Consider the following 71,681-nt stretch of genomic DNA (forward strand, 5'->3'; position numbering starts at 1 on the left):
ACTACATCTTCCTATTTAGTCTGTACTAAGCCGTTGACACGGCCTCATCAGGCGTCGCTTTACGTGAATCTATGACGTTTCATTTACGTCACTTCGAGACAAGCTCTCAGTAACCAGTGACAAATTTATGTAACATATCTTACGAACTTATGATTATAATTAAACCAAAGTTCCTTTGTAAATCTTGTCTTATTACTTTCAAAGCATTTGCAACCTATGTATTTTGCTATTTTTTCAAGAGTAGTTCTGTCTTTTCCTGTTTTTTTAAATATTCATCTATATCTATATAAATCAAAGTCCTGACTGACTGATAATCATCGCCCAGCCCAAACCGCTGGCCCCAGAACGTTGAAAATTTGGAGGAACGTTACTCCTAAGTAGTAGGCGCGTACTAAGAAAGATTTTTCCAATCCGCCGCCATCTTAATAAATGGCGCCCAGAAATGTAACAAATCTTCTCTTTGTAAGAAAGTTCGCGCGTTTCAACCGATTTCACAAATATTTAGTACACTGGATTCCTTTAACCTATAGACGGGCTGAATGGTCTTTCAGGATCGATTTGTTGCCATCATTTTAAATGGCGGCCAGATATTTAAAAACCCTTCTTTATAGAATGTCTGCGTGTAAAGTAATAAAAAATGTCCCGACGAGCTGATGGGCGACGCCGAGTGCCTTCGCTCCTAGGATGCTACAAAAATATTAGTCGAATCAGTAAAATGTACCCATACTTGATGGAAGTTCTTACTACACTCAAGCGATGCCGCGGGTAACAGCTAGTCTCCTATAATTTCCTGTAAATCAATTGTAAATTTCCTATTTTCCTATAACTATTACAAGGCTTTGTTGTGGTCACCCTGCCTGTGCACAAACATATTTCGTAGAGCTGTACACATCCAGATACCATAGACTTGTGAAAACACATGTCATATAATTGTGTACAAACAGATCCCGTAGAATTGAGCTCAAACTGATGTCATAGACTTGCGCACAAAATGATGTCATAGACTTGCGCACACACTGATGTCATAGACTTTCGCACAAACAAATGTCATAAACTTGTGCACAAAGAGATGTTATATACCTGTACACAAAAAGATTCCATGGACCTCTGCACAAAAACATTCCATACCCCTATGCTCAAAAATATGCTCAAGAATATCTCGTACACCAGTGCACAAAAATAGTGCATATCCATTTGCACAGAAATATCCCGTATCCATTTGCTGAAAAATGTTCTTTAGACTTGTGCACAAACAGATGCAGTGGCCTTTGCAAAAACAGATTCAGTAGGCCTGTGCACAAAAATATTCCGTAGACCTGTGCACAAACAGATACCGTAGACATGTGCGCAAACAGATACCGTAGACATGTGCATAAACAGATACCGTAGGCATGTGCAGAAACAGATACCGTAGACATGTGCATAAACAGATTCCGAAGACTTGTACACAAACGGAAGTCACAGAGTTGTGCACAAACAGATGTCATGGACTTGCGCAAAAAGAGCTGTCATGGATATGTGCACATCAGATTCCATGGACTAGTGCACAAACAGAAGTCTTAGACTTGTTTACAAACAGAAGTCATAGACCTGTTTACATAGAGATTCCATAGACCTATTTACATAAAGATTCCATACCAATTTGTACGAAACGATTCCATACCAATTTGTACGAAACGATTCCATACCCATTTGCACAAAACGATTTCAAAGACCTGTGCACAAAAATATTCCACAGACCTGTGCCCAAAGAGATTCCATAAAACTGTGCACAAAAAGATTCCCTAGACCTGTGTTCAAAAAAATATGCCGTAGGCCTGTGCACAAACAGATGCCGTAGACCTGTAAAGAAGCAGATTCCGTAAACCTGTGCACAAACAGATGCCGTAAGCCTGTGTACAAACAGATTCCGGAGATCTGTGCACAGATTCCGTAGTCATGTGCACAAACAAATTCCGTAGACTTGTACACAAGTGGAAGTCACAGGCTTGTGCACAACAGATGTCATAGACATGTTCAAACCAGATTCCATAGTTTTGTGCACAAACACAAGTCATAGACCTGTGCACAAAAAACATTCTATAGAATTGTCCTCATCAAGTTTCCATAGACCTGTGCACAAAAGATTTCATGGAGATGTGAACAAAAGATTTCATGGAACTGTGCACAAAACATTATATAGGCTTGTGCACATAAAGATTCCTTAGACCTGCGCACTAAAGATTCCATAGACCTGTGTACATAAAGATTTCATACCCATAGCACAAAACTATTCCATAACCATTTGCACAGAAATATTCCCTAGACCTGCGCACAAAAATATTTCATAAAACTGTGCTCAAAAAGCTTCCATTGACCTATGCCCAAAATATTATATTGGCTTTTGTATTAACATGTGACATAGACCTGTGTACAAAAATATTCCATGGACCTGTGCAGAAAAACATGCCTTGGACCTGTTCAGAAACATTCCATACCCCTATATGCTCAAAAATATTCCACACCCATTTGCACAAACATTTTCCGTAGACCCGTGCACAAACAGATGCCTTAAACTAGCGCATAAATAGATTATATAGATTTGCGCACAAATATATTACGTAGACTCGTGCACAAATTGATTCCACAGAATGGTACACAAACAGAAGTCACACGGTTTTGCACAATCCGATGTTATAGACTTGTTCACAAACGGATGTCATATGCTTGTGTAAAATACTGATTTCATAGACTTGCTCAAAAAGAGATGTCATCGACATTTGCACAAGAGATTCCGTAGACTTGTGCACATAAAGATTCTTCAGACATGTGCACAAACATATTTTGTAGACCTGTACACACACAGATACCATAGACTTGTGCAAAAATAGATGTCAAATGTTTGTGCAAAAATAGATGTCAAACATTTGTGCAACAATAGATGTCAAATATTTGTGCAAAAACACATCCCGTAGACTTTTGCACAATCATATGTCCTAGACCGGTGTACAAAACATTCCATATATTTGTGCACAAACATGAGTCATATACCTGTACACAAAAAATATTCCACGGACTTCTGCACAAAAACATTCCATATACCTGAACACATGAACACAAAAATATTCCATATACCTCTGCACAAAAACATTCCATATCCCTATGCTCAAAAATTTTCCTTACCCATTTGCACAAAAATATCACGTACACCTGTGCACAAAAATATCTCGTACACCTGTGCACAAAAATATTCAGTATCCATTTTCACAAAAATATTCCGTACACCTATGCACAAAAATATTCCGTACACCTGTGAACAAAAACAGTTCGTACACCTGTGCACAAAAATATTCCATACAATTGTGCATAAAAAATTTTCGTACACTTGTGCACAAATAGAAATCACAGGCTTGTGCACAAAGAAATGTCGTAGACACGCGCAAAAAGAGATGTTATAGACATGTGCACATCAGATTCCATAGAGTTATGCACAAACATTTTCAATACCCCTATGCTCAAAGAGATTTCAAACCCTTATGTTAAAAAAGATTCCATACCCATTTGCACAAAAATAATCCGTAGACCCGTCATTCAGACAGAAGTCACTCGCTTGTGAATAAACAGATGTTATAGACTTGTGCATAAAGAGATGTTATAGACTTGTTCACAAACAGGTGTTATAGACTTGTTCACAAGCAGGTGATATAGAATTGTTCACAAACAGGTGTTATAGAATTGCTCAAAAACAGGTGTTATAGACTTGTTCACAAACAGATGATTTAGACTTTTGCACAAACAGATGATTTAGACTTGTGCACAGATGGAATAGACTTGTGCACAGATGTTTTAGACTTGTGCACAAACAGATGTTTTAGACTTGTGCACAAACAGATGTTTTTGTCTTGTGTACAAACAGATGTATTTGACTTGTGCATAAACAAATGTTATTGACTTGCGCAGAAAGAGATGTCATAGATATGAGCAAAACAGATTCCATAGACCTGTGCACAAACAGAAGTCGTAGACCTGTGCAAATAAAGATTTTTCACTTGGGCACATAAAGATTCTTCAGAATTATGTGCACATAAAGATTCTTCAGACTTGTGTGCACGTAAAGATTCTTCAAACTTGTGCACAAAAAATTCAATAGACCTGTGCACAGAAGATTCCATACTCCTATAATCAAAAGGATTCCATGCAGATTTGCACAAAAACATTCCGTAGACCTGTGTAAAACATTATTCCATGGGCCTGTGCACGAAAAGATTCCATAGACCTGGAAACAAAAATATTCCACCGACCTGTGCACAAAAAGATTGCATAGGCCTCTGCACAAAGAGATTTTATACCCCTTTGCACAAAAACATTCTGTAGGTCTGCGCTTAAACAGATTCCGTAGACTTGTACACAAACAGATGTTATAGCTTAGACTCGTGTAAAAATTTAATTACCTATAATTGGTAATTATCTTTAATTGCTTATTTTGTTTAATTAAGTTTAATCTGTACTTTGCAACTAAATTAGTTGGACGCGCAAAATTTATAATGACAATTAAGCTAGCTAATTGCCCTACCAATTTGATTATCCGCAGTTAAACGACGTAAGTCCTAGAATGACTTTCTTTATTACTTAACCCAAGCCAAAAAGTCTTAAGTTCCACAGTTTAAAGGTAAACCACGTAATTCGGAGCATGTACTTAAAACTATTAAAAACAATACTTAAACTTTGTTTTTCTTAATGAAACAAAAATTGGCGCCCACTTTAAAAATGGGGCTTTCATTTAAGACCGTTTTCAAATCTATCAAACGTATAGTTATTTTTGTAAGGGTAGTTACAAAATGGGTAAGTTTGGAAAATTTCCCATGTTATTTCTATGGAGATTCTCTAGTTTTTCGCCAAAATCTGTGATTAATTTTATGGAAATGAAAACCACCCTTAGCAACATTATGCTTTATAAAATAAACTATTGGATGGATCATCTTCAAATTTTTACCACATATTAAGGGCCCGGATTTTAGTTCAGTAGAAAAATTTCAAAACAATAAACTTAATACGAAAAAAATTAAAACCAATCCAAAAACCTTCCTTATACATTAGAGCCGTCATCAGGCCTTATCTAAGGGAGCTACCGCTCCCTTAGAATGTGAGCCGCACCACACATTTAAACTACACTGTTAGAAAAAAAGGTGTTTCATGGGTGTTCGGAAATACCTTGAGGTGTTTATACACTCTTTTTCGAGTGTTTTTTAACTGAGATGGTGTTTTCTCCGTAAAAAGGTGCTAGTTGACTCTTTTTAGGTATTTTTTAAGGAAATTGTGATTCACTGGTACGTAGACACACCTTTAGGTGTTAATTGACCCTTATTAAATTGTTTTTTAAACGGTAATAGTGTTTTTAATATAAATCTGTTCGAATGGTGCGAATAAACACCTTTGGGCTTTACTTTACACATTTTAGCTGATATGGTGTTTTTTATTAAGTGAAAGGTTATTGATATGAGCTTAGAGGGAAATAGTCTACTAATTCTACCTGCATAGTGAAGCATCCTAAAAATAACCCAAAGATTTTAAAAATCTAAATTATTTAACATTTCTTAGCACTAGCTTATTCTAATATTTGAAGGAATTTATACTTAGTTTGATTTTTCAATCATTGGAAAATAATTCTCGAAGAATTCAATATGCTGGAATGTCTTGGAATTAGAGTAATTCATAAAATTATCACTTGAATTTCCCCTTGACACAGGTTTTTATCTCTCCGAGTGACGATGACGTCACGGAGAGGTGTTACACTGGACGTATCTGTGTATCTGAGATGAAACAAAGCTTTATAGCTACACAACTACTAAAAGAATCGTAATACCAAAAAATATTTACAATATTTCCATTTAATATTCTGCAAAAAGAAAATGTTCTCGTTTTGTAAGAGATCTTATCATCCTACTCGCTTTATATTAACTTTGATATGCGTGTTGTGTCTCGATTCAGATGCAATCTTTATTACTCGTTCTATATAAACTCTCTTTTTTGTCATTCCAAAGAAAGAAGTTTATCTGAAATAATTAAATAAATATAATTGATATTAATTTTTTTAAACGTCATTATTTTACGTTAATTATAATTAGGTTGGTTTAAGAAATTTAATTCCTAAAATAATTTTAAACATAGCTATCTTCAAAGTTATACTTCTAGGAAACACCTATATCAGAACTTTTGTAAATTTTGGGTGTATAAGGTGATTGATTCACACTAAGAGATAAGAAATGCGGAATTGCGTGAACCTTGGTGGAAGCTCTGCCATTAGGAGGCTAGACGTTTCTCATGTCTCACGTGTGGCGTATGTGGTGTACGAAAGACTAGTGCATGGTGATGTTGTTCGAAACCATTAAACACCGGTTAGCATTGGGTGAAACAATTGGTTGTTAGACAGCAGATGAAGGTGTAACGGATAGTTAGTGATTGATGTTAAATAAGATGGATATAGCAACGAAGTAACATTTTCCGAATTTTTGTATACTGCGAACGCGTTCCGGAAATTGCGAAGACGTTTGCTTCGATTTGCCAACTGCGAACGCGTGACAGTCAGACACACAGACACGTTCAGTCAGTCGGAGAGAGGTAAAAATTCTACTTCATTACGCTATCGCCACACTTGCTTTTCTAATGGTATATACCGCATACAAGCTAATCTGTACTTATTGTCTTCTGACAACACCATCATATAGTCTTCTGTGTATACCACATACACGCCAATCTGAAATATTGGCTTCTACTCCATAATCATCGTTGGGATTAAGATGTACGTGCGATCGGCTTAAGTTAAGAGAAACGACCAGCCTCCCAATGGCAGGGCTTCGACCAAAGGTTCACGCAATAGCGCTCATTCCTACCATTTGTGAATCAATCGCCTTTTATACCCTAAATTTCCAAAAATTGTGTAAACGGTTTACGCTAGAAGTCAAACGTCAACAATGGCTATGTTTAAAATCATTTTAAGAATAACGTTCTTAAAACCACTTAACTAGAATTAAGGTAAAATACTGACGATTAAAAAAATTAATATCATTTATATTTATTTAAATATTTAAGATAATTTTCTTTCTTCGGAACGACACAAGTGAAAGTTTATATAGAACGAGTAATGAAGATTGCATCTGAGTCGAAACACTACACGCATATCAAAGTTAATATAAAGCGAGTAGGATAAAATTATCTCTTACAAAACCATAACATTTTCTTATAGGGAGCTAACAACTGGCTATGGGGGAAGAGATAGTCTGAAGTCACGCAGCCCCTCTCTGGTTGGCATTATTTGCGCGTAAAACACTGTTTCCAACCGTTAGGGAGGATGAAACTCCAGTAAGAGATAGAAGGGTGTGACGTTTCAGGGTCAGAACTGTTAGTTCCCTATTGTAGAATATTAAAGGAAAATATGTTAAGTATGTTTCGGCATTACGATTCTTTAAGTAGGTTTGTAGCTATAAAGCTCTGTTTCATTTCAATATTTCAAGAATATCTTTTATATTAATACATCAAGTTTGGTGTTTACTTTTTAATTCAGCTTTACTACATTTATATACAGTGTAAACATGAAATTTAACTTTCCTAGTTTCACTAAATGTTACTTCTAAATATTTTGGTTAGCGTTGTTCGGATTGGTTCCTTGATTTCGTGTGTCTTTTGGGGAGGTCTTGACGGTTCACAGTGAGCCGAAAATTAAATACACATTTGAATGATGTAAATCAGGTCCTTAAATAGAACTATTGATTATATACAGTAAAGGTTAAACGTAACCAATTCACACATACATATCAATTCTTTCACGGTTGAATAAGGCTTACAGCAGAAAAACGTTTACCCTTAATCCACTGGATTTTAGCAGCAGATTTTGAGCAGCTATTTTGAAAGACTAATCTATGGTAACTCATGCGTTTAGAAAAAAATAATTTCAAAAAACACCCTTTACAGAGTCTATATACACCTTTCTGGTATAATTATAATCCTCTATTAAGGGTGATGGTTTAAACCTAACAAGAATTAACAAGTCGGGAAAACCAAAATATTACCTCTCCGTGTCGAGAAGATTATATAACCTTAAGTATCCAATGAAAACGTCGACCTTTTGCCCTCATCCTTTCCCGCGCTTTGCGCTTCCGCATTTCATCCTTACTCTCAACATTATCTTCCTCCATTTTACATATAAAAATCAAATACTCACAAAAAGAAGTGGCAAAAACCTGCTGGCTCTTTACAACCACTTAATTTGACTTAATATCCAATTTCCAACAACAATAATATACCGGTAGTTTAATTGACAACCTACTAGCATCGAAATTCTCATAAGGAATGGCTCCCGCGGATAAAAAACGGCAATTTTCAACTAGGTGGGCGTTATCTCATAAGATTTGAAAAATATCATTTGTCTTTTTTACCAATGCCTAACCGTTTGGATTTTTTAAAGCAGTCTTAGCACCAAAAAATATTTTTGAATGAGGATAAAAAAGGTCTGTCCTCTCGTAATTTTTTAAGCTTTTATCATGATTACTCTATACAACAGTAACAAGGAGTATAAACGCATTAGTGGAAGCAGTATTTTTTTCCCAAAACAATGTCGCTTATGTTTATGCAATGAATGAAATATATCACAATGCACGGGCCTTGATAGATATAGGAGGCAATGAAGGAAATATATCGCATGCACGGGCCTTGGTAGATATAGGAGGCAATGATAATCTCTCTCTTTGCACGAGAGGTTTATCTTTAATATTTAAATAAATATAATTATTTTTAATTATTTTAATCTTCAATAATTAACATTAATAATAGTTAAATCGTTTAAAATAAAGTTATACTTATTATCTTCTCAAACTTTGCTAATATTGACGTTTAAAGTGAAGGGTACCCCTCTTCCCGCTTTCTTCAAATTTTGGGGTATATATACGATTCGTTTCCATTATAATAGTAAGGAAAAACCGCAAATGCGAAAACCTTTGGTAGCGATCCTACCTGAGGGAGGCTAGACGTTTCTCGTAACCCTAGCTGATCGCCGCGTATATCCTAAAACCAAACGATGATAATGGAGTAGAAGCCAATGATACAGATTGGTGTCTATGTGGAATAGACGGAAGACCAGTGGATGGTGGTGTTAGAAGGCATTGTAAGTGCAGACGGGTGTCAATGTGGGTTTGACAAAGAACAGAAGATGGTGGTGATTAGAAGCCAGTATGTACAGACTGGTGTCCACGTGGAATGGACGAAGACCAGAAGATGGTGGTGATTAGCAGCCAGTAAGAACAGACTAGTGTCCGTGTGGTATGGACAAAGACCAGAAGATTGGTGGTGTGAGAACTCAAGTAGAGGAGCCATTTCCGTGACTGTGAAAGCAGTTCGGAAATGGCGAACACGTTTGCTCCGATACGCAAACTGCGAACGCGGTCACGTGGGTGTAACAACGGACAGACAGACACACACACAGACAGACAGACACACAGACACACAGACAGACACGGCCGTTACAGAACCTCTCCTGGACTACGTCACACGGAGAGGTAAAAAGCACCAACGTCAATGGAATTTAAAAACACCAAATTAGTCTCAAAAAGACCTTTTTTTAAAGGGTTTATTAACACTTTTTCTGGTATTAATATACACCTCTATTCAAAGTGATTAAAACACCTCAAAGGATATAAAAAGCACCTTCAGAGAAGGTATTATTTCGAACCGTTTTGAAAGGTGCGTATTGACATCCTCTCGAATGGTGCTTTTAAACACCAATAGGGGTGCTGCTGGGGATGCATTACGAAACACCTCTAAAGGTGTCAAACATTTCCATTTTTTTTAACAGTGTAAATTGAACTTGGTGACTCCTAACAGTTATTGCATTTGGGTTTATCTGACGCCATTCATGGTCGTTGTGATAGTTCAAAATACCATCACGGGAGAAAGATGCCTCATCGGTAACTAAAAGAGCGCGTGGGAATAGATGATCTTCAGCTCTAGCCACAAACCACCGGCAAAAGTCTAGGCATCTAGGATAATCTGCAAGGTTAAGAGCTTGCACCTTCTGAATGTGATACGGGTGAAACTGATGCCCTTTTAGAATTCTCCATACTAAGACGTGATTGATGCCTAACTGTCGTCCAAACTTGTCTGGTACTAGTTGATGGGTCATCCTCGAACATGGTAAGAACGTCTTGTTCGATGTCCTCGATGCCTTCTTGAAGATCTCGTTCCCGATCATTTCGTGGTTGTAGTTGACCCGTGTCCCTCAAGCGCCGGTCAACAGCCTCGAATGTTCGTCTATCCGGTACATTGAGGAAATTGTTCCGTGCCTCCTTAGAATTACCCCGCGCAAATCCATTCATGGTTGGTTTTGAACGCCTAAAACACCCCTTTTTCTAAATTGAATGTCTCTGGTTAAATGTGAACGGGTCAATAGAGGCTTGTTCAAAATTGAACGGTCACTATCATTTTTGAATGCCAAAAGCACGCTTATTTTTTACAGTGTTGCATCAACTCATTGAGACTGTCGAAGAGGATATCCTTCGCCTAAACACTTCATTAAAAACAAGGGCCTTGTTATCAACTTTGATAAAACTAAGTTTTATGATTTTCACTCCAACTAAGGCCATGAGATCTGCTGCTGAGCACATTAATGTCATGTACAATACATGAGTTAATAATATGTTAGCTCCCTATAAGTTACTCAGGCAATTCATGTTTATACTCCGGCGTTTTCTCCCGCGCCGCCGGCTTCCCAATTATATGCGACGCTCTACGGCCGAAACATGAACTCTTCTTTCCGGTTTTTCCCCGGAAGCGCGTGTAGTGGAAGCTAGCCAGTGATATCGGAGCTATTTAAGCAGCCGAATATTTCGCTCAGTAGCCTCCGTTAAGAAAACAGTTAAGATATCAGTGGCAGTCTGGGAAATAAGGATATTTTTAAACTAGTCCTTGGGACCAGTGACCCCCCTAGTCCCCGAAATAATTAACTGGTCTCCGGACTGGTCCCAGCCTTTGTTCTCCTATAGATTTGCAATTAATAAACTGGTCCTGAGGACCAGTAACCCCCACTTCTTGAATTAAAAAACTAGTCCAAGCAATTAAAAAAACTGGTTTTGGATCAGAGGAAGTGTGCTATTTCCCAGACTGATCAGTAGATTGGATTTAGCTCAGTTGTATAATTTTCTGGCTTCAAGTCACAATAACAACTCTTATCTTTAGCATTCTTGATCAATATCGGAAAATTGCATTGAGTTCTTAAATTTTTTTTTGTCTCAGTTCTGACACAAACGCCATGATTTAATGTTAAATTGTTAAAACATAAACATTCACGACTAAAACACTCCCTTGGTGAAAAAGCAGCCGACGACTCGAGGTCGAGGAGCCGTACGAGCAGGATTTTTTTTTCGACAAAAGAGAGCGCAATATTCGGATTTTTCCCGCGCGGGCGAAATGAGAAGAAATCGCTGGATACATTACGCCTATGGAGCCTGAGTAACTTATAGAGAGCTAACATAATATTCACTCATGACAATACGTTATTCCAGTTGTGAAACTTGGCGTTATAATTACGTCCATTATATATTAATCCGGTTATACGTTATTCCAGTTGTGAAACTTGGCGTTATACTTACGACTTATTACGTCCATTATGATTTAATCTGGATATACCTTATTCCGGTAGAGAATTTCGCGGTTATACGCTAGTCCAGTTATACTTTATTGCAGTATTGACTTCTGGGTCATAAGGAATGACATTTTATCATTTTTTCTCTTCCCCGGCCCCATTACATATTTGAAAAGTTATACCTTATTCCAATTTTCAAATACGACGTTATACACTATTCCAGTTATATTTTATTCCATTTCGTTATTATGCCTTTTCCCAATATACTTTTTTTCACCACCCCATCATGTATCATCATTGAAGTATTGTATACGGTGCTACTATGAGCAATGCTTTTTACCGTGACATGCGTCGACGAGGAAAATTTTCCGAAAGCTTAATTTTTTGTATACATGGGGGTGAAAATGGTTTTCCCTTCTAATGTCGAGACTTGACGAGATTAAAGGTAGATCATTTGTTAAAGCTGAGCCTCCGAGATATCTAGGCCCGTGCTTGTTGATTTCTATGTGTCTCCTATCCAGTTTCATAGAGGAAATATTTTCACCCAATATGTGTACTAGATGGCGCTTTTATAACAGTTGCGAAGGGTTTCTTCCATAAATTGTCGTTGATATTTTAGGGACCAATTATAAAAAAATTATAAAAGAGAAAGGTTTCACCCTTAAATTAACGTAATTGTTTTAGGGGCTATCTATTTTTTATTGAATCTTTTAGTTAGATTGTGTGGACCACAAAGTTAATTATGAGATTTTAACATTGTTGTTTTTTTAGTAAAACAAAATTTCTTGAAGTTGCTAATTCAGTTTTATTATACCATAAGAGGAATTTTTTTACTCCTTCGTAACCTTTAATTTCTTAATCTTAGCTTTTATATCTATCATTTACTTCCCTGGCATGCTTGTTTAATAAAAATCTTCGGAAATTTGCTAAAACATCTTACTATCCGCGACCTCGGCTTCACCGCTCTACGTCTATGCCTTGCCCTAATATTGTAGAAGTCGACGGGGTCACGAGGCTGAATTAATTTTTATTTTATGATACTAAAAGCGCCCCAAGTGAGAAAACACGGTGAACTAAATTAGCTAAAAAAATATTCTTGCTTCGTGATAGGAACGGGCCTAGATCATCTCGTCAAATCGTGTTGTGGGTGTGTGTAGCAAACTTGTCTAGAAAAAACACCTAGAGTGTCACATTAACTCGAGAAGTAGTAGTGAGATTGCTAGAGTGGTGTCATGGAGGAAGTGGAGATACTAGAGTAGAGTCAAAGAGGGAAAGGAGAATGTATCTCACAGCAGTCGTAAATCAATTTCTCTCCGTTGGTCCGATTGTGCTTGTGCGCAACTATTGTAGGGGCAAGCCTGTGCTGGTTTAAAAGCGGGGCTGACTTATGTGGAGTGAAATGTAATATTTTACCAACGGACAAAACTCTCATTCGACCGGAATCAAAATTGGGAGGTCCCACTCGAGTAGTAAAATACGGATTCAATAGAAACAAGGCGACCCAAGGGCTCGTAATAGTAGCCACATCGTACGAGTGAATAGCCCCTCTATACCTACCCTAATGAGTGGATAACCCCTCTATACCTTACCCTAATGAGTGAATAACGCTATCTTTTACAATGCTTAAATGATTTACCGTGCATAAAGTCAGAGTGAATAGCCCCTCGATGCTCTACCCTAAACAGTGATAAAAACTTCTGCCCGGTCGGTAAAAATTTAATATGCTTTTGCCTCTCCAACCGCGAAGTTATATCTCCTGGCCTCGGATAAGATCATGACTCCTAGTTGAAGAGATAGAGGGAGAGAGAGAAGGGGACCGTGCCTGTGACAGACCTCTCTCTCTGAGTATAGCGCTTTATTCGAGACCGTCTCTTAACAAGCGATTTTAGACGAGGCTGTATGAAAGGTCCGCGGTTCGATTCTCCGTGGAGGAAGAAAAGTTAAAAAAATAATTTCTTACCTGTATTAAGTTTAAAACTACACCTGTGAACTGCAATGTTAACTAAAATGAAAAATATTTTCTCTCGACGTTCAAAAATGACGATCGAAAAGTTTGATACTGCCAAAGGCAGGACTGTGACACCCCTACTACTACTGCAAGAACAACAGGGCAGGTCAAGGTCAGGAGAGCCGGAGAGACCAAATTCTCCGTCAGCCCCCCTTTCAAAAACGTTACCAGTGCCACTGGCTCTCTAGGAGCGTGGCGCACATGCGCAATCGGCGCAAGCGAGAGAGAAAAAAATCAGAGAAGTTTGTTTACGTTAGCGTGCGTGCTAATTCCCCCTCTCTCTTTCTCTCTAACCGTATTTTCGGGTATACCCTTTTTAAATTTCCCTCTCAAAGGATCACGTGTGCGCGAGGTAGGTGCGCGTGAGAACCATGGTGCCCGGCCGTTATAAAGTACCTTCCCCCTTCTAACTTTGACTCTCCTTTGGATTTGTGCTCCCTGGTCAAACTAAGAGCCTCATCGTAGATGTACACCATACAATGTGGCTAAAAAAATAATATCCGCGCTTCAGTCAACTGGAAGAACTCTTGTCGTTTTGTTTTTAAGGCTTGGGAAAACCAAGTCTTTAGATTTAATGGAATTAATGTATAATCAAAATAATGTATTTCGCAAATGATTTTGATGTTATCAATCTTCAAAGATTAAAACGTATTATTCCTTAAGGCCTGTCCAAACTGACACATTTTGCGCATTCGCATCTTCGCTTCGCTTGTTTGCAACATCGCTTTACTGTCCACATTGGGTTTTCGCTACTTTGCGTCCTCATATCGCGAAGATGCAAATTTCTTGCGACTAGGCCTAAAATTTCGCGCCTTCGCGAGAAAAGCACCAATCACAGACGAGAGGAAGGGTGGGGTGTGGAGGGTGTCGATAAGTTTCGTTTTTATCACTTTTTCTCAATGGCGGAAGCAGCGTGCAGCTCAGTCGAGTCACTATTAAAAAATATGGTCAACGTAGATAGCGCAATGATTTCTCAAATTTCATTGGCTCTCAGAATAGGAAATGCAAAATATTTGCGTGTATCTGAACAGTAGGGCAAATATTTTTCATGTACTGTCCCGAAGATGCGAATAAACGAAGGCGCGAACACGCGAGTGCGAACTCAATTGGCAGCCTCCCGCCTGGGTGTTTCTCGCCCCTGTGTGGTTTCTTTAAAAGTAATTAATGGAATGGTCTTACGAATATTCGCGTACAGAAAATGGACTTCCCGAATACGTAATGTGTGGCGCAGACTTTATTGATTAATTTCATCCTCGTTTTGATTAAAAATTGTCAAAAAAATAAAATGGAGTGAAAATAGTTTGTTAAATGAGGCATGGTTTCCAATTACGTTGATTAAAGAGACCAGGAATGGTTCAGATTGTATAAAATAGGCTTTCTGGACGCGATTGGTTATAATAATTTTACAAGTTTTTGACAGTCATTCTGCATTTCATTTCAATTATCTCAGCGATTGAGTATTATCAGAGAAAGTTCATTAGATTTAAATAACATGATTGAATCCCATATCGTAACAAGTCACGTAAAAAACCTTTCCGTATTAGCCGGTATCGGTGTGGGGAGGGCTTGTTAGTTTCGTATTAGCTCATGTAGCACAGCATTCAGGTTTTCTAACTCGTTAAGGTAATTTCGAGATGGTTCAACGGTTGGGGTACCAAGTTCTCAGCACGCACAAACCACAAACATGAATTATTTTAATCCCTTATGGTAAAATTTAACGCCATAAATAGATGTAATAAAATCTTTGAAAGTGAGAACCCTTCAATATTGTTTTTGTAGTAAAACACACTCGTTAGCCAAGGTTTGCAAGTACGGAGCAATGGTGCTTGCTTTAGGTCAGTCACTGTCCATTCCAAAGAGTTGGAAACATCAACTGCTTCGAAAACGGAGAATTTTAAAAACTCATTACTGATATGAACTAATTTTGATTTTATTGATTTTTAAAGTGAACCATTATTGTTTGATGACTCGTAGTTTCTTTGTGAGAATGGGCTTATTTGATGAGCCCTAAATTTCCCATAATCACAGTTGGGACGTGACGGGGGCCTCCGATTAGTAACGTAAATATAGGGTCCCCCAACTCAAAGCCTAGCTCACGCGTCCAAGCAATAAGTAAACCTAATTTTGACTACGTTCAATTGAGCTCCACCGTCTTGGATTTAGTTTGAGAAGAGCTATATATTCTATTAGGCCTTGACATGGTTTTCTTCTTTGCAATCTGATATTTAGACTATCGTATCTTTTGTCAAATTCAAATGAATTCTTCTATTCATTGAAGGATTGGACAATCTTTACAAGGATACATTTTTAAAATAAATGTTACTCTTTAAGATATACAAATATAGTCTGTAATCAGAAATTCAAATATTATCACGAAAACTTCCGTACGAACAAGGACAAAATGAACAGTTTATAAAAGATGGATTTTATCTACTTCAGCCTGGCATTGCGGTTAATAGCTCCGATGTAGACGAATTTTCATCCCAAAATACACTTGTGTTTTGCGACAATAGCTTTTAATGTACTGTTTTAAAACTGTTAGTGGAAAACGTTGAAGGATTAAACAGACGTCTGATAACATCACAGCGACTAGTCTGTTAAACAAATTGCTCAAAGTTAGTGTTATTCATCTTCAAATGGGTTCCTTTATGTTGAATGACTTTTGTAACTCAACATTTTGGGTATGTTACGTGTATATTATTTTACCAAGGATTTAATATTAATTGATAGCGTTTGCGTTTAATTATGAAGTATGTAATTATATTCAATAGGATGCCAATTTGACATGGTTCACTGATGATCCTGACTTCACTCCTTGTTTTCAAAAGACCATCCTGGTCTGGGTGCCATGCGCGTTACTCTGGTTCTTCCTCCCTTTGGAAGTTGCACTGATCGCCAAGTCAGAGCGGCAAAGGGTCCATTTGTCTAACCTTTCGATTACGAAAAGTGTAAGTCCTTATTGAGAGGGGATCATAGTTATACGGCACAAAATGAGCTGTACAGGATGAACACCTGCTCGGCACTGATTACTTCTCCTCTTGAGAATGGCTAAAAAGTTCCTGAAAAGGTACTATATTTTGCTTTGTGTTTTCAGCTCTCGGTTTTGTTACTGGCCGCAATCAGCGCCTTAAAATTTGGCAAACAAATATACTACGGTGATTTTCAAGTCGTGGACAATTTGGCGGTCGTTATTCAATTTGGAACTTACGTAAGACAATTTAAAAAAATCCATAACGTTTTGATAATAACAATTGAACTCGCGTGTTGCAGATATTGGCGTTATTCCTCATAATTTACGGCAGACGGGGTGGTACGGTGTTGTCCGGAATCCTGACAATGTTTTGGTTTCTCTTAACACTAACGCAAACTATCACTCTGAGATCCGCCATCATGAAATACTATTTAAAAGTAAGCCAAGTTTTTCTTTCCATTTTTAGTTTTTAGCGCCATCTATTGATGGCTAAAAACTAATGCATTTATACCGAAGATTTACTACCCCCACTTTTACCCCTTTCACCCCCACTTTTCCCCCCTTTCCCCCCTCTTTTCCCCCCATTTCCCCCTTTTTTTAGTGCCTTTCCCCCCTATATTACCCCCTTTTTTCCCCCATTATATCCTATGTTACGGCTGGTTGGGCGTCTTAACCCCGCCTTTTCGCGTTAATTTATTCAAATTTATTCATAATTCATAAATAATGCTCTAAAACGCTAACAGATGGACCTATGGTAGCTAAGCTTCATATTATTTTATTTCGTAAATTTCCAAATCCCCAACGGGACTCGAACGCTCCAACGTCAACGCTACGGTTCGGAAACCCGGTACGCTAGAACTGCGCCACAGAATGCTTATATAAACCTTTGCTTTCATGAGATATAAGCTGGGATAGAAATCCATCTCGAGTCTAGGCGCGTTTGCGGCGTTTCGCGCTAAGAGAGAGAAATTAAATAATCGCCCACTACCACGTTAATATGACGTTAAGTCGGCCTCAAAGTCACGTCTGAAGCTTAGAGTTCTTTTCCTAAAACCTTATCAGTCTTGAATGTAGAGAGAAACGAATTAGCAGGCAAAGTTCACCATGAGTTAACCAATGATATCGTCTCTTGAAAACTCGTCTGCTACTCTACTTAGTTAAGCGAGCAGTCCACGTTTACAAGTGAGATTAATGATAACTTTATAAATAATGATGTTTAAAATTAACCGATTGAGGAAGTTACAATAGTTCAATATATATTATTCTGTAATTTAATTAAGATTAAAATAAATATATATTCACGAGTGAGATTAATGATCATAATGGTAGATAATGATGTTTCAAGTAAGTTAATTGAGGAATTCACTGTAGATTAATTAATATTATACTTTAATTTAATAAATATTATACTTTAATTTAATTAATATTATACTTTAATTTAATTAAAATTGAGGAAGTTACAATAGTTCAATATATATTATTCTGTAATTTAATTAAGATTAAAATAAATATAAATTCACGAGTGAGATTAATGATAATTATAAATAATGATGTTTCAAGTAAGTTAATTGAGGAATTTACTTTAATTTAATTAATATTATACTTTAATTTAATTAATATTATACTTTAATTTAATTAATATTATACTTTAATTTAATTAATATTATACTTTAATTTAATTAATATTATCATGATACTATAGTTTATGATAACTTTACAAATAATGATGTAGTTTAGTTAAGTTTAAAACTAACCGATTGAGGAAGTTACTATAGGGTTGGTACTGGTAATTATGGACACTTTTTGCAAATCTTTGAATAACTTCCGTGGAGCTAACGTTAGACACCAGAAACTTTCAGGATATGAAATATGATTCTTTATACACAATTCGCTGTTTTCAGCTTTTTAACTCTCTTAAATTTTGCACAATATCCTATTTCCCAATCCCCTCGGAGGACCCCAATTGTGAACAATCGCTGGTAAATGTAAACACCCTGACCCTAAATACTGAAGGAGGTAGTGAATGAACACTGGACCCAAATGTGAACAACAATGATAATCAAATGGGAGGAATAAAAAAGGCCCTAGGAAAGGACAGGGTTGCCACAGTACCTGGAAATCCTGGAAAATCTGGAAAAGTCAGGGAATTTAAAAATGGGCCGAAAAGGTCAGGGAAAAGTCAGGGAATTTGATTTTAGTGGGTAAAACTTCTGGGAATAAGTCTTTATTGAAAGAGTAATGAAAGTTTCTCCTCATGCTCTCTCAACACAGAAAACTCTAGATTAATCCTTAAAAATGTCTAGAATTGTTTTTGTAAAGTAAATGCTCTCTTAGACTGTTATTTATAGTTAAAATGTTTCTTATTTGTATTGGTGCAACAAATACATGGGAAAATTTAATGTTGAGAGTTTATTTAATTATAACCACTTGAAACGTGCAGTAAACATTCACTTTTTCGGCCTAAAAGGTCAGGGAAAATCTGAGAAAAAGGTCAGGGAATTTGGTTCTGAAAATTCCGTGGCAACCCTGAAGGAGCTACCATTACGTAGGGCCTAAATCCATGCACCTAGATTAAAGTTTACGCAGATGTGATAAGTGATAATAGGATAATATAGTTAAATCAATACCCGAGTCAAAATGTTCAATAATTTGTTGAGAAGTCCTATTTATTTCGATACCTCGCATAACAGCTGTCTCATTTTCTCGCTTTCCCGCCCAATAAGTAGTCGTAGCTACCGCCCTCTTACCGCTAAATTGATAAACTTACTAATGGCGCGAAATTTGAGTCTTTTTTGGGTCAATGATGTATTTTAAAGTTAATATTATAACTTTTACTTTTATTTTTTAGTAAAATAGCTTAAAAAGGATTCTAATTAACCTTGAAACAATTGAATTTTTACCTGGTTTTTTCCAACTCTAAAATCGAATTCCGAATCGAAACCACAGATATTAATATCAATTTTATAGTGAAAAACGTGATCTATCTAACGATTAAAGGTTTGTTATCGTGGGATTATTTTAACTCTTCCTAGAGCTTATTCCCCGATGGTATTGTATTAAGCAACACCTAAAATTGGCATCAACTTAAGTTGATTAGTCCGAGTTGGTGTGTATATAGGTTCGTATCTTTCATCCACGTATTCCTACAATGTTCATACCATTTTTATCGTAATCCTCAATATTCAATCTACAAATAGAGCCCTTTTAAAAGGAATTTAAGCCGCCCAAAAATTAGCTACAAAATGTTAAAGAAAAAATAGAATCGTTCACATTTACCAGTACCGACCCTAGTTTAAAAAATATTATTCTGTAATTTAATTAAGATAAAGTTCTGTAGGTTAAGTTTAAAATGAACCTAATGAGTAAGTTACTGTAGTTTATTACTAGATTGATTTTATTCATAATAGGAATGCTATTTTACAAACAATGAAAAAAAAACCCGAAATGCTAAATTAGCTGGGGTCATCTTATAATGCATATAGTAATACTAATTCTTGTCACTAGAAGGCGGTAAAAACTATATGACTGGGTCATCTTGTATAATAATATTACGGTAAAATAAACACGTGAAATATTTCAGAACGACAAAGATGACTATTTCGGGTTGGCAATTGAGTCCGTAATTTACACTTTAGTAGTAGTTACCCTCGTATTACACACACTGAGTGACGCCTCTCCACACTACGAAAGATATACGTGCGCAATGGAAGTCAAAATGGTAATACGCTATGAAATTTGTTGTTTATGTAACATTAATTCGACACTAAAGGTCTAGCCTTATCGCTTGTTTTTCTCGATTTAGCCCTGCTCTTAGTGTCATATTTATGGACAGAAATGCATACAGCTAATGGGAATCATTGTGTGTGTTTTTACTATGCTAGTTTTGTGAGCAGGGCGTGATTATGTCTTTCTAACAAAGAGGAGAGAGAGAGAGAGGGAGAGAGATAATAGGGGTAGTAAGAACAATTTTCGGTACGTTTAGTTTTAGGACGCACATCCTTTGCGCATGGAGGGATTGATCTACTCGCCTTATCTCTGTCATCCCCTACGTCAACTATGCGCGAGACAGCTGCGCTCAGGCGCCGCGGTGTACCGTAGATTTACACCGTTTTCACCTCGCATGGATCACGGCTGCCTATTCTGATTCTCTCTCCGTCTTTCTCTCCTCTTTGTTTCTTACTGTCCTATTTTCTTGGTTAGTAGTAGCACGAGGTCAGGTGCGCCGTCAAGGTTCACCGTGCCAGGTAAATTACGTCACGCGTTATGATAGTCTAGCTTTTCCCGCAAAGTCTACCGAGATACGATGAGCAATGATTGCCCTGAAGTTTTATGTATTCCTGTTATGGAACATATGCACATATATTTTCTATTAAAATTATTAAACAAAAAGATTATTATTATAAAACATGAAGAAATCAAGTGAAGATGACTCATCTTTTTGTTCACGTGTGGTTCATTCATGGCTTACCAGGTAAATCTTGTACCTTTCAGCTTTTCCTATAAAGAAGTTATTACAGAGCAGCTAATTGTATTTTATTTCCAAATTCAAGTTTTTCTTTTAATTTTTAACGAATTGTAGTGCCCTGTGGAAAGGTTGGAAGAAAAACCTGGAACCATCGGATGTGTACGACTTGAATGACGCGGAGCGAGCGCTGACTGTCTCGCGCATTTTCGAAAAACACTGGAAACCCCAAGATGAGACCAAAAGTGGAAGCAGAACCCTAAATCAAAGCAAATCCATCGCTTGGCCCTTGTTGAGGACAGTCGGGCCTTGCTTGATAGCTGGAGTGGTCTTACAATTGCTATCCGACGTAGTGTCTATCGGTCCTGCCCTTTTCACAGGGTAAACAAATTCACTTTTTCAGTCGTATAAGAAATGCTTTTGAATACAGGCACTTCGTGGACAGTGGTTATGGTAGATTTTAAAAATAGGATTTATGAATTATTGAGCATAAAGAGTTACATATTCTTATTTGTAAATTTAAAATATTTCTAAAACAGAAAACTAAATAGGCCTTGACGTTATTAGAGTGTCTTGTTTATTGAATATGACTTAAAGAATGGCAAACTTATCCTAACCTACCCTTATATAAATTTAACCCAAACCATACCCAAACCTAACCTATATCAGTTCGATCACGCCATAAATGAAATGGGAGTTAACGATTTATACTATTCATTATTTATATATATTCTTGGTTATTATAAACAATTTGCGCAAAAATGTTGAACTTTTTTGGACACCCAATTATCGTGGACGGTGAATAATTAGCGAAGTTAGTCTACGAACTGAAATAGACCTTTACGAAAAAAAACCAAAGGAATCCTGGGTAAAAGGTCAGACATCATTTCATTCGAGTCAGTTCAGTTCTAGCAGCAGCCAATCAAACCTAATTTATTCGCTCAGTACTTATAAAGGCCGCTTTCTGTCCAAGATTTAACGTCATAGTCGTATTTTTGTACTTTCGAGTTTCCAGTTTTTTTAGTTATTATTTATAATTAATTTCGTAAAATATAGTGTATATATTATCTATTTATAACAGCTAACTATATCCCAAAATCCAGCGCCAGTTGGCGCCCGCTGTCGTATCAGTGACGTTTATCCGCTTGATATGCGCGTGCGTGGGACCTTTTAAACAAGATGGCTCGGGGCTCAGAAACCTTTTAGGAAAGGCCTATTCTTGTGGGAGCTTTTGGACAGCGGTTCTTCTTCAGCCAAAGTTCTAATCTATACCTACTTAATTTCCAACAACGGTTTTCTATTTTTACCTCTCCGAGTGACGTATGTCACGGAGAGGTTCTAATTTCGACGTGTCTGTCTGTATGTGTCTGTCTGTCTGTTGTTACACCCACGTGACCGCGTTCGCAGTTTGCAAATCAGAGCAAACGTGTTCTCAATTTCCGGAAATTTCGAAAACTGCATTACACTTGCAGGCTATTACTCCATTGCCTGTCTAACACCACCAGCCTCTGGTCTTTGACCATCCCACATAGACAGCAGTCTGTACACCCTAGCTTCTAATCACAATCATCTGCTGCTCGCTGCCCATCCCACATGGATACCAGTCTGTACACACTAGCTTCTAATCACAATCATCTGCTGCTCGCTGGCCATCCCACATGGACACCAGTCTGTACACAATAGCTTCTAATCACCACCCTCTTGTGGTCTTTGTCCATCCCACATGAACACCAGTCTGTACACACTAGCTTCTAATCACCACCCTTTTGTGGTCTTTGTCCATCCCACATGGACTCCAGTCTGTACACCTGGCTTCTAACACCACCATCTTCTGGTCTTTGTTTTTGTCCATCCCACATGGACACCAGTCTGTACACCTGGCTTCTAACACCACCATCTTCTGGTCTTTGTTTTTGTCCATCCCACATGGACACCAGTCTGTACACCTGGCTTCTGACACCACCATCTTCTAGCCTTTGTTTTTGTCCATCCCACAAGGACACCATTCTGTACACCTGGCTTCCAACACCACCATCTTCTGGTCTTTGTTTTTGTCCATCCCACATGGACACCAGTCTGTACACCTAGCTTCTACTCCATCATCATCCTTAAGGTTAAGACATACGCGGCGATCAGCCAGGGTCCGGCCTCCCAATGGCGGGGCTTCCACCAAAGGTTCACGCAATTGCGCTGTTCCTATCCATAGCTGCGATTCGAAACCCTTATATACTACCTATTTGAGTAAGGTGAAACAACAGTCGTATCCTTCAATTCAAACGTCAATATTAGTCAAGTCTCTCAAGAAAGTTTAATTGTTCTTTTTACCTCTCCGAGTGACGTATGTCACGGAGAGGTTCTGTAACGATCGTGTGTGTCTGTTTGTGGGTGTGTTTGTGTGTTTGTGTGTCTGTTGTTACACCCACGTGACCGCGTTCGCAGTTTCCAAATCGGAGCAAACGTGTTCGCCATTTCCGAACTGCATTCACAGGTACGGAAATGGCTCCTCTACTTGAGTTCTCACACCACCATCTTCTGGTCTTTGTCCATTCCACACGGACACCAAACTGTACATACTGGCTTCTAATCATCATCATCTTCTGATCCTCGTCAATTCCACTTGGACACCAGTCTGTACATACTAGCTTCTAATCACCACCATCTTTTAGTCTTCGTCCATCCCACATGGACACCGGTTTGTACATACTGGCTTCTAATCACCACCATCTTCTGGTCTTCGTCCATTCCACTTGGACACCAGTCTGTACATACTGGCTTCTAATCACCACCATCTTCTGGTCTTCGTCCATCCCACTTGGACACCAGTCTGTACATACTGGCTTCTAATCACCACCATCTTCTGGTCTTTGTTTTTGTCCATCCCACATGGACACCAGTCTGCACACCTGGCTTCTACTCCATCGTCATCGTCGGGTTTAAGACATTCGCGGCGATCAGCTAGGGTTACGAGAAACGTCTAGCCTCCCTAGGGTGGGTTGTCCACGATAGGTTTTCGCAATTGCGGTTGTTCTTGCTTTTAGCTGTAGTTCGACACCCTTATATACTACCTATTTGAGTAAGGCAAAGCAACCGGCGTATGCTTCATTTCAAACGCCAATATTAGTCAAGTCTCTCAAGAATGTTTAATTGTTCTTTTTTAAAACGATGTAACGTTCAATAAGGCGAATAACTAACGAAGAAAATATTAAATATTAATTATATTTATTTTAATAATTAAGATAGTCTTGTTTCTCAATTCAAAATTAATACGGAAAGAGTTAAAAAGCAGTCTATGTTTTTGTACTGTGTGTGTCCGTCCGTTGTTACAGTAGTGCGCTGCGTTAGAAGTTCGTTTTGTTTTGATGTGTAAAGAAATCCTACAGAACCATAATATTCCCTTTATCCTTAATATAAAGTGAATATGTGGAAATATTTTTCGTAATTATGATGCATTTAGTACTTTTGTAGCTTTAAAGCTCTGTTTCATTTTGATATTCCAAGGATGTTTTTTAATATTATTATTTGAAATGGCTGTTTATATATTACTTAAGCTATACTACATCTGTATATAGAATAATCCTTGGATTAGTTATTTCATGAAGAATCTTAAAGCCTGGATTCTATCGGGTAAATCAAGTTTGACCCGCAATAGGCTTAGTGAAGAGTAAATAATTGAGACCTGAGGTGGAGTAAACTTTGGGTTTTGATTATCGTGTCTCTCATGAAGGGACATTAACGGTTCAGAGTGAGCCGAAAGTTAAATACACATTTAAATAATCAGATTTAGATTTTATAATAGAAGAAAGCATCATGGTAGCAATTAGATCAGTGAAAGGGCTAATCGTTATCGGGTTAGTGGTATGCATCAGAGAATAAAATTTAACATAGAACTTATATACTCTCTGTAAATGATGATTTGAAATCTAGGATTAGCGGATGATTATATATTTTGACAATGTAGAGAAAACTATTCAATGGCTTAAGCCTCGTTAGACAAAACAAAGCGAAAAAATGTTGCTCTAGTATTTCGATATTGAGTGGTATACTAGTCTTTTCCCCGACTCGGAGAGGTAATATTTTGATTTTCCCAACTTGTTAAAAGGATGTAACGCTGAATAAGGTGAATAACTAACGAAGAAAATTTATTATAATAATTATGCTTAATTTAGTATTTAAGATTATCTTGTCTCTCAACTCAAAATTAATACGGAATGGGTAAAACAGCAGTCTATGTGTTTGTCTGTGTGTGTCTGTCCGTTGTTACACTAGTGCACCGCGTTAGCAGTTCGCCTTGTGTTGATGTGGAAAGAAATCCTACAGAACCATAATATTCCCTTTATCCTTAATATAAAGTGAATATGATGAAATATCATATATATCAATATTATCTGGGTAAATAAGTTTGTAAGTAGTCCTCCTCTTGACTCGGAGTAGTAAAATTTTGGTTTTCCCAACTTGTTTACACAGTGATCCATGGTGACTTTTGACCCTTGTGTACATTATGTGTTGGTTTCGTCGTATTTTTTGACAGCATATTTCTGTTCTGTTTTTCGTTTTTTAGCCGCATCGTAGTACACGATGATACTCTTAGTTTGATCCTAGCCCTAATAGTAGAAGTAGTTGTGGTTTTGTCTGACAACTAAAAAACGACAACAAATGTGTTGGCAAATATACGACAGCACAAAACATTTGTTTAATTATTTAAGTTGATAAAATAATGTGAAAATCATCAATAAAACTTACGAAACGTTAAAGGTTATTAGATGATATGACTTCCTGAAAATATTAGCATCATAAGTGTGACAGTCTTTTTGACTTTTAAAAATTCATATTACTTTATGTTGAAAGTGTTTTTCCTTATAAAAGAGTAACTCACCAGCTTAACTTGTTAGCACGTACAAGACTGGTTCTTGTTTTTCAAACAGCGCGTGAATTGAGGAAATTATCCTTGAACGTGCTATATAGCTTTAAACTGACTTCAAACAGGGAAAATCGTATTTGTCATACTTTATAAATTAATTAAACTAACACACTTTAGACTTAATTGGTATTAATGCAACTTGATTAGTTATTTGTTAATTTAAAAGTATTACGAAACGTATCTTCGGTGTAGTTTTTAAATTGTTGAAGGGAAAAGCCATACTTTTTCAATGAGAAATTTAACAAAAAGGTGTGATCTTTTCGAGTTACATTTGGGTGTCAATTCGCATCTACAGGACAATTATTTATGGGAAATCATGACATAATATGAAATTTAAACAAAAAGAACGAAAATGTGTATGGTTTTTACTTAAAGGGTGAAATTAAGTACCTTTGTTGCGGTCAGTTGGTTGTTTGCTCATATTGAAGCCTACATGAGAAATATCATTTTTGTTTCGTTGGGTCAACTGTGTGAATATTCTTTAAAATTGATTTTAAGAGAGGTTGAGATTACAAGTGGTTGGCAGCACTGCAATGAATTTAGTAAACTTTGGTACCGAGTTAACCAGTTTACTCGCTTATGTTTTCAGTTGCATTATTGATTACTCGACGAGCGAAGATCCTTTGTGGAAGGGGATTTTATACGCTTGCCTTTACGGTTTGGCTGGTCTTGCGCAGTCTTTGTTGCAAGAAGGCAGCGCCATTTTCCACACCAAACTTGGACTGAGACTCAAATCCGCCACCATGCACGTTCTGTACAAAAAAGTAAGTTAGTCTTATCGTGATAGAGATACACTAGTTCATTAATGAGATTCGTCGAAGCAGACATTTCGTTTGACGATCAGCGATAGACGTGACCTCACAATGGGCGAAATACTGAACACGATGTACGTTGATACGAACAGACTTCAAATTCTGTCGCCGCAACTGGGACTCCTGTGGTCAGTTCCGGTACAATTAATACTGTGCTTCGCCTTCATGTATCAAGAACTGGGCTATTCAGCCTTTGCTGGCATCCTACCAATTGTCGTTCTTCTTCCACTAAACTATATCAGCACCAAGAAATGCAAAGAACTGCAGGTAAATGTTATCTAACTAAAATATCTCTAGACTCGCCATTTTAAGGCGAATATAAACTGTGAAGTTTCTATTATTCGTTTCTATAATCATCTCGTTTATTAGATTGGGCTGATGAAGTTGAAGGACAACAGAATGAAAATGATGAGCGAAATCTTGAACGGAATCCGCGTCTTGAAGTTGTACGCCTGGGAGAGATCATTCCAGAAAATCGTTCTTGAAATCAGAAAGAAAGAAATTACACTCATGAAGAAACAAGGCCTCTTCCAAGCAATAAACATATTTATAACTGTTCTCATACCGGTTTTGGTACGAACGTAAACAATTTTGAAGAAGGGGATTATTAATATGGATGTTGGGGTCACATAGAAACGAAGAGAATTTAGCTTTGTTGTAATTTCTTCCCAAATTCCTGGAATCAAAAAACCAGATGTCCCTGAAACCTCTAAGCTTTCGCCAGGCTCAAGCAAGGATGATGGAGGGAGACAATGAAATCTGAGAGATTATGCTCGTTAACTGTGGAATAGTGTAGGCCTAATGAAATGCTAGAAATAGACGAGGAATACTGGGAAAAATGGCGGGTGGTCTACGTGATTCGTCCTAGTATTCTTCCCCCTTTTTCTAGCGTCCCATCGGACCTGAACTGTTCTATAGTTAGCGCGCCTATTCCTCTTAGATTTTGCATCCCCCCATCATCTTCTGCTCACTGCTTGGCTTAAGCCACTGTAAATTTGTCGGCGGGCCGTTGAAATTTATTTATTGAAAAAGTCCCCCTCCCCCTCCAATCATTGATGCCAGAAATCTCTTGTGATTGGTTTTGAGCCACTCCGCATCGGCTTTTCCCCAGTCCTCACCACGAGACCACGAGACCCCCGCTGCGTTTGCTAGAAGTAAAGACTTTCGTTTTGCTTGCCTCAGGGGGTATTGTGACGTCAATAACGACTTTTTCAACCAAAAAAAAATTCCAACGGTTCGCCGACTATCTTTAGGTACGGCGATAACGCCCCATTTCAATGATGAAATAATAACACGGGTTGAAGTTTGTTTTCCTGATCAATGGTCGAAATCTAACCATTAACTATTTAAGTTCTGGGCTTATAATCCCTTTAACATCGTTATTGATTTCAAGCTATTACAGAGATTGTTTCTTAATATTCAGATTACTTCACCGTGTTTCGCCATGTACGTATTAATTGACGAAGATAACGTTCTCATCTCGAGGAAAGCCTTCGTGTCCTTTCAGTTGGTTCGATTATTAGCGACGTCAATGCATTCCTTTCCGGATTTAATAAATACCCTAGTTTTGGTAAGAACGGATCAAAATATAAATTTAGTTCTTGCTTCTCCTACCAAGAAGGAATTCACTATAAGAAGACGCGATTTTACGCTTCTACTCTTACGCCGGTGTTAGTGGACTAGTAAGCCCCACCCCTTTCATTTCCGTCATTGCTCTGCGCATTCCTATTGGATCCCGTGGGGATAGGTCATACAGACGCAAATGACGTATTCCGACTAGATAAAAAACCTCGAGCAAAGTAAACAAAAAATGGAGGCTGCCAGCGGTGTTGAAACGGTACGCGAATGGTTTTTAATCGCCATTAACAAGTTAGTTAAAGGTTTTGAACCAAACTTAATGGATTTTGAATACGTGTCTCTACGTGAAAAACATTCGTTCTATAATTGTTTCTAAATCGAATCAAGAGTACTATACTTATGATTTCGTGATTTCCAAAAACCAAACCAAGGCTTAACGAGACGGTAAAAGAGATAGATGGTGGAAAACATAGAATAAGATAAAACATTAAGTCCCGCCTTGGTTTCCAGCCTCCTCCCACCCATGAGGGCGGATTGTCGACTATCACGCGCGCACCGGACGCCTTTTTAGGCCTTCTTATGGTAAATTCCTTCTTGCTCCTACTACATATATTAACTGTTTTCCGATAATCAAACGTTTCGGTTTCCCACAATTGTTTGTGGTTGCCACCAAATTACCATAGCAGACGATGTAAGTACGCCAAATATATAAGAAACCGTAGGTACAGTAAATGGGCCCAGGCGTGGCAGTCGTGAGGGTATTTAATCTCCATTATTTGAAGTAGGACGGCTTAAAAGAGGTTTGGGTAGGAAATAGGGACACGTTTCAGACCTGGCACCCTTTTGCCTCCTTGATCGATCGAGACTTTCGGTTTTAATATAAATACTTTTCATTTGTTTGCCTTCGTCTTAATGAAAAAGAAAGTTTTGAAATTATAGTTGACGTCATTAAAGAAGAAAAGCGAATTTTATATTTAAATTATTAAGTTTGTGTACCAAATATTTTCTCATTAAAGAGGCCTTGGTTTTTGGTAGGATTGTCGCGTTGACCTTCCCTTGTGTAAAAACCTCTAACAACGACTCATATCCACTACGCAATTCTTTACAGACACATGTCTCGGTAAAAAGAATTGCAAACTTGTTGAGTCGTGAGGAAACGAAGCGTTACGTGGAGCAGATGGCTAGCAACGGAAAATATGGTATGTCAACTAAACAGGGACTTGAAAAAAAGGATATGGGTCGCTTCTTATTGGCGGCAGCTATTCCTACACACGCGGATGAATTAAAACTCGAAATTAATTATGATTAAGAAGTGGAAGCGCGAATTTTAGCACGGAGAAAGAGACATTTGAAGGAACTATTTCAGAACTTAATGCACCAGTCTGAGGCATTGATATAAACAGAAAATAACCTCCTATAATAATCAGGTTTATTCCCATAGTTAACCTTAACCCGCGGGTCAAATGGAGTTCTGGGTTAGTAGAATAATCAATTTTAGAAGGAAACCTCCCAATTTCTCAACTATCTCCTGTAAAATAAGTCAATCAACATATCGTTCACAAATAATTTTGAACTAGCATAATTGTTCATTTTTGACCATTGTTAACATCAATTTATTTCTATGAAAATTTCAGCGATTGAGATTGAGAAGGGAACGTTTCATTGGAATATGGAAGATCAGGCAGCGGCGTCTCTTCAGGACATAAACTTGAAAGTGTCCCGCGGTTCGTTGGTGGCTGTGGTGGGTCCGGTGGGTTGTGGCAAGTCTTCCCTCTTGTCCACTTTGGTGTCCGAGATGCAGAAGGTGGAGGGGGAGGTGAGAGTGGCCGGGAGAGTGGGAAAAGTCACTCAACAACCCTGGATCCAGAACGCCTCACTCCGACAGAATATACTCTTCGTCGACGACATGGATCAGGAAAGATACGACAGCGTCCTACGCGCATGCGCCCTACAACCAGACCTCGACCAGCTACCCGCCGACGACGAAACGGAGGTCGGAGAAAGAGTATGTATTATCAGAAGTAATTTAAGAAACTTCCCTACTTACGGGAAGTATATATCCTAGTACCATGCATGGCTCTGCGCACTTATCTAGTGCTAAGTAAAATCGCCAAAAAAATAGAGCCTCGTAAAGCGATGCGTAGGCTGCTTAAGCTAGTCAATCTCAGACTCATTGTAATTTTAAACTTTTCCAACGAAGTAATCTTCTCTCCAAAATATGTCTTTTTTTTTAAACTCCTCCTTGATTTAAGTCACAGCCATTTGATGGCGGTGGAGTTTTAAAAACCGGAGAAAGGTTGTTATTCTTCCTGGCTTCTTAAAGACGTTTAGAAATAAAGATAAAAAGCGCGTGATTAAAAGGAAGTAACACTATAGCAGTGACTCCATCCAGTACGGCTTAAAATGATTATATTATCATGAATGTTGTCCTGACAGAGGACAGTGGATGTTATACAGGGTGTTTCTGGAAAGTCTGGCACAAATTAACAGGCATGTTCCTTGGGGCAAATGGAGACCGAAAGGTCCAATGACGTTTTGGGGTAAAGCGCTCCGTTGCGACGTTATGGGCTCTCAAAAGTAAGCCGAAAAACAAGGAGATTTTGCAGAATTATAGCACTAGAATTGTGGTTTTGACCCAATTGTTTTCGATTAATGAGCATAAGGCAATGATCGAAATAAGTTCAAACCTAGTGGAAGACAATGAACGTGTTAAACGGCCAAAAGCGTTAATCCCTTTGTTTTTATTAATGATTGTAATTAAAGGTAAGGAAAGTAGCTCAGATATCGGTTACTTGTTTGTTCAGATGTACTGGTAACTGACCAGTCTTTTATTCTTTATTTGAATTGGACACATTACTTTTACAATAATTCGAATGAACCCCATTACTTTTACAATATTAATTCGAATGAACCCCTTAAGTTTTACAATAATTCGAATGAACCCCATTACTTTTACAATATTAATTCGAATGAACCCCTTAAGTTTTACAATAATTCGAATGAACCCCTTAAGTTTTACAATAATTCGAATGAACCCCTTAAATTTTTTAATAAATCGAATCGAACCCATTAATTTTACAATAATTGGAATCGAACCCATTAATTTTACAATAATTGGAATCGAACCCATTAATTTTACAATAATTGGAATCGAACCCATTAATTTTACAATAATTGGAATCGAACCCATTAATTTTACAATAATTGGAATCGAACCCATTAATTTTACAATAATTCGAATTGAACCCATTAATTTTACAATAATTCGAATTGAACCCATTACATTTACAATAATTCGATTGAACCGCATTACTTTTACAATAATTCGATTGAACCGCATTACTTTTACAATAATTCGAATCGAACCCCATTACTTTTACAATAATTCGAATCGAACCCCATTACTTTTACAATAATTCGAATCGAACCCCATTACTTTTACAATAATTCGAATCGAACCCCATTACTTTTACAATAATTCGAATCGAACCCCATTACTTTTACAATAATTCGTATGAAACCCAATTACATTGTTCTACAAAAATTTTTCAAAATGGGCACCATCAACGTTTAAGCAAACTAGCGCGCGTACGCCATGAAGCACGTTAAGGTACACACATTTAAGCCGTCTGTAAAAAACCTACAACTTCTGAGGTTGAAAACTACCCTAATGTTTAGACCAACACAGCAAGGGGGAAATTCGAATTATTGTAAATGTAATGGGTTCAATTCGAATTATTGTAAATGTAATGGGTTCAATTCGAATTATTGTAAATGTAATGGGTTCAATTCGAATTATTGTAAATGTAATGGGTTCAATTCGAATTATTGTAAATGTAATGGGTTCAATTCGAATTATTGTAAATGTAATGGGTTCAATTCGAATTATTGTAAATGTAATGGGTTCAATTCGAATTATTGTAAATGTAATGGGTTCAATTCGAATTATTGTAAATGTAATGGGTTCGATTCGAATTATTGTAAAATTAATGGGTTCGATTCAAATTATTGTAAAATTAATGGGTTTGATTCGAATTATTGTAAAATTAATAGGTTTGATTCGAATTATTGTAAAATTTAAGGGGTTCATTCGAATTAATGTAAAATTTTGTAAAATTTAAGGGGTTCATTCGAATTATTGTAAAACTTAAGGGGTTCATTCGAATTATTGTAAAACTTAAGGGGTTCATTCGAATTATTGTAAAACTTAAGGGGTTCATTCGAATTATTGTAAAACTTAAGGGGTTCATTCGAATTATTGTAAAACTTAAGGGGTTCATTCGAAATAGTGTAAAACTTAAGGGGTTCATTCGAATTATTGTAAAACTTAAGGGGTTCATTTGAATTATTGTAAAGGTTAAGGGGTTCATTCGAATTATTGTAAAACTTAAGGGGTTCATTTGAATTATTGTAAAGGTTAAGGGGTTCATTCGAATTATTGTAAAAGTAATGTGTCTAATTGAAATAAAGAATAAAAGACTGGTCAGTTACCAGTACGTCTGAACAAACAAGTAACCGATATCTGAGCACCTTTCCATACCTTTAATTACAATCATTAATTAAAACAAAGGGATTAACGCTTTTGGCCGTTTAACACGTTCATTGTCTTCCACTAGGTTTGAACTTATTTCGATTATTGCCTTATGCTCAATAATCGAAAACAATTGGGTCAAAACCACAAAACTAGTGCTATAATTCTGCAAAATCTCCTTGTTTTTCGGCCTACTTTTGAGAGCCCATAACGTCTCAACGGAGCGCTTTACCCCAAAACGTCATAGGACCTTTCGGACTCCTTTTGACCCAAGGAACATGCCTGTTAATTTGTGCCAGACTTTCCAGAAACACCCTGTATATAATATGTTATAATATATATAATCATGAACGCTGAATCTCGAACGTTCATGATATAAGGTCTGTTTTACAGAAAGCTGTGGAAATTGACTGAAAAATATAGTGCGATATGCTCGAAAAATCCGGCGATGTGACGTTTCATTCTAAAGCTAGATTCCCACTTGACCGAAAAAATCCCGGCGGAAATCACACAGCGGACGGTAAAAAATTTACGTTACGCCGGCGTCCGGCGGTAGACCATTCACACTACAACTGAATTTTGAGTTTGGCGGTAGATATTTTTGGGTCGCTTGACAGATTTGAGTGGGTTCTACAACATCTATTTCACACTCTGAATTGGTATCTTTGTCCCCTTGTCGCTTAGATCGTACAAGAAGGGATATTATCTAACCTCCTCAGTAAAGTCTTCCTTATAACATCTTATCTCTTTTTACTACCGTTAGTTTAAATGTTTTTCTTGGTGGCATGTTTCCGATACACCTTGGTCAACCTCAAAAAAACGTCGGCTATCAGTCGATCTCGCGTGTGGGTGCGCTCTTGTAATTTATGACGTTGTCAGTGGGATAATTTCATTGGCTGAGACATCGGCGTAAATAGAACACAGCTTACGCCCGATCGAACGGAAATTCCGTCGGGCTCGGCGTAAAGAGTTTTCGGTCGAACCCCTTTCTGCCGGGTTTCCGTCGAGTGGGAATTTAGCTTTAGTTCCATAGGTGGCTGCTTTCGTTTGTTTACTAATTTTACATGATAGGGTATCAACTTGAGTGGTGGTCAGAAGCAAAGGGTCAACTTGGCCAGAGCAATTTATCGAAATGATGACGTTTATATCTTAGATGACCCGTTGGGGGCGGTTGACTCGCACGTTGCCAAACATCTCTTCAACGAAGTTATTGGACCAAAGGGATTACTTCGAATGAAAGTAAATAACGCTACACTTATATTTTCTATGAAAGCGCTAATCAATCATTAATGAGTTTTCGACATGTCGTTTCGTTTAAATCTCTAGAGTAATTTGGCAGTTCTTTGCTTACTCGACAAATAGCAACTCAACTACTATTAAATTTTGTTACAGACAAGAGTTTTGGTGACGCACAACTTGAGCTTCATCCGAGAAGTGGACGAGATCATCTTCATGAACAACGGACGAATCATCGAGAGGGGAACCTATGACGAAATTATGAGACGTCAGGGAATGGCCAGAGATTATCTCGGGCAACACATGAGTGACACGAACGACGAAAATAAATTGGAATCCTCGTGAGTAACGTTAGAGCTATCTACCGCCAGTACGACGTAGAAAAGCGAAAACACTTTAAGTCATTCAAATTACCGGTGTACAGTACGAAATAATTTCTTTGTGTACGGTTTCTAGAAATAGCCCTTATCTTAATGACTGGACGCAGTTTGCTAATTTATGAATTTTTGTCATTCAATGTTTTAGTACGTTAAATATCAAAGTTGAGAGACCTCATCTTGCATCTCAAGGAAAAGCCTCTACTGAAGATGAGGCGAAACTCATGACTAAAGAGACGCTTAAAAAAGGAAACGTATGTGCTCGTTAATAAACGAGGAGAGTTTGGACTTTCCTTCTTGAAACCTAAAACTCTCCATACTCATTTTTCCTCGTCATAATGTTATTGCACATTTGTAGATAGCCGCATTACAATACAAAAAATATTCTAAAGCCTACGGTAGAACGTGGTTTGTGATCTTCACATTAACAGCCACCAGTGCCATAGTCTTTAATTTCACAACAGTATATTGGCTGTCTCTGTGGTGCATGGACTCAAAGGATGATTTTAAAGCGAACCCAGACTTAAAGGCAACCCGTATAGCGGTCTTAATCGTTCTTGGTCTAGGCCAAGCCATTATGACATTTATCTTTACAATCATGAATATTTTTCGCTGTCTACGAGCAGCAAACTGTCTACATGGGAAAATGCTGGAAAGCGTATCTCGTTCTCCCATGTTATTCTTCGACACAACTCCCGTGGGAAGGATTCTCAATCGTTTCTCCCAAGATATCGACGCCCTTGACCAGCAATTACCTCCAATGTTATTGCTAACCAACACCGGGTTGATATATGTAGTTGTTTACACATTAGGAATTGCAATGCTTTTACCATTTTTCATAATTTCCTGCACCCTTGTTATCGTTGGATACCTTTTACTTCAGGTAGGAAGTCTCCATTCGTAAGCAATTATTCAGTATCATTCTCAATTGTTAATTGTCGTTGCTAAAGTTCAAATTCGCATCGAGTGAGGGATAGCCCTTTTTGATCTTTAAAAATTTGGGAGTCGACTACAGGTCAGAGCTAGGAGCGCTTCAAATGACACTATAAAAAATGTTATTAGGCGTAGATAGGTCCTTCAAGGGAAAGAGGTCTTAACGCCACTACTGACTTAACTAATATTTCTCCACCCAGAACTTTCATTTCGAAATAACTAAAAATCTGTGAAATATTGAATCTCTAAAAGTGTTGAGACACTATTATATTTTATCGCATAAAGTGCCGAAAGCAAGTAAATCATATCCGCGGATTGCTCGCGCCCACTTCTAGGATGAATTTCTTTGTAATATTGCATTTAAACTGAAGATTTTACCCTATCATTCGCAGCGTTTCTTAATGTCGAGCAATCGTCAATTCAAGCGGATAACAAGCTTGAGAAATTCCTTCTTGTTTTCGCACGTGGGAGGATCAGTGGCTGGCAGCAATGTCATCAGAGCGTGTGACGCCGCACAGAACTTCGAAAGACATTTCCTGAAACTAATCGACGAAAGCACTGCCGCTAACTACATGATGAACATGGCGCAAAGGTACAACCTTCACTAAATTTTGTAGCATCAAAAACGGATTTATGTAAGAAAAACGTTGAACGTAGCAAATTCACAACCCATCCTCGCATACTTTATTGAGAAACTTCGTCTGCTTATATTTTGACTCCACCCACAAATTCTGTATATAGCGACTTCTAGAGATCGAAAATATCATTTTTATCTCTATTTTCGAGGTTAAATATTTTTTTCGAAATTGCGCCAGTGGTAAAAAAGCAAAGTGGACAACAATGCGATATAACTCCCGATTTAGTGGAATTAAGTTTTAAAGTTGAAAATATAAATAATGATATTTCTTTTCTTAAGTATCTAATTTTTCTTTCTTTGTACTAAAATTATTATTGTAGTACAATTATAAGTTATTATTACTATTTACTTGCCTTATGAAGTATCTTTTTTTTGAAATTATAAGCCACTCCCATCAAAACATGCAAAGCAGTCGAGGATGGGTAGTGAATTTGCTACGTTAGTACAAAGAAAGAAACATCAATTATTTATATTCTTAACTTTAAAACTTAATTCCACTAAATCGGGAGTTATATCGCAATGCTGTCCACTTTGCTTTTTTACCACTGGCGCAATTTCGGAACAAAAATATTTAACCACGAAAATAGAGAATGATATTTTCGATCTCTAGAAGTCGCTATATACAGAATTTGTGTGTGGAGTCAAAATAAAAGCAGACGAAGTTTCTCAATAAAGTATGCGAGGATGGTACTAGAGGCTAAAGCAACGATCCGACGTCTTAGTACATAAATCCGTTTTTGGTAGCATCTACACCCCATTTTTACCTTTGGGTTGAACAGCACTATGGATTCAAAGCAAAACAGGCATTCAATAAAATGCAATTTCTTCTCAGATGGTTGACAGTACGCCACAATATCTTGGGCAATTTCTTGATGTTTTGCACCGCAATTTTCATAATTTTGAGCAAAGGGACTCTATCAGCTGATTTTGTAGGAGTGATCTTCGCTAATGCCGATCGGGTAAGACGAGGCGACAGTGTAGGGATATCCACTAGGGGCCCCAGAACTCACCCCCATGGTCAGCCTTAAGCTCTCAGCAGTCATTTCGCAGTGTAACCCCGAACGCGTAGTGCCTAGGCGCCCCCGAGGGTGTTGATCCGGCACTGCGAAGCTATAACGATGATAAAATGGAGTAGTTGTATATATTGCTTTCTGTGAACTGCGAACGTGGTCCGGATATTGTGAATATGTTTGTTCCAATTTGCCAACTTCGAACGCAGTGGCAGACACACATCCCGACGCGTCCAGTGTAATACCCCTCCGTGACGTCATTGTCACAAGGAGGCAAAAAATAATATTAATTTTATCTTTTTGAAATACCAACTGATAAAAGTTGACTTTTAAAAATTTTCGTCCCTTATGGTTATACTAGAAAGCATGGACTACAATTCTCATTGCGCATTACAACTAAAGGTAGATCCTCGGGTAATTTTAGGCCTTGGCCAAGGACCAGGGTACCCGTTTGGGTCTTAGAAAAGCGAGTTTGTAGTATCCGAACAGGCCTAATAATTTCACTTGAATTTTGAAAATAAATTGTGCAGGCTTTTCGTGGAACAATTATTTGTTTCTACAAATAAAGCACTAATTTAATATTTTAAACTAACAGCTTCTACAGACGATTAAATGGTTTATCGCCTCCATAACGGGTTTGGAATCAAATTCCGTCTCAATAGAAAGAGTTGACGAATACTGTCGTTTAGAGTCCGAGGCCGAATGGGAGAAACCAGAATTTCAACCTCCACCTGACTGGCCTCAACGAGGGCAAATTTTATTCCTTGACTACAGCACCAGTTACCGAGAAGGATTGGGTTTGGCCTTGAAGGACATCGATGTTAGAATCGACGCCGGAGAGAAAGTGGGCGTGGTGGGACGGACAGGAGCAGGAAAGTCATCGCTAACGCTGGCGCTCTTTCGTCTCATTGAGGGGGTGCGCGGTCAGATCGTCATAGACGGAGTGGAAGTGGAGGGATTGGGCTTGTCCGATTTGAGATCGCGGCTAACCATCATTCCCCAAGAGCCTGTTCTTTTCTCGGGCACAATCAGGTTGAACCTGGATCCCTTCGGTCAACAAGACGACCAGCGACTGTGGGCCGCCGTGGAACACTCGCACCTGAAGCCCTTCGTGGCGTCACTTGAGCAGGGACTGGATCATCCCGTGGCCGAAGGAGGTAACAACCTGAGCGTCGGTCAGCGCCAGTTGCTTTGCTTGGCTCGTGCCTTGTTGAGGAACACTAAGATCCTAATCTTGGACGAAGCGACTGCATCGGTTGACATGGACACCGACGATCTCATTCAAGAGACCATCAAGAAGGAATTTTCCAACTCTACCATCATCACAATCGCGCACAGAATAAACACCATCTTAGACTACGACAAGTTAGTATACCAAATTACCAAACAGGCTTACAAAAGTGATTGACTAATTTGATATCTCTTATAACCCTTCAAAGGGTGATGGTCCTTGATAAGGGTCGAATTACGGAATTTGACTCTCCTGGTGCTCTCTTGAGGAATAAACAATCAATGTTCTACGATTTGGCCAAAGATGCCAACATAATCTAGATCACCTTTGAATTAAGCATCAATGACTTACATTAAATTTTATGTATAGTTCATTACTATTCTACCGAACTACCTTTATCATTTACTTTATTGCTAATAGAGCAATTAATTTGTTATTTCACTGACTTTTATTAATTATTAATAAAATTATACATATAATTTACGATTTGTTTAATACTCCGTTTAACGTCATGAAACCGCCCTAACCTTATGATAGAAGAACGGACTTACTTTATACTCCCTTCACGGTTATGACGCCTTGGACTTATAAAATAATTCCAATTTGTTTAGATAATTAAGCTTCCCAACTTATTTGAATTGCAGTTACTCAGTTAACCTTATCGTAATAAAATTCCTGAAAGTCCCTGCTAATGCTGTGGAATTTAACTTCCCTAACCATTTCTTCAATTAACCATAGCAAAGATAAACAAGATGGCCCCGGCCAGATTAGAGCCCCATCGTTTGTAAGGCTCCAGCAATCGAGAACGTTTTACTTGTGAAACACTGTAGTTAGTACGCAATCGTAAAAACCCAAAGACACAAGTTCAGAAGTATCCGACCCGAAAGATACAAGTTCAGAAGTATCCGACCCCAAAGATACAAGTTCAGAAGTATCCGACCCCAAAGATACAAGTTCAGAAGTATCCGACCCCAAAGATACAAGTTCAGAAGTATCCGACCCCAAAGATACAAGTTCAGAAGTATCCGACCCCAAAGATACAAGTTCAGAAGTATCCGACCCCAAATATACAAGTTCAGAAGTATCCGACCCCAAAGATACAAGTTCAGAAGTATCCGACCCCAAAGATACAAGTTCAGAAGTATCCGACCCCAAAGATACAAGTTCAGAAGTATCCGACCCCAAAGATACAAGTTCAGAAGTATCCAACCCCAAAGATACAAGTTCAGAAGTATCCGACCCCAAAGATACAAGTTCAGAAGTATCCGACCCCAAAGATACAAGTTCAGAAGTATCCGACCCCAAAGATACAAGTTCAGAAGTATCCGACCCCAAATATACAAGTTCAGAAGTATCCGACCCCAAAGATACAAGTTCAGAAGTATCCGACCCCAAAGATACAAGTTCAGAAGTATCCGACCCCAAAGATACAAGTTCAGAAGTATCCGACCCCAAAGATACAAGTTCAGAAGTATCCAACCCCAAAGATACAAGTTCAGAAGTATCCGACCCCAAAGATACAAGTTCAGAAGTATCCGACCCCAAAGATACAAGTTCAGAAGTATCCGACCCCAAAGATACAAGTTCAGAAGTATCCGACCCCAAATATACAAGTTCAGAAGTATCCGACCCCAAAGATACAAGTTCAGAAGTATCCGACCCCAAAGATACAAGTTCAGAAGTATCCGACCCCAAAGATGAGATCGTGGTCACTTATAAGTGCATGTTGTTCATACAAGTTCAGAAGTATCCGACCCCAAAGATACGATCGTGGTCACTTATAAGTGCATGTTGTTCATACAAGTTCAGAAGTATCCGACCCCAAAGATACGACCGTGGTCACTTATAAGTGCATGTTGTTCATACAAGTTCAGAAGTATCCGACCCCAAAAATACGATCGTGGTCACTTATAAGTGCATATAGATTATCTTACAACATAGACTTATGCCCCATTTCTTAGAATCCAAAAGAAAAATTACCATTTCTTAGAAAAAAAAATAACCATTTCTTCGGTTAGCTCTGACATAACCATTTCTTTGGGTAACTCTAACCACATTTCAAATCGCGAAAAACTACTACCACGACGACGACGACGACGACCACCACCACCACCACCACTAGCACCACCACAGGCTCGCGGGACAAACTAATAGCCTCATCGTATATATACGATGTGGCTAAAAATCTAAAGGTAAAGATAAAGTCTCATAAAGCTCACTTCGAAAGTTGGGACACGATTTGTGATAATAATTTTACATGTTTTCAACAGCCGATAACATAGGCGATATTATTAACTCCGTGTTATTGAAATGGGACGGGGGAAAGCTGAGGTGGAAGGTACTTCTATGCGCGGACCCTGGTGGATAGTACTTTATAATATCCCTAATTATAAGCGACTTTTCCATTTTCACTTTATGAAAGTTAACTATTATCTTCTACATTTTATTTCAAGTATCTCAGCGATTGACTATTATCAGAGGAATTGTTATTATGCGAATAACATTAGTGAATTATTATCTTAACCACATATATTTCATCTTAAATATTAACGCTTGCAAAAAAGTTTTATAAAAGCGTTGAAAGCGAGAAACCTGGATTTTAATTTTGGATTCTGAATGATCGCGTTTATCAAGGTCTACAGTACAGAGGTTTGTACTTCCTACCTCTACGTCAGTCAGTGTTTATTCCAAATAGTTGAAAACATCATCAACTACTTCGAAAACGGAGTATTAAAAACATACGAATGAAATGAAATTATAATAATAAACAGTTTAGTTTCAAAATTTGGCTGAGGAAAGGCCATGGTCCGAGAGCTCCCATAGTAATAATTTTTAATTGTAAATAAATGTAAAATTTTAAAATTCCATGAAGTATAGCACTACTTATTAAAATTAGCTAAATTAGAAATAATCTGGTAGGAATTATTTTTAAAGTGAAACATAAAGTCTTGAGGTCTCATGGTTATCTGACCCATTATCCGCAGTGGGCACGTGACAGGGGCCTACGTTAGATTGGCATACATGTCGCGTCCCCAAAGGCTCATACTGTAACAAGGACAAGAAATGTCTCCTCCGATAAGTCCAATTGTTTAATACTGGGCTGATTATCTTCCCTTTGAGGTCCACCGTCTTGGGTTTGTTTTAGAAGAGTTGTGTATTTTTCACAGCCTTAACATGGTTATCTTCTTTGCAAACTGATATTTAGACCTATCATATCTTCCGTCAAATTGAAATGAATTCTTCTATTGAATAAAGGGTTCGTCTATTTTTACGAGGATAAATTGTTTAATTTTTTCGTTAAGTTTTACAAATATATAGTCTGTAATCAGCTATCCAAAGATTACGAATAGGGGCAATATGTACAGTTCATAAATGAGCGTTTTTATATCCAGAATTCTGAAATTTTGTTATTCAGCTCCATGTACACAGTTCTGAAATACATTCGTGTTATGCGAGAGCGAGTGAGACTCGTTCAAGGTCTTTCAATGTGCTGTTTTAAACATAAACGTAACAGTTTACTGAAAAAACCTTGAAAGGATCAGTTAGTCGCCCGATAACGTCACAGCGACTAGTCTGTTAAACAAATTGCTCAAAGTTAGAGTTATTCATCTTAAAATGGGTTACCTCTTATTGGATGACTTTTGTAATTCTACATTTTGGGTATGTTACGTGTTTATTAATTTATCAAGAATCTGATTATATCAATTATTGGCGTTTGCGTTTAAATATGAATAGAGCTCAGCATTATCTATCCATTATCCACGTTATTTTATCTTTATCCATCCTCGAAAATTAGCCACAGAACCTACATGTTAAATCGTATTATAATCCACAACTTTATTTATAAATAATCGGTTATCCACCAATTTGTGGATAATGAATAGATAATACCGAGCTCTAAATATGAAGTACGCTCTAAGAATATGGGGTGTGCTTTAACACCTTAAAAGGAATACCGAACTGATTTAAACATTTTCTCAAATCTAAAGAAAACCTTACTTTTTTGAGAGTTTAAACTCTTCTGATTCCATTTAAAAATGAGGGAAAACACAGAAAAAACACTTCGAAAACTCGAAATTTGGGGGGAAAAGCAAATTTGCGGAGAAGATATTTGGCGGGTTTTTCTCCTCGCTACATCATTCACGGCATCTCGCGGAAAAGCCAAGCGCGTGCGCTCGAGGCTGATGGAGCCTACTAATGCCGCGCGAATCTGAATAAAATAGGCTTAACGCGGCGCTGAGGCACTAACAGGCGTCACGTGAGCAACATCTAGAGTGAAAATTTCTCCTTACTACGTCATTAAACGAAACAAAATTTAACTAGGCCTTTTTCAAACACAAAACTTTTATTGCAATTTTATAAATTTCTACGACACCAAATACAAAAGTAAAGATATGATAATAAAGTAGATTTTTCAAGGATTTTTTTCGTATTTTAAGTTTGTGGATGACGAAAATTATGGCAGTAACTCTTTAAAAGTACACTCCAAGAAATTGAAGTGTTAAAAACGTGCTAAAACGGTGTAAACACCGTAAAAACACCCAAAAGAGAGTTTTATTACCTTGAGTTTTTAGGGGCCAATTTAAAGTGTAAATTCGGTGTAAAATAACACTATTAAAACATCGTTCGAAATTGAACATGAACAAGTTGGGAAAACCAAAATATTGCCTCTCCGAGTCAAGAGGTCTACTACTACAAAGTTATTTACCTAGATATGGAATTATTTCTCTTTTTTGAAGTAAAAATTAACGAAATATTGAAGCAGTATTCCAAGCATAGCGAATACATCCAATAAGGATAAATATTGGACACATGGAAATCAGTCAATGGCAAAAAGAACAGGAAATTAAGTCTACGCTTCAGCTGTTTACCCTATATTCTGATAGCTACATTCACAACTGGTTAGTAGTGTAAACACTATCGTCTCGTCTCACCTCAACAATATTCTTAGTTTGCCAACATGAGTGTTAACGCTAAATAATACCAAAGCTAAATTGTAGCTAGACGCACTGATAGTCAATGCGCACCACAAAGAGAATAAAAACTCTGTAGCTTAGCCCAACTAATCTAATTACCACCATCATCTTTTCTTCTATTACAAAATCTTAACCTGATTATTTAAGAGTGTATTTAACTTTCGGCTCACTCTGAACCGTTGATGTTTCTTCATTTCAGACACGAAAATCAAAATCCAAAGTTTACTTCACCTCACGCCTCAATTTTTTACTCTTTATTTCACTAAGCCTATTGCGGGCAATACTAGATATACCCGCCGGAGTCTAGATCTTAGCTTTCTTCATGAAATCACTAAACCAAGGATTATTCTATATACAGATGTAGTATAGCTTAAGTAATATATAAACAGCCATTTCAAATAATAATATTAAAAAAAATCTTTGGAATATCAAAATGAAACAGAGCTTTAAAGCTACAAAAGCACTAAATGCTTCATAATTACGAAAAATATTTCCACATATTCACATTATATTAAGAATAAAGGGAAAATTATGGTTCTGGAGGATTTCTTTACACATCAAAACAAAACGAACTTCTAACGCAGCGCACTAGTGTAACAACGGACGGACACACACAGACAAAAACATAGACTGATTTTTAACTCTTTCCGTACTAATTTTGAATTGAGAAACAACATTATCTTAAATATTAAAATAAATATAATTAATCTTTAATATTTCCTTCGTTAGTTATTCGCCTTATTGAACGTTACATCGTTTTAAAAAAGAACAATTAAACATTCTTGAGAGACTTGACTAATATTGGCGTTTGAAATGAAGCATACGCCGGTTGCTTCGCCTTACTCAATTAGGTAGTATATAAAGGTTTCGAATCGCAGCTATGGATAAGAACAGCGCAATTGCGTGAACCTTTGGTGGAAACCCCGCCTTAGGGAGGCCGGACGTTTCTCGCAACCCTGGGCGATCGCCGCGTATGTCTTAACCTTAAGGATGATGATGGAGTAGAAGCCAGGTGTGCAGACTGGTGTCCAAGTGGGATGGACAAAAACAATGACCAGAAGATGGTGGTGTGTAGACACCAGTGTGTACAGACTGGTGTCCATGTGGGATGGACAAAGACCAGAAGATGGTGGTGTGTGGAAGCCAGTGTGTACAGACTGGTGTCCAAGTGCGATGGACAAAGATCAGAAAATGGTGGTGTGTAGAAGCCAGTGGGTAAAGACTGGTGTCGATATGAGATGGACAAATGGTCAGAGGATGGTGGTGTTAGACAGGTCATGGATAATAGCTCTATGGTAAGTGGAATCCAAATTTCCGGGAACTCTAAATGCGGTCCGGAATTTGAGAAAACGTTTGCTCGGATTTGAAAACTGCGAACGCGGTCCCCTGGGGTGTAAGTCAATAACAACAGACAGACACACACACAGACACACCGACAGACAGGTCGAAATTAGAACCTCTCCGTGACATACGTCACTCGGAGAGGTAATAATACTGCGGGTTTCTTAAATAAGGTCTTTCATTTTCACTAATGTTTTAATATTAAAGTCAATACAAACAGTAAAAAATTACTGAAAAACGTAATTGTTAAACCTTTTTTAAAGATGATATTCATGAAAGAAAACAGTTTTATCCTTTAAATAAAATTAACAAAGAAATTGGTAATCTGGCGGTGTTGTACCTTCATAAAACTATGCTAAACGTGTTAGGCGACACTCTTACAGGTGTTAAGCGATACTTTAAAAAACGAGACTAGGTTAGGTACTGGCCTCACAGGAGGGCCAGCTTGAGAAGCTAAAGTGGGGCACTTACTTTAGTGACATGTTTTATCATTATTTTGAGAAAAATTAGAGTACTAAATGGATTTTTTTTGTACAATCTGTAGTGCAAATTAGATTAATTGCGTTTCTGGTGCTCGAAAAACTCTTCGTGAAAAGAGATTATTAAATTTAACAAGAACGTCTATATCTACTGCTTGAATATTATAGCCTCCAAAACTAATTTAATACCTATGCATTTGTACCAATTAAAAACTTTCTGCCTTTTTCAGAAGTTTATAAACCCGCAAAAATAAAAATGGCTTTATATGCAACAACCCTTGCTTAAAGAGGTATAGTTCTGCATGTGAGAACTTTCCTCCCTATAGGTGATGAAGTTCTCTCAAGATGGAACCCTGCTATGAATATAGCATTAATTGCTAATAAAACTGCGGAATGGCGGATAATCATAATTTAATTTAACAGGAAAACCATACTCGATATTTGAGTTATGCCTCATGAGTGGTCAAAATGTAGCTACTATAGTGTTTTTTACGTCATCGGTTTTGCTCTTAAGTCTAGAATTTCTACTACTACCCTACCAAAAATCTCCCACTCTTAAAGGTGTTACGCGACACTCTTAAAGGTGTGAAGCGACACTCTGAAAGGTGCTATGCCGCACACTTTAAGGAGTTGCACAACACTCATATGAGAGTAAAAATTCACTTTCAGTGCGATAAAGGTGTTAACTGCACCTCGGTTGCACAATTTTATACTTATCTTTGCCACCAATTGCTCAAATAAGTGTTATTAAACCCTTTCAGGGATGTTAATGAACACCTGTAACGGTGTCAAATTTGGACCCATATAAACTACTTTTAAAGGTGTTAAAGCACACCTCATTTTCATAGAGTGCAGTTTATATGGGTCCAAATTTGACACCGTTACCGGTGTTCATTTAAACCCCTGAAAGGGTATAATAACACTTATTTGAGCAATTGGTATCAAAGATAAGAATAAAATGGTGCAACAGATGTGTAGTTTAACACCTTTTTAACTCTTATTTCGAACGAAAAGTTAATTTTTTACTCTCATATGAGTGCTGTGTAATTCCTAAAAAAGGTGTAGCATAGCACCTTTCCGAGTTTAATTAACGCTTCTAAGAGTGTAGCTTAACACGTTTCGGAGTGACGCATAACACCTTTCAGAGCGTCGTATAACACCTTTCAGAGCGTCGTATAACAACTTACAGAGCGTCGCATAACAACTTACAGAGCGTCGCATAACATCTTACAGAGTGCCGCATGACACCTTTCTTAGAGTCACATGACACCTTTAAGAGTGTTTGATTTATTAGCAAATAGCGCTCTATTCATAGCAAAGTTCCACCTTGAGAGAACTTAAGAGGACAGCTCTAACATGCAGAGCTATACCCCTTTAAGCAAGGGTAGTTCTCGCATCAATGTGAAACTACACTAAAAGGTGGCCACTTGATCGACTAAAAATCCAGCTTGAAACTGCATGGTAAGATTGTCATTTTCACCGACTTAAGAACGTCTGGAAAACGCAGAAAGTTTTAAATTGGTATAAATGCATCGGGTATTAAATTGGTTTTGGAGGCCACAATATCCCAGCAGCATTGACGATGAGTTTTTCGAGCACCAGAAACGCGTTTGACCTAATATACTCTACAATGTTTAAAAATACTCTACAATGTTTAAAAATACTCCATTTTCTACTCTAATGCTTCTCAAAATAAAGATAAGACGTGTCACAAAAGCATGTGCCCCAAGCTGGCGTCTATAGTCCATAACGGTGGAACGAATTCTACGCTACACCGCGGCCACAGGTTTCTTCAAGTCCTGAATATGAGGGTGCACAATATGCCTCTGGCATCGGTGCAAGGACGTGAGCCCCCTCTCCCCAATAATAATAATAATAATAATAATAGTCGCCCTACTGTGGGGCCAGTACCTAACCTAGTCTAGTGTCACACTAGTGTTCTATTAGTGTCACACATCACTTTTAAGAGTATCACATAACACTTTCAAGAGTGCAATAGCGTCGCTAGGGTTTGAAATCTAGAGGGCTTAATCTTATTATTCGTATATTAAAGATATACAAACTTTTATTGATAAAGAGTACGGGACAGAGTTATTGACTATATATGAGACAATTGTGGATGAAAGAATTTCACTCGTCTTTTGTAAGTTTAGTTTTCGTTTGCCTTTAGTCTCCACTACTGTTTGATATTGAAATTCATCTCTACAAAGATGAAACTTATATCATATACACTATATTGCTACAGAATTTTACGGGGCTTCAACCAATTTTTTGGTATAGTTTACGGATTATTTTGAGGGGGCTAACTTTGAAATTTGGGGGCCCTATAGCCCCCATTAAAGGCCTAGCGACGCTACTGCAAGTCTTGTGTCCCAATCGACCGAATCCCATTCGACCGAACGAGTTTCCCATTCAACCGAACGCGTTTCCCATTCAACCGAAAACAGCCCAAATGTGCCGTTTTGGGAAAATATATATCAAAATTTAAAAAGCAAATGTTTTCACTTTTTTTAAGGAATTTTTTTACCCTAGAGTTTTCGTTGTGTATATATATTGATGTTTGAAATGCAAAATTTAATTTTAAGAGTGATTGATAATCGAGAGAATTGCATTGTTTTGGAAAAGGTGGCAGCTAACTATTAGGAGAATATTTTGGAAAAGGTGGCAACTAACTATTAGGAGAATATTTTGGAAAAGGTGGCAGCCAACTATTAGGAGAATATTTTGGAAAAGGTGGCAGCTAACTATTAGGAGAATATTTTGGAAAAGGTGGCAGCTTACTATTAGGAGAATATTTTGGAAAAGGTAGCAGCTAATTAGGAGAATGTTTTGGAAAAGGTGGCAACGAATTATTGGAACCATTGTTTTGGAAAAGGTGGCAGCTAACTATTAGGAGAATATTTTGGAAAAGGTGGCAGCTAATTAGTAGGAGAATGTTTAGAAAAAGTTGGCAGCTAACTATTAGGAGAATATTTTGGAAAAGGTGGCAGTGTTCGTGCAGACGCGAGTTCAAGAAAGCTGAGCGAATTAAAACTTAATTAATAGTTTATTAACGTAATAACGCAACCGTCATGATTCAAGAATATATACAAGAACAAGATTCTAATGCATGTGAATTAACTTATATACCAAATTTGAGATAAAAAACAGCACTTCGTTAAATATAATAAAGAAGTCCAATAATATTTTAAGTAAGAGTTTGATCTACGTTTAATTGATAACATTGAGCTTATTAAACAAGATGGCCCAAGGGCTGGGCCTTAATAGTAATTTTACACGGCTCACGTGACCCCCGTATAGTTGATCTCCAATAAATCGTACAACTAAAAACATTTCTGAAACACAATCGTGTATTCCCTTAATTTCTAATAACGTCACATTTCAAATGATATTAATGAAACTAAATTGTGCACCCCACTAAAGTATAATTTTTAAAAACCATGCGAATCAAATAATGTATTTAAAGGGTGACAAGCAGCAAAATCAAAAAAACTGAGATTTTGTGCCTAAAAGGTAGAGCAGAAAAAATTATCTAAGAAAATATATACTTTTAGTACATTCAGAATACGTTTTATAGTCGCAAAATTGCAAAAACCAAAATTGGCAAAATTTAAAGTCTGACAAATTTCTGGGGGCCTCTATTTTTAAATAGAGGCCCCCCCACGCGAAATTTATAAAATAAATCTCCGTGCATACGGTTATGGCGCGCCAAAAACCTCTATACTACCGAAGACGAAGACGGTAAGACCCGGCCTGCCGATCGCACATTTTGCTTTTTTACGCGCCAGAAATAGTTTTAAGCCACGCCCCTAAATTGAAAATTTGAATTTCGCCGGGAATTTTTGGTGTAAAAACGGTGTTTTGTATTTCTTATTGTGAAAAAACGACTGAATATTTTTAAGTGAAATTAGGTATGAGCACGTTTTACATCATTCCTCACCAAAAAAATAGGTTTCAATTAAATTTAATTTTCTGCACCTCCCCCTTTAAACAAAATCCTGGATCCCCTAAACCAGAAATCACTATGACCGTAAACCGTTCCCTCTATTTTACGAAACCTAACCTAACCATCCAGCATAATCTCTGATGTGTCACGCGCACAAAGTGCAGTAGTGCACGAAAATTATCATCTTGTTGCCCTTCACTCAAAAAAGCCCGCGAGATTTAAACTACCTTTCTTTCTTCTCTCTCCTCTCCGAGTGGGATGCCCCCTCTCCCTCTTCCCCCTCTCACTAATATACCAGGCAGGCAGTTCTTTCTCTATGCGGAGCTCGCTTCGTTTCCCTCTACGTATCGCCATCGCGTACGCTAGCGATCTCTCTCTCAACGTTCGCGTTCTTCTCTCTCTCATCGTAAGCGTTCGTTTCGCGGACGCGTCCGGCACAGGGACAGGGGTTTGGTGCCCTTTCTTAAATTTTACCGGAATTAAAATTCCGTGTAAAATTAAATTTTACCGGAATTAAAATTCCGTGTAAAATTAAAAACATCTACTAAAACGTTACAGTAAGAGAGATAAATTACATGTGAGCATTCCGGCCACCTTAAACTACTAAGTTTTAAATTTAACAGAAATTAAAATATTGGTTATTCATCTAATGGTAATTGGCATAATTTTGTGACCGAACGTTTAAGTTCCTTATCAGCTGTTTTTACGGTGACTACTCGGACCAGGTTGTCTGTGCCAGGATGCACTTGAACAATTCGAGCCATTTTCCACTTGGTTGGAGGTAGTTCTTCCTTGATGAGAACAAGTTGTCCTATCTGCAGATTTTTTGATGGTTTGGTCCATTTTGGTCTTTGCTGCAACCGGGATAGATATTCCGATTGCCAACGTCTCCAAAAGTGTTGTAATATCTGTTGTCCCAATTGCCATCTGGAGAAACGATTGACCTTAATTGCCGTGAAATCCGGTTCAGGAATAGCAGTCAATGACGTTCCGATGAGAAAGTGGCCTGGTGTTAGGACTGCTAGATCAGTAGGATCCGCTGACATTGGTGATAGGGGTCTGGAGTTGAGGCAAGCTTCTACTTGGCATAGGAGTGTTTGCATTTCTTCGAAGTTTAATCTGGTTTCTCCAACGACTCGTTTCATATGGTATTTAACCGACTTGACTCCCGCTTAAAGTGCCAGTTTATGCCCTCATCAGAGTCATCACTCATCCATCCTACTAACGTCTGGCTTCTCGTGGTACTGGATACGGACTGCATGAATTCTTTGAGTTCTCTATTGGCTTCGATGAAGTTCGACCCAGAGTCACTATATATATCAGAGCATTTGCCACGGCGAGAGATGAACCGTTTGAACGCCGCTAGAAATGCTGCCGTTGAGATATCACTGACCAGTTCTAGATGCAGGGCTCGGGTGGTAAAAAATGCAAAGACGGCAATGAATCCCTTGAATGATTTGAGTCCTCGGCCTTTCATGACTTTCAGATTGAACGGACCCGCGTAATCGACGCCACATTTGTTGAATGCACGTCCAGGGTTTACTCGAGAGGCGGGTAGATTGCCCATGAGTTGATTAATTGTTTGGGCCTTTTGACGGACGCATCGGGGACATCTTTGGACATGATATCGTACTGCATCTCGAATTACCAGTATCCAATATTTTGCCTGGAGTGATGCCATTATTAACTGAGTGCCTCCGTGTAGAGTTTTGACGTGTTCATGGCTGATAATAAGATCAGTAAGTCTGCTTTTGCGGGGAATTATAACTGGATGGATTTGGTCGGCCGAGAGATTTGTGTGGCGTAGTCGTCCTCCAACTCGCAATACACCTTCCTTGTCGAGAAATTTAGTTAGTGATAAGAGTTTGCTTTTGGACGAAAGAGTTTTATGCGTCTTTAACTGGTGGATCTCTTCACCAAAGCTATCTTGCGAAACTGCCATTATCCAATAGTTGAGTGCCTTCTCGTTCTCAGTCTTGGTCAAGGGTCCGATTTGTCGCAATGTCTTCAGAGTTCGCGTGTTATTGATGAAGCGATGAATATACGCTGTTACGGGGGTCAGAGTGGTCAACGACGAGTAGTTCAATAGAAGCTTTTGATCAATTTTACATTGCGCAACGACTATTGGAACCATTCTTTCTTCGAGACTGCATTCCTTTGGTTCTACAATACAGAGACTTGGCGGTGGGGTGGTTTCATTCATCAGGAAGCTTGGTCCACTCCACCATAATGGATGATTTAACAGTTCTTCCGTCTTGATTCCCCGTGATGCGCTGTCGGCCGGGTTGCTGTGACCAGACACGTGATGCTATTGAATTGTTGGTTGGTTATTTTGAATTTCTGACTCTGTTGGCAACAAACGTTTTCCATCGCTGAGGAGGTGATCCGAGCCAAGATAGAACAATTTTACTATCGCTCCATCCATAAACTTCAGGTACGGTACATCTCAAGGACTCATGTACTAGAGATATTCGCCTTGTGAGCAAAACGGAAGCGCACAGTTCTAGTCCGGGTAGTGTATAGTTTGTTTGAGCGGAGCAACCTTCGTCTTGGCAGTGATTAATTTAACTTCAGTTCGACCATCTTGGTTCATCGTTCTTAGGTATACAGCAGCAGCAAAGGCTTTTTCCGAGGCATCACAAAATCCATGTAAACTTGCTCCATTACAGTTAGGTTGACTTATGTAGCGTTCTATACGTAGTCCTTCAATTCCAGTCAAATCCTCTCGAAACGATTGCCATTTACGAATAAGATCCGGTGATAATTCCTGATCCCAGTCTATTTTGACTTGCCACATTTCTTGTAAGAGGATTTTTGCTCGGATTATTACTGGTGACAACAATCCTAATTGATCGAATACCCTCGCTGTGTCGGATAATACGGTGCGCTTTGTAATAATGGTTCTGGATCGTGGCGATTTAACCGCAAATGATAGGCTATCCGTTGCTGGGGTCCATTGAAGTCCTAATGTTTGTATTGACTCGGCAATATCGATATTCGATGGAACTGGAATCTCTCTCAACTCTGATGGAACTGCTTGCACTAGTGCTGGATCATTTGATGCCCATTTGCGTAATGGAAATCCCGCTTCGCTTCTGGCTTGAAGTAATTGTTTTTGTAGTTCTAAAGCCGAACTGGTGTCATCAGCTCCGGATAATAAATCGTCCATATAGAAGTCCTTGCATAATGCTTGTGACGCCAGTGGATATTTGGAGTTAACATCCTTGGACAGATGTTGCAGGACTTTAGTGGCTAAATATGGTGCCGACGCTGTTCCATACGTCACTGTCAGAAGTCGATAATCTTGTATTGGATCTTCCTTTTGTTGTCTCCAAAGGATTCGTTGATAACGACTATCTTCTGGCTTGATTAAGATTTGTCGATACATTTTCTCTAATCTGCAGTTACTGCTACGGCATGGCTTCTGAACCGAATCAGGAGATTTACGAGATCATCTTGCAATTTCGGTCCCACCAGCAGGATTATCATTCAAGGAAACGCCATTTGAAGTCTTCGCTGATCCATCGAAGACAACTCTTAGTTTTGTTGTGGAGCTTGACTCCTTGAGGACTGAATGATGAGGTAAATAGTATGAATCTTCAGTGGATACGAGGTTTGTAGGAACGAGCTCCATATGGTTTAAGGAAATGTATTCATTGATGAAATTCCGGTACTTGTCATAGAGTTCTGGCTTGTTTCTTAGCCGACGTTCGATGTATTCGAACCGACGAAGTGCAATAGCTCGAGATTCTCCCAACTTTTCTGAATTGGTCTTGATTGGCAACTTGAACCAACTTCACCACGTATCTCCCCTTCGGATCTCTACTTATTGTGTCTCGAAAGATTTCTTCGCAAGTGGTTTCAGACGATGTAAGGATGCGTCTGTGTCCTATTTCCTCTAACTCCCAGAACCTAGCAAGATCGTTGTCGAGTTGGCAGGAATGTACCTTGATTGTGCTTGTATGAGTGGTTAGACTTCTAGCTCCTTATGCTCCTGCGACCGCCCAGCCAAAAACAGTGTTAAATGCGCCAGGGATTACAGGTCGGACAGTGCGTTTCCCGTCTTGAACCACATCCAGGTAAACGTCAGCTCCAAGTAACACGTCTATATCTCCAGGTACATTAAATGTCGTATCTGCCAGTTAAAGGCCATTAAGGTGAGTCCATGGTTACGGATTAAATGAAATGTTGGGCAGCCTTTCGGTGACTTGTTGAAATATGAGAACTTGAATCATCATGTTAAATGTTGAGTCTATGCAAGAGCGTATGTTCAGTATGGTTGTACCGCGGGAGTGACTGAGACCCGTTGCCCCAATTCCTCCGATGACTGTGATCTGATGGATTCGTTTGAGATGCAGCTTCTGTATGAAGCGCTCCGAGATGAAACTTGCTTGGGAGCCTGGGTCTATCAGCGCTCGAACAGGCCAGCTTTCTCCGGTAATTCCAATGACTTGGATAATTGCTCTAGGTAGAATAACTTGTGGTACGTTATTAGCTTGGCGTGATACATGAGAGACAACCTTATCCCTTGCAGAATTCTGTGATGACGATCTTGGTTCTTGCAGCTCTCTATGTAAGAGGCTGTTGTGCTTAGCATTACATTTCCGGCATTTTCCTGACTTGCATTCGGAACTAGAGTGATCAGGTTTTAGGCAGTTTAAGCAAAGCGATTGCTGTTTTACCATGCGCCATCGATCAGCAATAGGAACATTTGAATGTGGCGTGTGTTTCCGTACAAAAAGGACAGGAGCTGTCTTGTACTGATCCGTAATGGGAGACGGCAGTTCTCTTGGGATACGATGAGATTTTGGTTGCTGAGGTTGACGTTGGTTGCGACGCAGCCAATGCTCTTGCCTTCTGTTCCAAAAACGATGTTAAGTCTTCATATTTAGGTCTCGATGTAGCCTTTAATGATAATTCCCACTGGCGTCTGGATTCCGGTTCGAGCTTTTCACCAATGAGGTAGAGTAATAGTGCATCCTAGTATTGTACTGGTTCTTGTAAAACCTTCAGAGCTCGTATGCACTCTGCTGTGGTGTCTATGAGACGTCTCAGTGATGTTGCTGATTCGTCCTTCACTCCTGATTGATTGAACAGCTAATTAGTAGGAGAATGTTTAGGAAAAGATGGCAGCTAACTATTAGGAGAATATTTTGGAAAAAGTGGCAGCTAATTAGTAGGAGAATGTTTTGGAAAAGGTGGCAGCTAATTAATAGGAGAATATTTAGGAAAAGGTGGTAACTAATTAATAGGAGAGTAATTTGGAAAAGGTGGCAACGAATTATTGGAACCATTGTTTTGGAAAAGGTGGCAGCTAACTATTAGGAGATTATTTTGGAAAAGGTGGCAGCTAACTAGTAGGAGAATGTTTAGGAAAACTGGCAGCTAAGTATTAGGAGAATATTTTGGAAAAGGTGGCAGCTAATTTGTAGGAGAATGTTTGGAAAAGGTGGCAGCTAATTTGTAGGAGAATGTTTGGAAATGGTGGCAGCTAATTAATAGGATAATAACCTAACCGAACCTGACCAAACCTGACCTAACCATACCAAACTTACAATTTCCTTCTGTGGGTTTGAACCCGAGCCTCTGAATTAAAAGCCTGATATTTTACCATACTGCTGCGGTGATTTTAAATCCTCACAGACATTTTATTAACTAGTTCTTTCAAATAAATTCCCATTCAGCAGAAACCCGCTATTGGGCTGGAAATTTAAATATATTCTCCATAAAAAAAACCAAAAAGCGGTTGCGGTCCAATGGGACTATACCACTGCAAGAGTGTAGCATAACGCTTTTAAGAGTGTCACGTTTTATAAAGCTACAATACCGCCTGATTACGAATTTCTTTGTTAATTTTATTTAAAGGATAAAAATATATTCTTTCATGAATATAGTCTTTAAAAAAATGTTTAAAAATTAAGTTTTTCAGTATTTTCTTACTGTTCGGATTGATTTTAATATGAAAATATTAATGAAAATGAAAGACCTTATTTAAAAAACCCGCAGTACTATAATTTTCCATTTTTAATTTCAAAACGGTGTTTAACAAGTTGGGAAAACCAAAATATTACCTCTCCGAGTCAAGACGACTACTTACAAACTTATTTACCCAGATATGGAAATGTTTCTTAAGTTAAAATTTATGAAATATTAAAGCAGTATACAAAGCATAGCAAATATACTGTAAATCAGACGACATTTTACATCCAATAATGATATACTTGTACACATTAAAATCATCCGATGGGGGAAAAACGGGAAATGAAGAGATAAAACTTTGGAGGGATATTACCTTTACGTGTTTGTAAAGGCCCAATTTTCTACTCCTCAACTGTATGCCCTCTATGTTCAAAGCCATATTCACAACAGGGTTGCCATGTAAACACTATCCTCTCGTTTCACCTCAACGATTTTCTTAGTTTTGTCAACATGACTGTTAACGTTACATAACACCAAAGCTTATTTGTGGCTACACACACTGAAAGTAAATGCGCATCATAAAAAGCATGAAAACATGAAGCTATAATCCGATTACGATCAGACCTTTCACTGGTCTGGGCTGCGTTCAGCAGAGCTCACCAAAAACGACAGCGGATTTTGGAAATGTTTACCGGTGAGCTCTGTCGTCATAGCTTTTCTCCGGTCATCCGCGTTTTATAAATGACGCTAGCGCAATAAAGCGTGCAAGGTACCAAGGCTTAACAAACGTTGTATGATAACATATTTATAGAGATAGATAACAACTTTTATAATTAAAAGAAGAAACTAACATATCTCTTAAAATTCTCGCGTGATCAACTGATTTCACGCCAATTAAATAGCTATAGTCCCATCAGAATCATCAAGCTATTTGTATTAATTCCTCCATGGTTTTTTCGCCAAGCTGAGAACTACGCGTTTTACGTCACGTTATCCAAAAAGCCGATTATTTTCTTTGAAGACCGCGCTAGCTCAGCGCTGAGCACCAGGACGTCAAAATTCATAAACCAAATCCCGTTATGTAGGACACTGTTCACAGCGCTGGGCTCTGCTGAACGCGGCCCAGATTTCCACCATGATTATAATATTTAAGCCTAATTATTAAAAAGTGTATTTAACTTTCGGCTCACTCTGAACAGTTAATGTCTCTGCATTACAGAAACGAAAACCAAGCGTTCACTTTTTGGTTCACTAGGCCTATTGACAAATAAAAGTACATTTGGCCCACATAGTAGCGTTGTGCTTGTATTCACTTAAGAAAGGATTATGCTATAAACAGATCTAGTATAGCTTAAGTAATATATAAACATCCATTTTAAATAATAATATTTAAAAACATCTTTGGAATATCAAAATGAAATAGAGCTTTAAAGCTACAAAAGTACTAAATGCATCATAATTACGAAAAATATTTCCACATATTCAATTTATATTAAGGATAAAGGGAATATTATGGTTCTGTAGGATTTCTTTACACATCAAAACAAAACGAACTTCTAACGCAGCGCACTGCGGCACTAGTGTAATAACGGACGGACACACACAGACAATAACATAGACTGCTTTTTAACTCTTTCCGTATTAATTTTGAATTGAGAAACAAGATTATCTTAAATATTAAAATAAATATAATTAATATTTAACATTTTCTTCGTTAGTTATTCGCCTTATTGAACGTTACATCGTTTTAAAAAAGAACAATTAAACATTCTTGAGAGACTTGACTAATATTGGCGTTTGAAATGAAGCATACGCCGGTTGCTTCGCCTTACTAAAATAGGTAGTATATAAGGGTGTCGAACTACAGTTCGAACAACCGCAATTGCGAAAACCTTTGGTGGACACCCCACCTTAGGGAGGCTAGACGTTTCTCGTAACCCTAGCTGATCGCCGCGTATGCCTTAACCTTAAGGATGATGTTGGAGTAGAAGCCAGGTGTGCAGACTGGTGTCCATGTGGGATGGACAAAAACAAAGACCAGAAGATGGTGGTGTTAGAAGCCAGTCTGTACAGACTGGTGTCCATGTGGGATGGACAATGACCAGAAGATGGTGGTGTTAGAAGCCAGTAAGTACAGACTGGTGTCCATGTGGGATGGACAAAAACAAAGACCAGAAGATCGTGGTGTTAGAAGCCAGTGTGTACAGACTGGTGTCCATGTGGGATGGACAATGACTAGAAGATGGTGGTGTTAGAAGCAAGTAAGTACAGACTGGTGTCTATGTGGGATGGACAAAAACTAAGCATGGGCGAATACTCGAGTAACACGAATAACTCGATCGAATATCGAGACGAATAACCGTCTCGATATTCGATAAGCCCCATTTCGGGTATTCGAACGAATATCGAATAGTGAATTTTACTATTCGGGCCTACTATTCGTTAAATATTCGACAAACTATTCGTTAAATATTCGATTAACTATTCGTTAAATATTCGATTAACTATTCGAGAAAACAAAAATATTAACCCTAAAAATGTTTTATAAAAGTAATGGCAGTTACACTTTTTAATGTATAAGTTTCTATGGGAAAATAGGCCTGAAGGGCTACTACTCTATAGCGCATCTAAATTCTAAATATAATTTAAATTGATTTTAATTAATCCTCCTATTTCTGACTATTCGATAACTATTCGATAAGGGCAATTTTAAGTTAAGCCTAATTATTCGATATTCGGTTCCCAAACAACTATTCGTCTCGGTATTCGATAAGAAAATTTTTCACTATTCGATATTCGTCTCGACAGTCAAAAACTGGTATTCGCCCATGCTTAACAAAAACAAAGACCAGAAGATCGTGGTGTTAGAAGCCAGTGTCTACAGACTGGTGTCCATGTGGGATGGACAATGACTAGAAGATGGTGGTGTTAGAAGCAAATAAGTACAGACTGGTGTCTATGTGGGATAGACAAAAACAACGCCCAGAAGATGGTTGTGTAAGAAGCCAATGAATACAGATTGGTGTTCATGTGGAATGGACAATTGACTAGTCAGATGAAGTAATAGTGGCCAGTTGAATTGTGGACAGCCTCAAGTTTTGAATTTTCCGGAAACTGTGAATGCGGTCCGGAAATAGCGAACACATTTGCTTCGATTCGGAAACTGCGAACGCGCTCCCCTGGGGTGTAAGTCAATAACAACAGACACACACACAGACACACACACACACGATCGTTACAGAACCTCTCCGTGACATACGTCACTCGGAGAGGTAAAAAGTATTAGTTTACACCGAATTTACACTTTAATTGGCCACAAAAACTCAAGGTAATAAAACTCTCTTTAGGGTGTTTTTACGATGTAAAAAAAGTGTTTTCTTAAATTACACCCTTTTAACACGTTTTTAACACTTCCCTTTCTTAGAGTGTATGTAACTATTTTCAATAGGATGCCAATTTAACATGGTACACTGATAATCCGGATTTAACACCTTGTTTTCAAAAGACCATCTTGGTCTGGGTGCCATGCGCGTTACTCTGGGTGTTCCTCCCATTGGAAATCGCGTTGATTACCAAGTCGGAGCGGCGAAGCTTTCGTTCGTCTCATCTTGTCATTACGAAAAGTGTAAGTCCTTTTTGAACGATGATCATCTTTTTACGGCACAAAATGCACTGAACTGGATAGTGGGCATTGACTATTCCTGCTCTAGGGGAATTATTTTTAAGCTGAATGTTCGAAAAGTTCCTACTAACTTTGCTTTGTGTTTTCAGCTCTCGGTTTTGTTACTGACCGCAATTAATGTCTTGAAATTTGGAAAACAAATATACCTGGGCGATTTTCAAATCGTTGACAATTTGGCGGTTGTTCTGCAATTTGTAACTCACGTTAGACAATTTGAAAAAATCTGTTTTAATTCTGTTTTAATAATGTGTTGGTTTAGGTTGAACTCGCGTCTTGCAGATCTTAGCGTTATTCCTCATAATTTACGGCAGAAGGGGTGGCACGGTGTTGTCCGGAATCCAGACAATGTTTTGGTTCCTTTTAACACTCACACAAACTATCATACTGAGATCCACCATCATGAAATACTATTTAAAAGTAAGTCATGTTTTTCTTTCCATTTTATTATTATAAAATAATACGGTAAAAGAAACACGTGTAATATATTCAGAACGACAAAGATGACTATTTTGGGCTGGTAATTGAGACGGTAATTTATACTTTTGTGGTAATTACCCTCGTATTACACACACTGAGTGACGTCTCTCTGGGCTACGAAGTCAATATGGTAAATATCCATTTATTTTATAGCCACATCGTATGATGAACATCTACGATGTGGGTCTTAGTTTGACCTGCCCTGTTGGTGGTGGGGGCGTCGTGAAAGAGAACTGCCTTAGGCAGTATAAAATATTTCGTTCGTCATTGAAGGGAGAGTGAATGGGGGAGAATTGGGGTGAGGTGATATTTTTCGTTCGTGTATTTTAAAAGGAAGGGAATTATATTAGTAAGTTTAAGCATTGGAATTATTTGTACTGGCAGAGTTAAGCATTGTGAGTTGTGTTTTACGTTTGCTCGATATATTTAAAGCGAGAGAGTACTATGGTATTGCCTTAATTTAAATTGGAGGTTTAATACTCCCTTTAAAATTCCTGTGACCCGTCGACAATAAGGGTTTCACGCTTTTTATACCGCTCGGCTCCCCCTATTTCAAAATTGAAAGAAATCTAGGGGAATATTTAAAAAGCAAATGGAAATATATACCGACGTGATATTCAGAATGGTTTTAAGGCGCTGTTTTGTATTGGAAGTTAAGTTTATTTCTCCAAAAATCGAGAAGAGTTTAAGGTACTAGCTTGGGGCATCAGCCCTCAGATATTACAATTATAACGTAAGTAAAGGATTGAGGGTTATAATTTTTAGCCACATCGTATGATGTACATCTACGATGAGGCTCTTAGTTTGACCTGCCCTGTTGCAGTAGTAGTAGGGATGTCATAGTCCTGCCTTTGGCAGTATCAAATTTTTCGTTCGTCATTTTTGAACGTCGAGAGAAAATATTTTCCTTTTTAGTTAACGTTACAGTTCACAGGTGGAGTTTTAAACTTAGTGCAGGGAAGAAATTATTTTTTTAACTTTCCTTCCTCTACGGAGACACTGGTTACTGGGAGCTCTAGTTAATGTTTTTGCTTGTCGTTAATTCGATTTACCTCCCAGTAAGGTGTAAGTGGAGCCTCCGAGATACCTCGGCCCGTGCCTGTCGCCAAGCGACAATTTTTTTTAACTAATCTAGTTCGCCTTGTTTTCTCGTTCGGGGGCACTTGTAGTATAGTAACATAAAAATAAGTTCAGCAATATTAGGGCAGGGCATAGACGTAAAGCAGATTGTAAGAAAAACGTTTTAGAAAATTTCGAAAGACCTTAATTAAACAATCATGCCAAAAAAATAAAGGATAAAAAAAGCTAATGTTAAGAAAATGAAAAGATACGAAGGAGTAAAAAAATTCCTCTTATGGTATAATAAAACTGTGAATTAGCAACTTCAAGAAGTTTTGTTTTACTAAGAAAACCACAATGTTAAAACTTCATAATTTTGTTCTCCCCACAATCTAACCAAAAGATTCAAAAAAATAAATAGCCCCTAAAACAGTTACGTTAATTTAAGGATGAAACCTTTTTCTTTCGTAAAATTTTTACAATTGGCCTTTATAATATCAGCGACAAATTATGGAAGACCCCTTCGCAACTGTAATAGGAGCGCCATCTAGTACATATATTGGGTGAAAGTGTTTCCTCTATGCAACTGGATATTTCCCCACATAAAAATCGACACGCACGGGCCTAGGTATCTCGGAGGCTCCGGTTTTAGTGTCACACTTATCGCACATGTAAACCTAATTATTCTATTAAATTCCTTAACAAAAATGTAATATTTTCAAACATTTAGAAATCATGGGAAGATGATGCATCGTTTTGCTCACGCGTGGTTCATTCATGGCTTTCCCGGTAAATGTTTTTCGCCATTGTATTCTCATATATTACCTTTACTTGAAGGAGCTATTTCAGCGCAGCTCATTGTATTTTTAACGAATTGTACACTCTAAGAAATAGAGGTGTAAGTCTACACCTTTTTAACTCTTTTTGATGGTGCTAAATTCAACACCATTTCCAGTGTTGGTTTACAACCCAAAGGGTGTTAAATTACACACTCTAAGGTGTTCTTTAACACCTTTAAAATTAGTTTATATGGATCGAAATTTGACACCGTTTCAGTTGTTCCTTTACACCCCTGAAAGGATTTAATAACACTTTTAAGCAATGGGTGTCAAAGATAAGAGTGTCGCATAAAACCTTTAAGAGTGTCGCATAACACCTTTAAGAGTGTCGCATAACACCTTTAAGAGTGTCGCATAACACCTTTAAGAGTGTCGCATAACACCTTTAAGAGTGTCGCATAACACCTTTAAGAGTGTCCCATGAAACCTTTCAGAGTGTCGCAAAACACCTTTAAGAGTGTCGCAAAACACCTTTAAGAGTGTCGCAAAACATCTTTCAGAGTGTCGCTTAACACCTTTCAGAGTGTCGCTTAACACCTTTCAGAGTGTCGCAAAACACCTTTAAGAGTGTCGCAAAACACCTTTAAGAGTGTCGCAAAACACCTTTAAGAGTGTCGCAAAACATCTTTCAGAGTGTCGCTTAACACCTTTCAGAGTGTCGCAAAACACCTTTAAGAGTGCCGCAAAACACCTTTAAGAGTGTCGCTTAACACCTTTCAGAGTGTCGCTTAACACCTTTCAGAGTGTCGAATAACACCTTAAGATTGTCGCTTAACACCTCTCGGAGTGTTGCATAACACCTTTAAGAGTGTCGCAAAACATCTTTCAGAGTGTCGCTTAACACCTTTCAGAGTGTCGCAAAACACCTTTAAGAGTGTCGCAAAACACCTTTAAGAGTGTCGCAAAACACCTTTAAGAGTGTCGCTTAACACCTTTCAGAGTGTCGCTTAACACCTTTCAGAGTGTCGAATAACACCTTAAGATTGTCGCTTAACACCTCTCGGAGTGTTGCATAACACCTTTAAGAGTGTTGCATAACACCTTTAAGAGTGTTGCATAACACCTTTAAGAGTGTTGCATAACACCTTTAAGAGTGTTGCATAACACCTTTAAGAGTGTTCCATAACACCTTTAAGAGTGTCGCATAACACATTTAAGAGTGTCGCATAACATCTTTCAGAATTTCGCTTAACACCTCTCGGAGTGTCGCTTAACACCTTTAAGAGTGTCGCTTAACACCCTTAAGAGTGTCGCTTAACACCTTTCAGAATGTCGTTTAACACCTCTCGGAGTGTCGCATAACACCTTTAAGAGTGTCGCTTAACACCCTTAAGAGTAGTAGGAAATTTCTCACGTGCAGAACTATACCCCTTTAAGTTAGTGTATTTCAGGAGTGAAGTGTGCTAATGGCTAACTTAATATGCATTAAGTCAGCCATTTGATCATCTTAAAATGCAGTGTAAAATTGCATGGAAAAATCAGTAAATTTTCCCGTATTAAACCTTCTGAAAAAAGGCAGACAGTTTGCGATTTGTACAAATGCAATGGAAATTAAATTGGTTTTTGAGACCATAATATTCAGGCAGTAGATTTAGACGTTCTTCTTAAATTTAATAATCTCTTTTCACTAAGAGTTTTTCGAGCACCAGAAACGCGTTTAATCTAATTTACTCTACAACATTTACAAAAGCAAAACCCTTTTTGTACTCTAATTTTTCTCAAAATGATGATAAAACATGTCAAAAAAGCAAGTGCCCCACAAGTTGGCCTGTCAACACTAGACTAGAGGTCTGAAAATGGTCTCTACATGGTTTAAACTTAAACATCATACCAGTAATAGTTTAAATTTAGGTGTATTATGGTTTATTTTTTTACAAAGGAAACGTGCTATAGAGAAAAATCTATCCCGTTTACCAGTCCCTTTAGAGATCCAGAGTTCATGACGCTACTATTGATATTACTTCAATCCTAATTTTTTTAAGAAAAAAATACTAGCGTTGTGGTTTTAAAAACTAGAACCATCAGAGAACATTAGATTATTGCAATAAGAGAAGCAAACACAACAGGGCAGGACTGCCATCGGAGGTGGTTTCCCTCACATCAAGAAGCACCGTTAGAGGCAGTGGGAGTTGGCCAGCCTTCCGCGTGTAGTGACCGGGGCTTCGTCTGGTGTTGCCTAATGCCAATATTAATTAACTAAGTCTATATTTATTCAAAACCAAGGAAATGAATATATAAAAATCATCAAAAGCTGAACTAAATATAGATGGCGCAACAAAGAAGGTTAATTTAATTTTAAGTGTACACGGCGCCCACACTCTTCCTAAATGGCTCAAAGTGCTGGGCTTCGGTTGAATAAAAATGTTTTAGAAAACCCTAATAATAACAAAATTTATTCTGATCTAAAATTTCTTGCTTCTGCTGATATAAATTTGAAATACAAACAAAACTTTCATTAAAAATCCATTAAAATCTCAACAATTTACTGTAAATTGTTTATTTCCCCCGATTTAAATATAAGTTTATCCTTTTAAGCATCATTTTGCAATAATATCAAAGGATATGTTATTGATTATGGCTTATTTCACCTTTCTTTTATATTTAGATAAGCTAGCAAATCGTTAAACAAGGTATCCCTTTACTACTCTATTATTATCGGAGATATATTAGCATTATACACACTCAGTAAGTGCCGTCTTTTGACGCTATTTCGTACTTTGGTAAAGCCGAACTAGGCGCGGGAGTTCGGTTAAATGGTACGTCCCAAGGTTGGTTTCCATTGTAAATTCTGTTCAAGGGTAGGGAAAAAACACGACCATCAGAGAAATATTTTCATTATTGGTAACTCTTTAACGTTAAACAACCAGAAAACCTGACCTTCGCCAACATTATTAATTCAGGCCTATTTTGACAATTTTTTTCGGTACCCTTTAATTCGCCGAATGCGTCCGCAAGGGGCACGCTTTAGAACCTAAATTTCCCGCGAAATTTGAAACGCAGCAAAACTTGGCGTGAATATCCATATAGTAGACGATGGTCATTCTTTTTTTAAAGGGCTGAGGGATGAGATTAGATAATAGAACATCAAGAATTATTAGATTTTTAGGGATGGAATCGTTGTAACTTCTAAATATAAAATAAGGAATTTAAGAATGAAAAAACCCTTTCTATTCGTTAATTTTTCTAGTAAGTTTTTTATTTTATCTCATTAAGAGTGTCGCCTAACACTATTAAGAGTGTCGCCTAACACTATTAAGAGTGTCGCCTAACACTATTAGGAGTGTCGCCAAACACTATTAAAAGTGTCGCCTAACACTATTAGGAGTGTCGCCTAACACTATTAGGAGTGTCGCCTAACACTATTAGGAGTGTCGCCTCACACTATTAGGAGTGTCGCCTAACACTATTAGGAGTGTCGCCTAACACTATTAAGAGTGTCGCCTAGCACTATTAGGAGTGTCGCCTAACACCGTTAAGAGTGTCGCCTAACACTATTAAGAGTGTCGCCTAACACCGTTAAGAGTGTCACCTAACACTATTAAGAGTGTCGCCTAACACCGTTAAGAGTGTCGCCTAACACCTGTAAGAGTGTCGCTTAACACGTTTAGCAGTGTTTTATAATGGTACAATACCGCCTGATTACCAATTTCTTAGTTATTTTATTTAAAGGAAAAATATGTTCTTTCATGAATATCATCTTTAAATAAATGTTTAACAAATAATTTTTTACTCTAATATTCAAATATTAATGGAAATAAAAGACCTTATTTAAGAAACCAGCCATATTATAAATTTCCATGTTTAATTTCAAAGGGTGTTTTTAAAGTGTTACTTTACACTGTATTTACACCTTAAATTGGCCACAAAAACTCAAGGTAATAAAAACTCTCTTTTGGGTGTTTTTACGGTGTAAAAAAAAGAGTATTCTAAATTTACACCCTTTTAACACATTTTCAACACTTCGATTTCTTAGAGTGTAGCGCCCTGTGGAGGGGTTGGAAGAAAGGCCTGGAGCCATCGGATGTGTACGACTTGAATGACGCGGAGCGAGCGCTGACTGTCTCGCGAATTTTCGAAAAACACTGGAAGCCCCAAGCTAAGACAAATAGTGTTACTGTTACCAATGAAATGGAATTAAAAAGCTCTTCCGAAGAAAGAAACAGAACCAAATATGAAAGAGATTCAATAACTTGGCCCTTGTTGAGGACAGTCTGGCCTTGCTTGATTGGTGGAGTAGTCTTTCAATTTCTGTCCGACGTAGTGTCTGTAGGTCCTGCCCTTTTGACAGGGTAAACCATTTAACTTTTTCAGCATCGTAAATAAATATTTTTGGGAAATAAAAATAAATACTGGACTGCACATGATTCAGACTTAAAATTTAAAGCGTGATATTGAGTAATTCCTTTGTTGCTGTCAGTTTGTTCAATCTCATGAGCAATAATATTGTTGGTTTTTGTCCCTCTGAATATTCTTTTAAAATTGATTCTAATAGAGGTTGAGTTTTCAAGTGGCTGGCCACGCTGCTATGAATTAAGTAAACTTTGGAACCGAGATAACCAATTTACTCACTTGTGTTTTTAGTTCCATTATTGATTACTCTATCAGCGAAGATCCTTTGTGGAAGGGAATTTTCTACGCTTGCCTTTACGGTTTCGCCGGTCTTGCGCAATCGTTATTGCTAGAAGGCAGCGCCATTTTCCACACCAAACTAGGACTGAGACTCAAATCCGCCACCATGCACGTTCTCTACAAAAAAGTAAGTAAATGTTTGTCGTGATAAAGAAACACTAGTTCATAAATGAGATTCGTCGATGCAGACATTTCGCTTGACGATTAGCGATAGACGTGACCTCACAATGGGCGAAATACTGAACACGATGTACGTGGACACGAACAGATTCCAAATTCTGTCCCCACAACTGGGACTCTTGTGGTCGGTTCCGATGCAATTAGTACTGTGCTTCGCCTTCATGTATCAAGAACTGGGCTATTCAGCCTTTGCTGGCATCGTACCTATTGTCGTTCTTCTTCCACTAAACTATATCAGCACCAAGAAATACAAAGAATTGCAGGTAAATGTTATCCCACTGAAACAGCACAAAAATCGAAACCATACTTATAAATTATTAACAAGCTCCATGACGCATCAAGGGAATGTTAACAGTGATTTATAATAAGACTATCGAACAAATGTAGCTGAGTAAAAAACAAACATGGGAAGCACTTGTCTCTTGGTTGAAAGTAATTTATAAAATTGCCTATTATATTAAAAGCCAACAAAAACTAAGATGCTTCAAAATATTAGAAAATACTTTACCAGCTTTCAAATAAGAAACTCCTCATAGATAGACTCGATATTTTTCTTTAAAGGGAGGGTCAAGTAGAAAATCAAGTGATTTTTTATCGATTCTTCTACCAATTTTAAGACCAGTCTGCATAGTGAAACATTCAGGAAATACTTCCGAATGATTTTAAAATTCAAATTAAGTTCAGATTTTAAGGATAATTTTAAACAAGGACTGCCGACCAATCGCGTCAGGCCCTGCCTTTTTGTTAACAAAATTCTCGTGGCACGCTCCATGTCTCGTGCCACGATTGTCACGTCGCGCGCCTAATTTTATCAAATCTCGTGATAAATTTCATTCAACACGGAACGTGCCACGAGAATTTTGTTAACAAAAAGGCAGGGCGTTACCCGATTGGTCGGCAGTCCTTGTTTAAAATTATCCTTAAAATCTGAACCTAATTTGAGTTTTAAAATCATTCGGAAGTATTTCCTTAATGTTTCACTATGCAGACTGGTCTTATAATTAGTTGAAGAATCGATAAAAAAATCACTTGATTTTCCACTTCACCCTCCCTTTAAGGTCTTTGTGACACTTGCCTACACTAGAACTAGGTATCGACACCGCGAGGCTGAACAGGGAGAAGGGGATCGAATGGGGTTAATTTGCTTCGTTTATTTCACTGGGTTACTGCTCCTATATTTAGATACTACTTTCCGGTCTCGCCAATGCTAAATGTGCTAATTTGGAAATAAAACGAAGGTTTTTATTTTCAGAATGAAGTGCATGCTCTTTTTGCGGGAAATCTGATGCCTATTGCTACGTTATAACTTATTACCATGTTTTCCAACATCATATTTCTCCCCTTGATGATTGTAGCACTGTTCACGAGCCGAGCTGAGCGAGCTTTTTAAAGCTCGGCTCGGCTCGAGTAAAAAAACGGCAGCTCGGCTCGAAAATGATCGAGCCGAGCCGAGCTGGCTCGATTTATATATACATGTTTAACAAAAATTGCCACTACCAACGTCAAACTTGAGAACGACTATAAATGCCATCCCATGTTTAGGAATGTAGTGGTTCCGTAAAACCCGCTCGATAAAATATGCTCAAGGTTAGAGACGAGAGATTTTTCCCACGCTTTATTTCATGTAAAAATACAACGGAATGCTATTGGTGGAGACGAGAGAATAAAGACACCATATCAGTGACTAAGCTCGCGAGCCGGCTCGCGAGTCGTAGTGGCTCGATACCTGTCGGCTCGCGAGTCGTAGTGGCTCGATACCTGTCGGCTCGCGAGTCGTAGTGGCTCGATACCTGTCGGCTTGGCTCGGCTCGACCATAAAAAAGCTGGCTCGTTAATTAATCGAGCCGCAAAAGTGGCGGCTCGGCTCGTCACGACCAATTTAGGCACCATTTGGTGACTCATGCTGCTTTGAATGAGGGTATTCTCCTATTCAGTAAACCTTTATTTCAGCGAAGTGGTTTTCAAAGGTCGACATGTTGAGGGAATTGGTTGGGCATTGAATTTTTAGATGGTTCAGTAGGTAGAAAATGAGAGTTCAAATTCACTTGGTATTCAATGGTATCGATGGTATTCAATGGTATCGATGGTATTCAATGGTATCGATGGTATCAACGGTATCACGATGGTATCGACGCCATTTTTTTCTCTGTGGTATTTTTTTTCTCGGCGCCATCTTGTTTTTCTCTGACGTCATTCTCGGCGCCATTTTTTTCTTCTCGGTGGTATTTTCTTCTCGGCGCCATTTTGTTTTTATTTGGGCTCTGACGTCATCGTTTCTTCTCGGCGCCATTTTGTTTTTATTTGGGCGGGAAATTTGAAAATGTTAAGCCTTATCGGACTTCAATCAAGACCAAAGTTCATTGTGATTTTCAAAATCCTGAGTTTGCTGATAAGGCAAGCAAAGATTAGGATGTCATTGAATTGAATTGAAAGTGTTGTTTATTGTGCAATGAAAAATGTTTTTACACACACGAGATCATGCACATTCCGAACAGTATAGTCAAATGAAAAAAAACGGAATTGTATTAGATAAAGCACACATGGACTTACGGTAATTGACAATTATTATACAATTTATACAAATGATGTTATAAAGAATTTATACAAATGATGTTATAATGAATCTCGAAACAATGTAAAAATCAATTTATATCCTGAAGACGAGCATTGAAAAGGTCGAATTTTTCACTTAATAGATTGCACGATCTTTGCATCCTATATACTAAGATATTTTGGGAATGGTGACAGACGGCATACATTCTGATTCAAACCTTAATATTAATTAATGTATACCATTAATAATAATTTCATGACTTAACAGGGTGCAACGCACGCTAACTTAAATAATTGTCGAAGAAAATAATTAATATTAATTACATTTATTTAAATATTTAAGAAAAACTGGAAATTCAAAACACTTCAAAACTTTGACACGAAATTTGAAATTGTTAAGCCTTTGCGTGGGTAATTTAAATCTCGGGTATAAAACCAAACCAAACCTAACCTATTCTAAGCCTATAGCACTGCGAATACTCTATTGAAATCTCTACACTTGATCCCTAAGTTGATATTTTCAAATCTCGCGCCAAAGCGGAAATGGGATCGGAATTCCTGCTGTCTGTCCAAAATGTTTGTTTAAGAGACTCTAGTCGAACTCGGGATGAAGCCAATTAACTAATATATTTATATATATATTTTGTTTAAATAAGCCCCATATTCTAAATTAAGCATTTATTTAAGTGGGTGTTGCTTGTCTCCGAAACAAAACATACGAATAATAAGAAAACTTGGTAAGAACTGTTTGTAAATATAAGTTATTATAAGCTGAACGTCTTATATACTAAGATATTTTGGGAATGGTGACAGACGGCATACATTCTGATTCAAACCTTAATATTAATTAATGTATACCATTAATAATAATTTTATTGACTTAACAGGGTGCAACGCACGCTAACTTAAATAATTGTCGAAGAAAATAATTAACATTAATTACATTTATTTAAATATTTAAGAAAAACTGGAAATTCAAAACACTTCAAAACTTTGACACGAAATTTGAAATTGCTAAGCCTTTGCGTGGGTAATTTTAATCTCGGGTATAAAACCAAACCAAACCTAACCTATTCTATTGTGCTTGAAAGTGTTGTTAAATGAATGAAAAGTCGTTGAAAGTGTTGTTAAATTAATAAAAAGTCGTTGAAATGGTTGAGAAAAAGATGGTTGAATGCGCTTATAAATGACTAAAAAGTGGTTGAAAGTGCCGTTAAATGACTAATACATGATAGAAAATGTCGTTAAATTACTGAAAAGCGGTTGGAGGTGTTGTTAAATGGGTAGAATTTGGTTCAAAGTGTTGTTAAATGACTAAATCGTACGTGAAAGTGCTGTTAAATGAATAAAAAGTTGTTGAAAGGGTTGAGAAAAAGATGGTTGAACTTGCTGATAAATGACTAAAATGTGGTTGAAAGTGTCGTTAAATGACTGAAATGTGGTTGAAAGTGTCGTTAAATGACAAAAATGTGGTTGAAAGTGTCGTTAAATGACTAAAATGTGGTTGAAAGTGTCGTTAAATGACTGAAATGTGGTTGAAAGTGTCGTTAAATGACTAAAATGTGGTTGAAAGAGTCGTTAAATGACTAATACATGATAGAAAATGTCGTTAAATTACTAAAAAGCGGTTGGAGGTGTTGTTAAATGGGTAAAATTTGGTTGAAAGTGTTGTTAAATGACTAAATCGTGCGTGAAAGTGCTGTTAAATGAATAAAAAGTCGTTGAAAGGGTTGAGAAAAAGATGGTTGAACTTGTTGATAAATGACTAAAATGTGGTTGAAAGTGTCGTTAAATTACTAATACATTAATGGAAACTTCGTTAAATGACTATTTATTTAAGTGGGTGTTGCTTGTCTCCGAAACAAAACATACAAATAATAAGAAAACTTGGTAAGAACTGTTTGTAAATATAAGTTATAAGCTGAATATTAAGCCTCGCATCTCTGTTTACAGTATATGGTAGTAGATATGCAATATTTCACCTATAAAATAAATTCGACTCACCATTTAAAACCATTCCGGAGGAGAATTAAAATGTTTAGACTGGTTTACATGTGGTGGTGGTTTGAAATATCTAGATATGTGAATGGACACGTTGCCGGCGATAAAAAAGAACCGATAAGAAGTATGGAATCTTCTATCGATAAGATATGTTTCCACGTGGTAGGAAAATTTCCAGATAGTAAACTAGAACCGAAACTAGAACTATTTATCGATAAGATATCTTTCCACGTGGCGACGGAAACCAGAACCGAAACTAGAACTGTTTATCGATATCTTTCCACGTGGTGGGGGGTAAACCAGAACCGATAACTGAAACAAGAACTGTTTATCGATATATTTCCACATGGCATGGGTAAACCAGAACCGATATCGTGCTATTTCCAAACTTATCGATGTCTTGGAGATCTTATCGGGCTTATCAAAGGTTTCTCAAGTATAAAAACTCCTGCACGTGGCGATAAGATATGTTTCTACGTGGTAGGAAAATTTCCAGATAGTATAGTAAACCAGAACCGAAACTAGAACTATTTATCGATAAGATATATTTCCACGTGGTGGGGGTAAACCAGAACCGATAACGGAAACAAGAACTGTTTATCGATATCTTTCCACGTGGTGGGGAAAAACCAGAACCGATATCGTGCTATTTCCAAGCTAATCGATGTCTTCATCGAGTGTTATCAGACTTATCAAAGGTCTTTGAGTTTATCGGGCATAAAAACTCAGGCACACGATGATAAGATCATTCTACGGCTAACCCAACTCTCTCCAGCAACTAAAGTAATAGCAGGACTCTCTCTCTCACCACAGGAAACTCTACGCTAATGTAAGTACACTCTCCGGAGTCTAAAATTCTATCCTTAATTAAATATATATAGAACATGACTTAGACATTTAGAATATTTCTAGAGATAGGTTTAAATTATGTGTGTGTGGATTTTAATTAATTTGTTTTTCTCTAATTAGGGACACCACCAATATCTTCGAAATATCATCCACGAAGTCCGTCTCGGTTACTCCTGACTGTAAAGTTAGACTAGGCTTAACGGACGGTTCAACTGGCATCACGTTGACGGAGGCTGAATATTATCAACTCTACGGAATGCGGGAACAAGTAACCAACTATTTCCTGAATGATGGTGCTACACCGTCGTCTTCGTTCTTTGATGGGTCGAACCTGAAACGTATCGAACTGAATATGTACCAGGATTGGAAAGTACTCAACATTCGTGAGATGAGGGCGGGAAGTGGTGTAAACTACGGAACACTCTACCCGACCAGGATT

General features: G+C 37.8%; 2 protein-coding genes across 2 annotated transcripts; both read left to right on the forward strand.

Annotated features, from left to right (window-relative positions):
- The first annotated feature begins 16,892 nt into the window (after window positions 1–16,892).
- On the forward strand, window positions 16,893–38,773 carry LOC149679058 (ATP-binding cassette sub-family C member 1-like). Its single transcript, XM_089836880.1, has 18 exons — window positions 16,893–17,024; window positions 20,168–20,305; window positions 21,000–21,058; window positions 21,167–21,430; window positions 26,557–26,731; window positions 26,792–27,046; window positions 27,149–27,352; window positions 28,203–28,349; window positions 29,466–29,556; window positions 29,992–30,362; window positions 33,960–34,127; window positions 34,281–34,465; window positions 34,650–34,755; window positions 34,860–35,384; window positions 35,827–36,026; window positions 36,904–37,030; window positions 37,677–38,446; window positions 38,521–38,773. The coding sequence occupies exons 1-18, from the start codon at window positions 16,953–16,955 to the stop codon at window positions 38,630–38,632; spliced, it is 3,969 nt and encodes a 1,322-aa protein (XP_089693006.1). The 5' UTR covers window positions 16,893–16,952; the 3' UTR covers window positions 38,633–38,773.
- Window positions 38,774–63,972: 25,199 nt separating this feature from the next.
- LOC149679059 (multidrug resistance protein mrp-7-like) lies at window positions 63,973–66,204 on the forward strand. The gene is made up of 4 exons (XM_089836964.1): window positions 63,973–63,976; window positions 65,004–65,319; window positions 65,612–65,786; window positions 65,848–66,204. The coding sequence occupies exons 1-4, from the start codon at window positions 63,973–63,975 to the stop codon at window positions 66,202–66,204; spliced, it is 852 nt and encodes a 283-aa protein (XP_089693090.1).
- Window positions 66,205–71,681: the final 5,477 nt, after the last annotated feature.

This window comes from Phalangium opilio, unplaced genomic scaffold (genome assembly GCF_054372755.1).
Source record: "Phalangium opilio isolate 3A_F unplaced genomic scaffold, DU_Popi_V2 ptg000042l_1, whole genome shotgun sequence".
In the NCBI taxonomy this organism is placed as follows: domain Eukaryota; kingdom Metazoa; phylum Arthropoda; class Arachnida; order Opiliones; family Phalangiidae; genus Phalangium; species Phalangium opilio.

Excerpts from the sequence above, each read along its gene's own strand:
- LOC149679059 (XM_089836964.1), top strand. Across the intron at positions 65,320-65,611 it reads GGTCCTGCCCTTTTGACAGG|TTCCATTATTGATTACTCTA; the intron begins GTAAACCATTTA and ends TTGTGTTTTTAG. Across the intron at positions 65,787-65,847 it reads TGCACGTTCTCTACAAAAAA|ACATTTCGCTTGACGATTAG; the intron begins GTAAGTAAATGT and ends TCGTCGATGCAG.
- LOC149679058 (XM_089836880.1), top strand. The coding sequence starts at position 16,953 with ATGTTTTGGTTTCTCTTAACACTAACGCAAACTATCACTCTGAGATCC. Across the intron at positions 20,306-20,999 it reads GCGCAATGGAAGTCAAAATG|AAATCAAGTGAAGATGACTC; the intron begins GTAATACGCTAT and ends TAAAACATGAAG. Across the intron at positions 30,363-33,959 it reads AAACGGAGGTCGGAGAAAGA|GGTATCAACTTGAGTGGTGG; the intron begins GTATGTATTATC and ends TTTACATGATAG.